Here is a 72089-nt window from a genome sequence, read left to right as displayed (position 1 = left end):
AATACCCAACATTACGTGACGGACCACCCCTGAGCTGTTGAAACTGCTACATGTGTATCCATCACAAGCATCTTGTTTTATGATCAACGTTAGGTTCTGTAGTGATGCAGGTAGCTTTTAGTGCTTTTCTTGCTATCCTATTGATGTCTTTGTGTAGCACACTTGCCTCTGTAATGTAGGAATGTTGGCTTGACTTCTCCCACTTTCAACTGCAGACAACAGACAGCTCCCTGAGCAAAAGAAATGGTAAAGTATGTAGTTCCTGCTTTCCAGTATGCAGCCTCTCTGTTGTCAAGATCTCCGGAATGCCTCCTCGTGGTGACATCCAGTAACTGAATCTGCACAGATCCAAGAGAACACCCAGGATGATCAAGGAACGGGTTGGAGGTCTTTAGGTGTTGTGTGTATGGCCCACTGGCATGGAGATACACCATGCCACTTCACTAATCTAACATGTGTATGTGAGACTCTTAGGCCATGGTACAGTAAGCATCTCAACTATGAGAATGACAGTTCTGATTTCAAACCAGAACAGCTGGGACTGAGAGACTTAATTGGCAGCTTACATAGGAGAAGAAAAACTCTGATCTCAGAGCCAGATCCTGTACTGTAAAAACAGTGATAGTGGTGTGGACAACTGGTCACTACAGAATCGCAAAGTGGAACTTTAGTGACCAGTGATTAGTGTGACAGAACAAGGACATGAATGCAGCACCTGCACTCACCAACTGGTCTAAGAGCCAACCATTAGACTTTGTCCTGTGACCGTGACTAGTGACTGATTTCTCCCAAACTCGAATTATTTCATCCCTGCCTGTCCCTAAGACCATCCAGGATTTGATTAGATCAAATCAGATCAAAACTTTTTGAGCTGACACAGTCCTGTAATCATGACATTTGATCTTTTCCTTTGACCTTGACCATTAACAGATTGTTCTGAGAATCGTATGCCTTTACCCTTCCTCTATCTTGATGCCTTCCACAAACTGTGGTCTAAATCAGGTAAAACAGTTACCCATTGTTTATAAAAACAATACATCAACCCCTGGGTAAACCTCAACCTCTACACCAAGTTTGGTTAAGATCAGATCAGTACTGTTTCACATGTTTTATTCACACAGACACATGGGTCGAATTTTGACCATTTCCTGTGACCTTGACCTTTGATTGTTCTTAAATTTGAGGCCATTTGATCTTGTCATACTCCCAGCCTTTCCCCCAAGTTTGATCTAAAAAAAAAAAAAAAAAAAAAAAAATTGACTTTTCTAGGTCACATTCTGACTTAATCCTGTAACTTTAACCTTTGACCCATTCCTTTCAAAAACGTTAGATCGACCCTTGGCTAACCATCAACCACTCCATCAAGGTTGGTTAAAAAAAAAAAAAAAAAAAGACACGAGATATTTTGTAAACACACACACACACACACACACACACACACACACACACACACACACACACACACACACACACACACACACACACACTGCTCGCTGGTTCAGTGGTAACGTTCTCGCTTGCCATCTGGCAGACGGGAGTTAGCGCCTAGCTCAAGTTGCGAAAAGTTTCACTGACGAAGTGGGTGGTTACTGTCCCCCTCGAGCAAGGGGATGGGTGTGTGCGTGTGTGAAGGCCACAGTCTTGCCCTTAGATCGGACTATATGAGCTCTCAGCTCCCTTCCGGGAGGGTAAAAGCTGATGATCACAACCATCAAGTGATCCTGACCGACCCGGTGAAAAAAAATAAAAAATAAAAATTATCACCCATAATTGCTTTGCCAGCTCAGGTGTAATACAGTAAGTTACAATGTGCAAAATGGGTACTGACAGTGTTTTCATTACATTCATTACAGTATGGTAGGGGATAACAGGGAAACTGAAAAAGCTTATGATTACCTACAGTACTTGAAGCTGTAAAGAGTATAAACGAAAACGAGATAACATCTGTTACAGATGACCTAAGTAGCCACGGAGGGAATCGCAGTAATGAGTATTGTGTACGTGGAAGTTTTGGTTAAAACAAACACAACAGCGAGAGTGTGAGCCTTCCATATAATTTTGAGATGCCATGAAAATGCACGTGGGAAATAAAACTTCTCGAAAAAGATATAACGGACGTGCACCATTATCAGTCATACGTACGTAACTAGATCGACTGTACAATGCTGCATAATATAAAAATATATCGAATGAAGAACATTAAAACAATTGCCATGGAGTATGTTGCGCAGCACAGACTGCTAGTGTGTGACCTTGTGTAAAATTTCTTTAAGGAAGGGAAATTGTAACTAGGATAAAAATCTGACGGCTGAAATAGGAGGCCGGTAGAGAACAGTCTAGGTCTCCAACTGTCTCGAGAGACTCATGCTTAAGTAGATGAAGTAGAAGAGAAATGTAGTATACTGAAAGCATGACACCAAAGTGCTGTAATCGCAGTTTTTGACTGAATTCTACAATGCACAGAGAAACTTTATGATGGAACAAGACAATGGAAAGTTCAGTAAATGAAAAAAGCCTCTTAAGGAAACAATGGAAAGAGGGCGGTAGCAAAGACCGATACACAGAAGTAAAACGAAGTGTTAAGAACGAAGAGTATAAAACAAAGAAGCTAGCAGCAAGTGAGATTCAGCGATGTCTCGGAATGTATGGAAAGGATGTACAAAATCACAAAACGGATGATCAAACCAAACCAAGACGTTGTAGGTTAACAGTGTATTCAGAATGGTGATGATGAGATGTCTTTTCATGACAGTGCAAAGACGGAAAAATGGTAGAGCCACTACATTTGTCTGTTAAACGAGGAGTTTTAGTGAAATAGAGATGGAAGTGGTAAAAGTACCAGCTGTTTGTATGGGGGTAGGCTGGGTCATATAGGCATATAACCAAAGTGAATAACGATAAAGCAGCCGGACAATCACGTACCGTGGCTGAAAGTTGAAGGTTTCCGGTGAGCCGGGTACTAAACCTGTCATCGACCTAGTAAACATAATAGCTCATGAATATGTAGCGGCCAGGCGCTGAGGGTCCAGCTACATTGTCAGCTGATATAAGGATAAAGGTGGTGCATTACCCCAAGGGAATTATGGAGTCCTGAAGCTGAAAGATCATGTAATAAAAGGGATTGAAAAACAAGGAATAGATTTGTAAAGAAATGCATAGATACTGATGCCAAGCCGGGGAACTATAGTTACAATATTCATAATTAACTTCAGGAGAAGGAACTGACAAAAGAGAAAAGATTGCGCTGTTTTTACGGATCTGGAAGAAAGCTCTTAACAACTTCCAAGTAAAACAGTAAGAGGCAAGGAGAAGGTTGAAAGTTGAGAAATAAATTGCTGTGTTTATGGAGATGTGTGCAGATGTTATGAACAGCGTTAGAGTAAATGGAACTTACAATGAGAGAGTGAGATTAAGGTCGGGGTACAGCCAGCACTGTATCCTATCATTCATTTTGGACCTTTCTCTCTTAAACGGCAGAAAAAATCTTTGCTCACACTTTTTTCTTGCGTGCTTCATGCTGCTATTACATAAATATAATTGATGTGACACCTTCCACTGCTTCAATCAGATAAAAACTGTCAGCGAACTTTTGCTTGCGGCTTTACATCAGGGGACAGACCTCAGTCCATTGCTGTTCATAATGGATATGGAAGCATTATCACGAGATTTTAGTGAATGTTACCTATGGGAGGTTTCATACACAGATCATCTTGCAATGATGTTGGAGAGCAAGGAAGAATTTGCTGAAAAGTTTAAATAGCTGATAAAATGTACTGATTCCAATGGACTTTAGAGTACACATGGTGAAGGTAACAGCCATGATCTGTGGATGTGACGTTTGGCTGGCTACAGATTCGGATAACTAACCACGTGCTGTAGGATGTGGGTAGTAATGGTATTTTATATACGGGTTGCAATCATTGGGTTCTTAAGAGGTGTAATGAAGTGTTGTGGTTGCCTGAGGCTGGTGGTGAATTTTAGGTGTAGTAGATGTAATGGCATTGCCAGACCACTGGTTGGAAGATCAAGAACTGTGGTGACTTTTTTTTTTTTAAATAAATTTTTGCCTATCGACCATTGGGGCCGGAGCCCCTGGTCATTAAGGCAAAAATATATATATGTACCGGTACATACATTGACACATATATACATATATATACGAACATATATATATATATATATATATATATATATATATATATATATATATATATATATATATATATATATATATATACATACATACATACATACACACATCCATGCATATGAACATACACACTTTCATGCACACGTACAGTCGTCAGCACAAATTCGCTGCAAACCTGCTTATGTGATGTGGGTCGTTTTGTCTGGCAACGGTGTATGGGAACTAGTTGCCACACAGGCTTTTATACGCTTTAAAGACGTGTTTGTAAGAATTAATACTATAAATCACCCAGAATACAATATTATTTATATCTGATTAGCGTAAAAATGTGCAAAAGACGACAGATGAATGTCGTCGCGTGGTGAAACTCCTGTTCTCTCCCTCGTATCCATCCCTTGTCCCTTCCCACCGTCCCCTCCTCCTTCCCTCTCCCGTTATCTTTCATCTCCACTCCTCTCTCTCTCCGTCCTGTCTACCTTATATCACCCACAACGCTAAACCTTTTTTGCTCCTCAACATTCGAGAGTTTCATGCCATGCAACAGGCTCTTTCTCCCAATCGTTACGCCACACATGATGCAGCAGTTCGAAACTTTAGTGTTTCTGATACTGCTTCGTGATTCAGTGAACAGTATGAGGAGAATGGGAACATTTTCCTAGGGAAGAGAGAGGGCGAGAAGTAGGAGTGGGCACAAATGTTTGTTTAATTTCGCCTATTGATATAATAGACACAGACTTCCAGGCTCACTCAAACAAATACTAGCAAGGAATAGATCACAAAAACGAGACCTCAATGTTCCTGTAATTCCCGGCTGTTGGTAGTGACTGTCACGAATCAAATTTGCGACATTTTCCTTTTGTGAGAAACCACGAACTATTAGTGGAAAACTCACTGTGTATCGCTCAGTTAACTGTTTCTCTCTCCATTTCGGTGGTAAACTTTTCAAAACATTCGTCACTGTTTCAAAAGTGACCGATCTAATGCACGTCATTAAGTCCTCTATTGAGCGATATTATTGTTTCTTTATTGTTCGCCCCTGCTTGCCTCAATCGTTGGCCACGCCTTCTTCCGCTGGCCTGTACAATATCCTACCACACGCATCGTATTTGAAGGCAGTCTTTCGTCTGTCGCGACAGAGTGAAGTTCTGTGCTCCAGTAGTGAGAGTGAGAGAGGTCATCTAGCACTCAGACTCCACTAGACTACAGTTCTCCAGGCTCCCACCCTTCCTTGGTGATACGCTACATTGACCAGTATTTCCTTTTCGTATTTTCCTAGGTTTAAGATTTTAGTTAAGTGTGCTGTTTCCTCACATGCCGGCCGGCTGCGCCGCATGTTGTTTTCCTAGGCGTAAGAATTTAGCTTTTGAGTGAGTGAGTGAGTGCGATCTCATTATTTTGAATTCATTTTAAAATGTAACGTTAAATTTATTTTTGTAATCAATAAATTTAACAGTTCTTTTTCTTTGAGCTTAATGTAATGTAAACTCGTGTTTCATTTCTCCATAATTAAGCTTATTTCCCTTGTAGATCCTAGCTTGCATAAACGCTTTGCTGTTCATAACTGGTGCTTAGGCCAGTCTTGTTGTATTAAGCTTAAAATCCATTGTGCCTTCTAGGAGTTAACGCATCCGCAAGAACCTGATATTATTAATAGTATTAGTTATTTATTGTCAGGGGTGAAGTAACTTTCTCCAGAGGCTAACAGTACTAATAAACAGCAATTGTGAGTAATTAGTCTCTGCTGTGTACTGTTGAGAAAGTTTATAAATTCTCGCTCTGAGAAAATCGGCGAAGCAAGCCGGCATAAAGTAATCATTGCTTGATTTAGCAAGACAATCATTGTCCCTGCTCTTCAGTATTATTGAGAATTATCATTTAATTTTGCATTTATTAAAAAAAAAAAAAACCGTGACAGTGACAAAGGGTAGAGAACAGAAAGACAACTGGAGAAGAGTGGGAAGAGGACGAGGAGGGTAAGAATGGGACTAGAACAGGAAGGAATTTTGATAATAAACCTTGGATATAGTTGATAGTACTGCAAGCAACTGGGAATAAGGCAGACTGGGTTTAGAAAACAGTCAAGAGAGAATTGCGATGCGCCAATCGGGTTAATGCCGTGGATAAATGAATGAAGGTAGAGAGGGTGGGGAGAGGAGACAGTGGAGAGGCATGAGAGTGAGTGGGGGGTGGGAGGGAGAGGGAGGGGTGGGGGGGACATCAGGAAAAGTAAGGGGGAGAGACGGGAAAGGAGCTTACACACTGTTATAATGAAGAATACCAGAGTATTACGCTCATACGTCGTTCCATAACATTGTCAACTCTTGCACTTTTTTACGCTAATCGATTACGGTATACTGAGAATTGTACTCTAGGCAGTCTCTGGTACCACTTCTGAAAAACACATCGTTAAAGTGTATAATAGTGTATATGGCAACTCATCCCTTTACACTGGTGCCAGACAAAAGGACTTGCATAGTAGATTGCAGCGAATTTATGCTGACGACTGTACATATATATATAATAATTTTTATTTTATTATTTTTTTTGCATTTTTTTTATATTTTTAACCTTATATTACTTATAAACAAAAATACCTAATCTAAAGACCCTAAAACTAACCACCTAACAGACAAATCGCTAACCTATACTAAATCCTAAGAGACAAATATCTAGACCTACACTAATGGTAAAAAAGCCTCGACCAAGAGAACACCATCGACTGCAGATATGTAATGCCTTTCTACATTACATACCTGCACTCATCACCTGGTGACTGTCAGTCGAGGCACAGCCTAATATAGGGGACATCAATATATGAAAGGGAACCAGACAAGTCAGGAACATTTCCATATACGTCAGCTGTCGGCCCTAATTAGAATAACTTAAGCAAGATGGTATAATATATTTACATAATTTGTACAAAAAGTGAAGAACCACGCCCAGCAGACCACCATCGACTGCAAGTGCCCAATACCTTCCTATATTGCACACTTGCATTCATCAGCTGGTGACTGTCAGGCGAGGAACGTGGCTTAATGTAGGGGACATCTGTATTAGAAATAGATCAGTGGGAGGAGGAACTATTTCAAATATGTCAACTGTCAACCCTAATTAATAGTACAATATATACATATTTACAGTTGATAAAAACCATAACCAAACAGTAAAAAAGTCACATCACTCTGATCAGTCCGGTCTCTCTCAAGAAAGCCATCAATTTATCAGTCATAACAATGTCCCCATCACTCAGGATGGTGGAAAGGGTGAAGGGGACGTCTACTGCGCCGCAGTAATTTATAAGTGAAGCACGTTCACGAATAAATCGCCGACAGCGCAGGATGATATGACTGATAGATAACACCGCATCACAGATGTCACAGTGCGGCGGGAATCTTTTTTCAATATAAGGTTTCATATGTGTTAATATGATGGCATTAAGCCATAAGCGAGCCAACACTTTTTCTTCAAGGCGACTGGGACGGTTGGCAGTGTCCCAGTCACCCAGGTACGGCTTACAGGTTGGAATATTAAGTCTGGTCCACCGACCTTGCCACAGAAGATTTATTGATTTCTTTCCGAGAGAGAGACTCGACCGTAGATCACGAGGAACGTCCCAAGTCTCCTCGAGCTCTACAGCCGACTTTGCAAGTAAGTCAGCCTGCTCATTGCCGTAGATACGACAATGACCAGGCACCCAGATCAGCGTGAATGACTTGTTGCATGAATGCAACTTATTAACGATGCGGCCCTGGATCTCGGGAGAGTCCGTAGTGCAAGATGCAATTGCCTGAAAGGCTGATTTGGAATCCGAAAATATGAGAAATGAGTCATGCCTAGAATTGAGAGCATAGTCTATGGCTTTGTCAATAGCAAAAAATTCGGAGGTAAACACAGATGTATGAGTCGGCAACCGATACCTAAGTGCACATTCAGTCGACCACACACTTGCACCCACACATTCACTGGACTTGGAGCCGTCGGTGTACAAGTGGTGGGACCCCAAGTGGCGAATGATGATGTTACGAAACAACTGGTGGACCTCCGCCTCCTGTGCCTTGGTCTTAGGTGCTGGGAGCCATGTAACATCAACAGTAAAGCCAGGTGGCTCCCAAGGCGCTATATTTTTTAACACCAACTTGTCACAGTCACTGGGGTCCACACCAAGCTCTTGAGTCAGTAAGTGGAGGCGAACGGCAAGTGGCTGACGCACCCTCCCACAGAATGTGGTGGTATTGATGCAGCTGTGGTGACAGGTGAGTCACTAGAGCTTAAAGGCAAATTCTGCCACCTCGGTGATGTCGTCAGTGATACTGTGATGGCACCACTGCAAGGTGCATAATGGTTGGAAAAAGTCCAGAGAATTGTTACCCATCATGACACTGCAAGAGTTCTCATTGTCCAAAAAATGGAAAATGCTTGGTTTCTATGTAGGAGCGTCATGCTGTGTGGCAGTGAAACATGGCACGTAAAAGAGGAGAATAATTATAGTAAGACTGGAATGAAATATAAGAATGATTCAATTGATATGTGGAGGGAAGTTGGATCACCAAACATACTCAGAAGAGCTAAGAAGACAGTTCGGTGCGGATAGCATTAGGAAAGAAGTAGAAAGGAGAAGACTGAAATGTTGAGATGATGGACCTGTTGAGTTGGGTGAGGAGGTATAGAAGCTTTGAGGTACCCTGCCGTCGAAGAGACAGACTGAGAAAGAGGTAGAATGAGGTGGTGTTTGCTGACATTAGATCTACTGGAATTACATGAGAACCAGCACGGGAGAGAGCAAGAGAAAGGACTGACATCGGACGAAACAGTTTGCTCCATGTTACGTCGACAACACATGTAAAACTGCAGTGATGTCCTTCATCTCCTTGGTGTTCTCTTTCCTTTAATTTCAACCCATTGTGGGTTTCGCTGTAATATACTTTCACAGGAACTGGGCGATATTTTGCAGCTCATGCTCTCCTTCCTGTGCTTTCATGTCCTCTTACTTTTCACCATGTCAACTTTTTTTTTTTTTTTCACCTGCACATCTTGAAGAGAGAGCGGGTGTTATGCTTTGAGCGGTGTGTGTGTGTGTGTGTGTGTGTGTGTGTGTGTGTGTGTGTGTGTGTGTGTGTGTGTGTGTGTGTGTGTGTGTGTGTGTGTGTGTGTGTGTGTGTGTGTGTGTGTGTGTGAACAAAATAACTTAAACAGTATTTATCCGATTATAACGAAACTTGATGGTGCGGTTGAGGTACAACTATTGACGAAAGATATTGCTTTTGAGAACAATAGACCAAAGGTAGAGGTCACAGAGCTAGGTTAAACGCTGATCCGACAAAATCAGCTAAGAAAGTTTTTGTCCAATTTATATCAAACTTGGAAGGACTGAGTATAAGGCAAGAATGAAGCGATTCAGTTTTGAGAGTCACTCACTGGTCACGGTCAAAGGGAAAGTTAACGTTCTGCACAGTCGTCAGTGTGCTCCTGTCATGTCCGATTACGGTGCTCATCAGTTCTGAATGGTGACGAATCAAGCTGTAAAAAGTAAATCAGAAGCGAGGAAGGCGAGATGATTCAGTCCCTCATATCTTCGGGAATATTTTCCAGCAATTTTTCATTACCATACTCCAAAACCAAACGACCCCGCTGATTATGTAGCCGGGTCTTAAAACCGATTGTACGGCGCGGGTGTTGCACTCTGGAAGCGTTCCTTATTCCCTCTAGTTCTTCCATCTTTCCTTCCAGCTGTTCTATCCTTGTCCTTAGCTAACAGAATACCTTTTGTTAGCTATAACCTTCCCTGTACCAAACAGCCACGACAGGACCAACAGGTCTGTTGCTGTTTGCTTTCCTTTGTTCCTCTTTGTGCCTTTGTACTCCCTACCAAATCTCCTTTCCATTCTTCACTCATTCAACTCTCACTTCTCTATTTCATCTCTTTCCATTTCTTATCGTCTCATCTTCCATTCCTCCTTCTCCCCATCCTTCCCTTTCTCCCCTCCCTTATGCTATCTCCTCCTTTCCAACCTTCTCTCCTTCTCCCCCCGTTGCTTTCTCTCTCCCTTCTCTTTCACTCCGTCCTTCAATCCTTCTTCACCTCTTTGCTTTCTCTTTTCCATTTCCCCTTTCCCTTTTCCTCCTTCCCCCCTCTTCCCCCGGTTCTTTCCTTCCGTCTTCCCTTTCTCTTTTCCTTTCCTCCTCCTCCTTCTCTCCTTTCATTCCTTTGCTTCTCCTTTTCCTTTCCTTGTCCCTCCCCCTCCCACTCCCCTTTTGTTTTCTCCTTCCCCATTCCTTTCATTCTCACTCTCCTCCTCTCCTGCTTCGTTCTCTTCTTCCACCTCTCCCTCCGTCCATTCCCGCTTTCTTTCTCCCTTCCTATTCAACTCCCTCCCCCACCCCCACCCTCTGCTCCCAACCACAGAGCGAGTCAGGCATCCTGCTTCCCTGGCTCCTGCCTGCCACCCAGCCAGCCTACCTGCCTGTGGTCACGTAAGCTCACACGCCTCATTCTCATCATTTTCTCCCATTCTTTTCCCCTCTCACGCTTTCTTCTTGCCTTCCCTCCCACTCTTTTCACTTCCCACGTCTTCTGGCTTCTCTTTTCTCTCAGTCTCACGCCCTCCCACCCCTCTTTCTCTTTCACTCTTTTTCACCAGGTCCGCTTATTTTATTTTCTTTTCCCCCCAAGTCCCTTTCTCTTTCATTCGGTTCCTCCAAATCACCTCTTCCATTCGGTTCCTCTAAGTCGCCTTCTCTTCCATATTTTTCCTTCAATCCTCATTCTCTTTCATCCTTTTCTTCCAAGTCTATTTCTCATCCATATTTCCCCCAAATCTTCTCTTCCATTCCTCCCCTTGTTTTTCTCTCCGCGCGTCGTCATTGTTTTCTTCCCTTCTTTTTTTTCCAATTTTTCTTCTCTTCTCACTCTTTCTTTCTTCTTCTTCTTTCAATTTTCTGCCATTTTTCTCCCGTTCCCCAAGGAAGGTATATCTCAAAATGGATGAAATGTGTGGGAGGGAAACACTCGAAAAAAATCAACCCCTTCAGCATAATGACGTCTTTTGTAATCTCTTGTTGCTGGCAGATCCCCGTAGCGGGAAGCAATTAATGGATTATAAATCTAACTGCTCCAGTTTGAGAAATGTACTCTGAGGTAAATAAAACCCGACTAATAGGGTTTAAGCTCTTAGCGTCTCTAGCGTTAGAGGAGTGAAGATAAATATAGATTAATATTTTACCACACGGGCACATGTCTTCTAAATTTCCTATTGGAATGATCCTTCCACAGAATATTTGTTTTGCTTCATAGCTAGCCCGCGATGCAGAGCAAATATAAAATTTTACCTGTGAAATACGTAAAGACTTGTAAAATCACACATACCGTCACTCTGACCGTATTACCACCAGGGGCTAAACTTGCCGCCAAACTCTCTTGACGCACTTCTCACTCTTGGCGTGATTACAAATTAGTTAGTTATACATTAGTTTTGGTTCATTTCTCTTGATTACGCTAGAATAAGTTAGGTTAGGTTAAGTTAGGTTAGGTTAGGTTAGGCTAGGTTAGGGTAAGTTAAGTTGCGATAAGATAGAGTAATATAGGTTAGATCAAGATAGATTAGATTAACTCAGCAAGTTCAAACTGAAATTGGAATTTGGGCTGACAGGTATATGAGGGCTTTCAATGTAAGGTTAAGTGGTAATCCTAGGTGGTTAAAAATTATGGGATTCTGGGAAGCGAAGCCTACCAGTTAGGTTAAGCTAGGTTAGGATAAATTAGGTTAGGTTAAATTGTTACGTATCCTGTTGCTCTGAAAAGCTTCTAAACTGCCTACATCTGAGTATGGTGCACTGACTCGTCCATCGTCCCCTCGGCGAGATCGTGGGTAAACAATGGCTCCAGTCGGAGATATCGTAGGTAAATGCTTCTGCGGGCGAACTGGCAGCTCCTTGATTGCCTCTTAATAGGTATACTTTATTTTTCATATCCACTTTTTGTAATCTAAAATGATCAAGTTGCATACTGTACTAAAATTACTTTCCTAAAGACTGGGAGATATTAAGAAAACAGTTGGAATCTCTCGGCCCGTGTGGATAAATTTTACCAAATACAGAACTTCAGCGATTTCATATGTTTCAACTCCTTTCATTCACTTGCTGCTAACAAACACACACACACACACACACACACACACACACACACACACACACACACACACACACACACACACACACATTTATTTGTATCTTAGACCCAAGGGGAGATGGGACAAATTCTCACCGCACCACACCCCACAAGGGTTAACTGCACAGTGCAATCTGTGACATCCGCAGCAGGGCCCGACAGTCGAGCTAGTTTACCCCTGCCACATCATAATGGACCCATCCCCTTACCCACATCTGACCTGATCAGCTGATCAGACCAAATGTGGGAGAATATCCTCACAGGGCCACGTCACCATTTATTCATTCATAATTTCTGTTCAGTCATCCCTATCACACCCAGCCACTATTCCCTGCTCTACAGACATTCCTCTTGCATCTAACACTCTCTTTACAGTGTCCATCCATCCTGTTCGTGGTCTTACCCTCAGCCTTACACCTCTCACATCTGATCCAGTTATCTTTTTCACCAATCGCTCTTCATCCATTCTCTCTATATGCCCAAACCATCGTAACACCCTCTGTTCAACTCGTTCAGCCATCTACCGCATAACTCCAGTTCTCCTTGGCATTTCATCATTTCTCACACGATTCATACGCGTCATTCCACACACAGTCCTCAGACACCTCATCTCCATTACATTCAAACTCTTCCTTTTTCCCACACCCATATTACATGTTTAAGCCCCATATAATGCAGTTGGCACCACTACACCCTAATACAGCCTTCTCTTTACATCCATTCTAAGCGAACATCTAAACACTTTTTTCATTCCTCCCAGCACCTTTCCTACTTCATTCATTCTATACTTCACCTCTACTTCTATTCTTCCATCCACAGCAACATATCCCTCTCAATATTTAAAACACTCTACCTCCTCAAATAACTAACTATTCAGAACTACATTCACCCTCCTACCATCTACCAACCCCATACACTTCATCACTTTACTTTTATTCTCATTTATTCTCAATTTCCTCCTTTCAAACACCCTTCAAAACTCCTCTACCAACTGTCTCAAACTCTCCTTCGAATCAGCCAGCAGTGCAGTATCATTCGCAAACAGCAGCTGATTCAGATTCCACCTTCTACCATCAGCATTCATCAGACTCAAATCTCCACCTAACACTCCCGCATTCACCTCCCTTACAACACTATCCATATAAATATTAAACAATTAAGGCGACATCACACATCCCTGCCGCAGCTCCACTCTCACACGAAACCAATCACTCACAGTATTTCCCACTCTTACACACGCTCTACTATTTACATAAAAAATTTATCACTCCTTTTAACAACCTATCATCTAGTTCATACAGTCTCAAAACAGTTGACAAAGCCTCCCTACCAAGCCTATAATATCTATCTATCTATCTATCTATCTATCTATCTATAGCCCGACGCCCTAATCCCGCATAGGGTGGCCGCAGACAAAACGCCTCCAAGTCGCTCTGTCACCCACCATTTGACTACCCTCCCCCCAACTCACCCCCCCTCCCTCATATACCTCTCAACTCCATCCCTCCACCTCATCCTCGGTCTACCTCTCCCTCTCCCTCCCTCCATCTCACCTACAGTACGTACACCCTCTTAGTCAGTCTTTCATTCGCCATTCTCTTCACATGTCCAAACCACCTCAGTGTATTTCTTCTAATCTTCTCAACCACATCCACATCCACCCCACAACGTTCCTTCACTTCTTCATTCGTCAACCTGTCCCTCCACGTCACTCTACATGCTCCTCTCAAGTAACTCATTTCCACTGCCCTCACTCCTGACTTGTTCCCCTCTTGCAAGGTCCATGCCTCGCTTCCATACGTCAGGGTAGAGATCACAATACTATCATGCAGTGACTTCTTAACTTCCATACTCACCTCCCTATTTCTCCTCACTGCTTTCAGTGTACCAACAACCTTCCTTCCCTGCTGTACCCTTTCACGCACTTCATCCCCCAAAGTTCCATCCTTACTCATCACACTACCCAAGTACTTGAATGCACTCACATTCTCCATCATATGCTTTCTATAAATCCATGAACACCTAAAACACATCCTTACCTTTAGCTAAATACTTTTCACACACCTGTCTCACAGCAAAAACCTGATCCACGCATCCCCTCTCTCTCCTAAAGCCACACTACTCATCACCAATCACTCCTTTTGTACTCTAACTTTGTTAATCAACACTCTACCATATACTTTACCTACAACACTTAACAGACTTACTCCTAAAACTAATACATTCATACTTATCACCCTTATTTTTATACGGTTACCTCCCTTTCCTTGGGGGAAACAGCCTAGGTATATAGATAGATAGATAGATAGGAACCACACACGCACTTGCCCAGTCAATAAGCACCACACCGCTCACAAAACACCCATTCAGCAATCTTATTAGCCACTCAGTATTAGTCGCTCTACCACATTTCAGACATTCCACAGCACACCCATCTATACAAGCAGCTTTCCCTGCTTTTATCTCCTTTACCGCCTCCTGTACTTCCTCCATCGTGATCAAAGAAACATTGAACTATTGGCACAATAATGGTCCATACTGGTTTTCCCATACATCAAGTATTGGCACGATGCTTCCAAATTCTACTGTCAGTAATGGGTCAATGTAAATCCATTATCCGATTGCACCCAGGCCCATTAACGGCAGGCAATATATCATTCTGGTTATGGGCCATTTAATGTCTTCCATTACAGTTCCAATATCTGATATAGAGAAGATTTAAATTCATGCTTTCATATTTCATGGAGGTCACCCACTTTTCAATAATTTGCCAAGACCATTTGATGACAAGCCAAGCTCTCCTTGCTTCCTGTACTGCTGTCAAGCTATGAATGTCTGAAAAGAGAGATTTTAAATTACTTGTACAGTACAGGCGGATTTCGATGCTGCGTCCTCGCAACTCACACGCCAGCACGCTGCTCACTGCGACATCAGGGTTCTTTATAACTCTGACAAGTTTAATAAATTTATAGACCTAATTATATATATATATAAATGTTTTTATGCCCCTCTTTGCTGTCTATGTGGTTTTGGGGAGTGTAAATTTAATGCCTCATCAACAAAGCCTATTTTCACTTAGCTCAGTGGCAGAATAAGACAATAATAGGACTTTAACTACAATCTGTCTATCTTCGATCGTGACCATCAGCATATTCTAATGCATTAGATTCTGTTATAAAGCACTATTCAAGAAAGAGATGCCAGTTTAAGTAGAAACAGCATAGCAGAAACTATTACCCTTATAACTGAGCAAACAGTTCCATAAAATATTAATCAATCATTTCCTGTGGCACCCTCGGGGATGCATAGGGCCTCGATGAACTCACACCACCACATCCTATCTTGTGCTAACTCCTCAAGATCTCCCCAACACTCATCTCCAGCTTCCCGTCTCATTGTCCTCACCCACGTCTCTTTTGGCCTTCCTCTACCTCTCCTACCAAATGCCACCCACCCTGGTGTACCTCGTACTATTCCCTGTCTCCTATACACATGTCCTAGCCACTTCCATCGTGAGAATCTAACATATTCATCGATCGGCTGCACTCCCGTTATTTCTCTAATTCTACTATTTGGTATCCTTTCCCACCACTTAACTCCTAATATTCTTCTAAGTGCTTTATTTTCAAACACCAAGAATTTATTTTCCATAGTCACTGTGCTGTACCAAGACTCGTGTCCATAAATTAAGATACTCCTAACCATTACCTTATAAAGTTTGATTTTTGTATGCACAGAGAAATTGTTATTATTCCAAATATTTTTAAGCATTCCCATTGCCTGATTAGCCTTCTTTAACCTTTCCTCGAATTCAAAGTTCAAAGAACCATCCTTGGCTAAATAAGTACCTAAATATTTAAACCTATCAACTTGCTTTACAACCATACCTCCAATTACACATTCCTGCGCATTTTCCATATTCATATTGATTATTTCAGTTTTTCCACAATTAATAACCAAACCCACCTTGCGACCTTCACTCACCAAACAGTCCAACACTCACTGCATCTCTTCTGGCCCATCACAAATCAAAACTATATCATCTGCATAATCTAAATCCAAAAGTTTCCTGTTCTCTCCCCAAAGTATACCTGCACCGGTTTCTGTTCCAATGCGTTTCATAATGTAATCAATGACCAATATAAATAGTAAAGGCGATAGAACACCACCTTGAATTACTCCGGACTTGACTTCAAACGAATCACTCAGACAACCATCAACCATCACTTTACAAAATGTGTCCTCATGCATGTTCATAATGACCCTCACAAACTCCTCTGGTATTCCATAATGTCTCATGATCTTCCCCATAGTCTCTCTCGAAACACTATCAAAAGCCTTTTCAAAATCAACAAAACAAAGACTTAACGGTACTCTCATTTCATTAACTTGCTGCATCAAATGCCTAACTATAAAGATCTGATCATTGCAACCACGTCCCTTTCTAAAACCAGCCTGTTCATCCCTCAGAATACCCCCAACCACCGGCTCCAACCTATTTAACAACACTCTACTGAAAACTTTCAAAGCTATCGGTGACAAAGAGATTCCCCTCCAATTACCACATTCACTCAGGTCTCCCTTCTTCGGAACTTTAACAATTACACCATTCTTCCAAACTGACGGTAGTAACCCCGTCACCCATATCTTATTGAATAGCTTGGTCAAGATCATTATTAATCTATCCCCCTCCACTTTAAACATTTCCGGAAATAAACCATCCTCCCCTGGTGCCTTATTATTCTTTAACTGTTTTACTGCTTTCTCCACTTCTGGAAGCCTCAACTCTCCTGTTTCTATATTTAAATCTTCCTGAGCAGACGGTATATCCTCTTCTGGTGGTATTGGTCTATTAAGAACTGTCTCAAAATGCTCTTTCCATCTGTTTTTAATATCTCCATCTTTGGTCAATAAATTTCCTTCCCTGTCTCTAACTGGTATTATTAATAAAATACATATTTGCTTTTGGAATATTTTGCCATTCCAAATATTGACATTTTGTTGTTCTATCAATATGTGAGAATATGGTCTGTGATGAATGGTATTTAACTTTATGCATGATACTGGGTCCTGACAGTAGCTTTACAAGATTAATATGACAATATTCATATCAAATAAGCATGTAGTTTCTAATATTGTATACAGTTGCTGAACAAAAATGAAAACAGATTATATCTTCTCTCAAGCCCACTGCAGTGGGATGACATGGTGGGCAAGTGGATACAGGAATGATTGGCTCAATGTAATGATACAGGTTCGAATCCTGGACAGTGTAATTTTTATATATTTTTTCTATTATATATATTTTTTTAAGAAGCTGTCTTTATGCTTATATTACACAAAAGTGTATACAGGTAAGCCATATCCATTGATTTCGGTGTTTGGTATTCACTGCTGCCTGATATTGATAATCATATATTGTGCCAATAAAGATCCAATTCCTTAACATCCAATATCTTGAAGCATGTATTGGGCCAATATGGAACCAGATCATGCATGCCAATACTCTCTGGTAATGTAAATCGCGCATTGGGCTGATACATATCCATTTCCTGCATTCCATAATCCGTTATAAAAATAATGAATCCAATATTTTCCAGAATCGGGCCATTACTCATATGTTTGTTGGGTAAAGGAAGATGAATACAAGCGCTAAGATGAACATCTTGTTTATTTATTGGAAACGTTTTGGTTTTAGCCATCATCAGCCTAAAAAAATTTGTCTTAGATTTATAAAGAATAAAAACCAATGAAATTTAGATTTCTCAACCAATTGAACATACAAGTAAACTCATATTGAGAAAAAAATAATATAAAAAATGGAAAGGGTGTGCCTTACCATTTCACACATAGGTCAGCAGTCAGGTAATATGTATTGGTAAAACGTGGTCAACTGTTAAAATGTTCAGCATGAGATAAAAAGTTAAAATTATGCTTTAAAAAAAATGCAGAGTATTGAGGTGGAGAAGTCACAAACAAACAAGGTTGGTATGTGGAGGTGGGTGAGGAGAGTCTCTTCTGCTCGTCTTGATGTGTTGTCACAAGAAGTTGGAGATTTTCTTTTATCTTTGCTTTGTTTACCTGGTGCTTAACCCCCTCATGCATCACAAGTTTTCTGTAAGTGTGTGTGACATGATCAGGGAAAGTGCCACAAGGGCAGGCTGGACTTGTGCACAAAGGAAAACATTCTCATGTATTTTATTTGCCCCAGAAATTGGTTATAATGGTATAAATTGTATATCATTAGCTTCCCTGATGTTTGTACTATATGATAAGCTAATAAAAACACACAGAACTGAGGAGTATAAGTGCTGTGAAAGTACCAAAATGAGGTGAGAATACTGTTGTTCAAAAGTGAAAATAACTGCTCTAAAGTGAAAACAACTGCCCTACACTCTAGCGCAAAATTTTGCCCACATAATGGAAGAGTCAAGCATATATCTAGATGTTGAATTTCACGAGCCTTCACTTGGTGATGTCAGAATTCTGATATGACCAATAGTGTTTGAGTAAATCATCTCCTCCTCTCCCCCTGAACCAAAAACCGAGAGAATGCTGACTATTTGAGAGTGTTGGCCTGGAAATAAACACCCTCCCCTACTATACATCAAATACTGACACATTTCATGTTAAAACATAATTTTTGGTGAATATATTTGTCCAGAATTGCCTAACCAGCATCCCTTCAGATCAACATTGACAAGTGCTTCATAGTGCGTCATCGGTTCCTCTTCAGACTAATGCCAATTTGACTCATTTTGAGTCATTGTGCATGAAGGGATTAATGGCTATTGGCCATAATGTGTCCATTAAGCCAAATAGTCTATTGAACACATAAAAAGAGACATTTATATAAAGTCCACAGTATAATACACACATACAGACAGATAGATATATAAAAAGTCAACCATGCACAAAAATGGGGTGCAGAAAACAAGACAATTACACAGGAAACAATGACAGCGAGACTGGTGGTTTAACCCTATTCGGTGCAACCCTTGGCGATTTCCCACACTTACGACCCTAGTATCGTGAAAAGAATCTTGAGTAATATTATTGGTTTGACGAAGTGAAAGGAACGCCGTTGCAAGGCAAGCGCCGCCAAACATATTGTACCGCACCCGCGCGCACTGAAACACACACACACACACACACACACACACACACACGTTTAACTATTATCAAATTTAAAATTAATGTAAATATCAAATGACCATATATTTTACCATTCACCAACGCTTATCATGTTTGCCATATATCAAAGCTGTAGGCTATATTTTCATTCTGAGGGATGCAGTATCAATAAACCGTATACTGTTGTCTCACACACGCACACCGTCCATAACATGGAAGTTGATAGCTTACACATCTTGCTCATCATCAACATCACCACCCTTCCTCCCTCACACTCACCACCTCCCATCTTCCTCACTACCACCTTCCCTCCCTCCATCACCCTCACACTCACCACTATATTCCCTTCTACCCTACTCTCCCTGTCTCACTACCACCGCTCTTTTTCTCACCACCATCTCTCTCACTCACTCACCACCACTAATACTCTCCCTTTCTTCCTCACCATCATAACTCCTAAACCCACTTTCAGTGGATTTGCTACTAGGTAGACTAGTTGATGGAGAGGTAGTTATTAGTCAAGGAAATATAATAATGTAAGCATGTAAATAATTTCTGGTTATACATGCAAGTATTTTTTTTTTATGCAAGAAAGAAGGAACCAAAGGGCAGGACCTACAAATTGCTCCCTCCAAGAAAAAAAACGACAGCAGAGCCAAATTCAAGATCAGTTCATTTCGAGATGCCTGGACACACTGTGTATGAAAGACTGGAGACCGCAGGCAGTAAGAAAAACAGAGATGGAGACAATTCCAGAGTTGACCTGTTGCATACATGACTGGAGCAACGGTTAACTCTTGCATTAGAGAGTTGGACAGAAAAGGGCTGAGTTTGTTGCTAAGACGGGTGCTGCGTGCCTGCCGTGGTGGTGGAGGGATGCAAGCAGACAGTTCAGAGGAGCAGTGACCACTGAAGTGGGGATAGATAAGAGACAATCATGCAACACTGCCACGAAGAGACAGAGGTTGAAGGGAGCCAGTAAGAGGAAAGTTAATGAGACGAAAAGTCTCCGACTCCATCCTGTTGAGAAGAACTGTGTGGGGAGCCTCCCCACACATGACAGCTGAGCTCTACACAGGAGCGAATAAAACCCGTGTATAAAGTCAACAACTGCGCAGGGCCGTGGGTTAGGGCTTCCTGACTAAAACCTCCCTAAGTGAAGAGTCCAGTCCTGCTGTGGACTAAAAATGGAAAGTACATAATGATGATAATACTACCATATATTTCTTTCTAATGACTGAATATAATATTTAGCTAAGCGAGTTTCAGCCACACTCAAAAAAAGTGTGTAACCAGGATACGGGATGAGGACCCAACTCGCCATGTATCCCACCAACCACCTTCCCCAACCTCCTCCCTTTAGAAAGTAGTTATTTATTTTTCTAATGTCATTACCACTATATAATAATGAATTTATAGAAGTAAAAGATTATTATTAATTAATTTTACACGTGTGGTGTGAGGACTGTGTTGGTGCGTGAGGACTGTGTTGGTGTGTGAGGACTGTGGTGTTGTGTGAGGATTGTGTTGAGTGAGGACAGTGGTGGTGTGAGGACTGTGTTGGTGTGTGAGGACTGTGGTGGTGTGTGACGATTGCGTTGGTGAGTGAGGACTGTGTTGGTGAGTGAGGACTGTGGTGGTGTGTGAGGACTGTGGTGGTGTGTGAGGATTGTGCTCGTGTGTAAGGTCTGTGGTGGTTTGTAAGGATTGTGTTGGTGTGTGAAATATAATCTATTCGTGAGAACAAAACAGACTCGACCTTCTCATGGACCCACTTCACGTATAACTAAGGAGTGAGAAATAGGTAGACCTTTATCATACAAATGGATGGCAAGTGAGAAAGGGCCGGGGAGAACAGGAGGTAGATAAGGCAGAAGGCGGTAGATGTACGGGAGATAAATGTTGAAAAGGCATACATATTGCATAATAATTGCAAAATTCCACATCAACAGCCTTGTGCCTTACCTACCTCCTATTCTGCCTGCCCCTCTGTTGTATAATAAAGGTCTACCTGCTTCTCACTCCTTACTTACAGCTGAAGGAGGTCCTTGAGATGGCTGAATCTGTTGTCACCAATATATTATATAGGTATTTCTAAATCTGAGTACTGCAAATTAAAATTGAAGGGCACAGAGAAATATTTAGTTATAACCAATTATTCAAAGGGCACGGTAGCTCTATCTGCTCATGCTACTCCCCAAGGAGTATTCAGAGCAATGCAATAACAAATATTCAATTATGAATAGTTATACCCAAAACATCATCAATATACAGTATAAATCAATAGTTATTCAGTGGGGCAGTCAGTCCCAAAATACCGACAAATTAGTCAGTAGACTGTCCTTCTGATGTCAGTTTATTAGTAATTTCCCACTGGTCAATCACTAACCTATTACTGAGACCTTTGTCGGTCAGCCAGTCAGTCTCTCCAGAAGTCAGTCCCTTGATCCTTTGTTAGTAGTCACCACGAGAAAATGCAGCTGCCAGCCAAAGCTCCGTACATGCGAGGTCACCATTAAATTCTTACGAGTAGACTGTTAACCAGGAAACGTGCCAGTCTTTGGATTACTGAATCGCTTAGAGCAGCCTGTAGCTTCCTGGTTAAACCCTATATCTCTATTAACCGGAGAACAAGCTGTTCCCTGGTTAATGCACAGGCACAGTGTGGATATGAGGGGTTAGGTCCAGAGCCTTGCCTGGCGCTTTCAAGGGAGACAGCAGTCAATCAGGCCTCAGCTCCTTCTCTCCACCGCGAGACCATGCTTCATTTCAGCTGATCCACCCCCTGCAGTATCGACCCCTGGTAAGTTAAAAAGATCCCGACGGGTGCCAATTAACTAATAGGGCCCTCAGTGACCCACAGCCCGCCACAGGTCGAAAGAGTAGTAACCGTTAACTCGGGGCTATCCATGCCTATGCTCCTTATCTATGTATTTTCTGGAGATATTTGATCCTACGCACTCGAACATCCTTTTTACTCTACACTTACAACTAATATAAGTAAGCTGGAGGATTCTTATGCTGCAAGATCCTCACCTTCCGTATCTCTATTTACATCTATCATATAAGGAAATTTTTAAACAAAAATATAATCCGTATATAACGTAAACTCAGTCATAATCTATACATATTCGAAGACATGCATATTCATTCTTAATTTCCAAAAGAAGACTTACACTGATTGGGCATGTTACCATAGCATTTCATACATACTTTATTTCAATGCTGATCACAGGTGTGCTTGTGACATACTTGACATTGTTTCGTGGACGATTTTGCTTTAGGGCGATTCTGAGTGTATCCTGGACCATAAAGAGACTCCAGGCACGAATGACACTTGTGCCACTTGCCTGACCTATTCTCATGTGTTACTTCTGGGACGGCCTCCTCTACATCTCCCTGTCCGAGCATCAGATTCATCTTAGCTATTGTATTCCTGGTCAGACCACAAGCCTGAACTTTTCTTCTTTCAATTTGCGGATTACACAGTGCCTTCACTAACTGCCAGCCATAGGAGATTGAAGCAATTTTTCTTGGGTCCTGATTATTATATAACGAATAAATTGTCTGTGAATTTACTCTGGCAGTGTCGACAATGTAGCCAAGGGCATTCACTGTCCATCTTCTAGATTTAGTGTGTACTGTATGAAAACTTATTCTCTGATCCATAATGTCAGTGCCTCCTTTAGTGAAATCATACAACTTAAATATAGTTTTTTTTTTTTTTTTTTTTTTTTTTTCAAATCATCATCCTTGGTAATGCCTAATATAGGGGAAACTGTGCTCAGAAGTAACACATTTTTCTTACCTTTGCTTTTGGTGGGTGTTACATAGGATTCAGTGTCATTTCCTCCCCGTGTTTCTTCCAGTAAATTTAGTATGACCTATCTTCCCTTTCTGTGACTGTCTTTATCTCTGGTGGTACCTAAGGCTGAGATACCTTGTGTTTGAAGCCACTCCAGTAACTCTATACTGGTGTACAATCTATCCAGGCTAATAATCCTACCTCTAAGGTCGACTGAGGCTTGTAACTGACTTACCAGAGCTTTCACTGTTGGGACTGTACCGCGTATGTAGTGTGGTCCTGGCTCTCCAGGTTTACCTGAATATACAGCTGTCCTAAAGGTAAATGGATATCTAACAGCATTAATAGATTTATATTGGAGGCCATAGAGTACGGGTTTGCTCTTATTGTACTGTCTGAACCCTATTTGTGTTCTGCACCCATACAACGTTTCATCAGTGGTCAAGAAGTCACCTGGCTCTAACACTGAGCAACAACAATTACTGAACTGTTCAAAAAGTTCCCTGATTACTGTAAACCGATCATGTACCCATCTCTGGTGATTGGTATCAATGTCGATCGTGTACCCATCTCTGGTGTCTGGTATCAATGTTGTTAAAAGTTATGTTGGCATGTAAGAAACCAAATCGTTTTACAGACATGACGGCTCCAAATATTGGGTGACCAAACCCTTCCATGAAGAGACGATTATAGCAATATTCATTTTGTCCCAACAAGCCTCTTGGATAGAGCAGGCCAAAAAAGCTTTTCAATTCAATGGCATCAGTCATCTTGACATGTGTTGGTATTTCAGCACTGTCAGTATTAGAAATTTCGGTAATTATGCCTTGTGTTAGCATGGGTTACAATACCATCAATCATATTAGATGTTATAAACAACTCCCATGCCATTATTTCTGTATTAGCTGACCTTGCCTCTCCTAACAAACATCCTTCACTAGGCAATACCTTCTCAACAGGCCTACCTTCTGTTTGATTGGTCCATGTTATTGACTTACCAATATCTAATTTTCTCTGGGGTTTCTCTAAAATGCAGGTATGTTCCCTGAGCTCGTGTGGCAGGACAAATTCGTCATAATTTTGTTTATTCAAGCATTGGTCCAAAGTACTGATTAATCTAGTTTTCACCAGTGGCTTTCTGTTTCTGAGTGGTACCCATTCTTCTTCATTGTCATCACTCTGATCCTCATCTTCATCATGGCCCTCAGCTACTCTATCCAAGGCAAGGTCATCATCATCATCATCGCCAACTACCTCTTCCAAGTAATCTTCGACTGGGTCGTCAACATAGTCGAAAATAAGAGCCATGACTACGTCCGTCAGCACATCCACCCCATCCCCTGATTAATTGCTAACTAACCGTCGTCCGGCACGCCTACACGAGCAGGGCTCTCACAAGAGGAGATCAGCAATTCCCTAGACTTGGACTGAAAAATCCCTAGATTGGACAAAAAGTCCCCAGATTAAAATTACAAATTTAAATGTACTTATAAATAAGAAAATCAAATTTTTTTGAAATCATAAGACGAAATGGGTGGGTTATACTTATGAGATTTATTTTTCATTATACAGTAATCTGTTGGTTTACATAGCTTTGGTATAAGTAAAAGAAAATAAAACATTGTTTTCTGACCAGATCACTATGAACTAAAAAAGAGGTAAAGTAAAATGAAACCCTGTTTTCTGACTAGAGTCAATACTCAATCAGGCTTTGGTATACCATAAACTAATAAGATATACTCCTGAGTGATTTCCGAGTTCTGACATGAGTAACTAAAGAGTACAGTACACTTCCAAAGTATGTACAGTATATATATATATATATATATATATATATATATATATATATATATATATATATATATATATAATTTTCGTTTCAGCTCATTCTATCATCAGATACATAATAATACAAATCTCCACTGTGTGATTTCGAAGCAACTGCTAACGGCCGCCACCACTCCTCCCTTACTCTCCACTCCCCCCATCTATCCATTCATATTATATATACGCTGTTTTTGTACTTAGTTTGTCACTAGCCTACCTGGAGAGGGACCCCAAGCCGGGTAGAAATGGTGTATGGCTGTACAATACACCTTTCGTTTTAACGTGGGTTTATTTCATGATATCCTATTACTACATGACATCCTGTTACAATTACACTTAACATACAAGCTCTATTCTCTTTTATGCAGGACTGATATGAAGCTATATTTGATGATAACTCAAAATAATATCAATAATAAATCATGCACTTAGCGTATGACGCAGTCCAACATGTGGAGGATCAATGTAAACAAATCGGCACCCAGGCCGAGCCGAGAACAGAGATGGACTGTGACTGGCTGAGAAGTCAAAATGTTTGACTTCATTAGCCAATGAAAATTCTCGATACAAAATATAGCTCACAAAAGAGCTGACCACTAAACTCTTGGGCGATCGCCTCCCTCCCATATATGTGCTGCCCTTCAGTGGAAATGAATTCATCATTTTAGGCATGAGTCCCTAAATTGTCACTAAGCATGACCAGAATTCCCCAGAAAATCCCCAGAAGGCTCATTTCCCCAGATTTATCCCTAGATGCACTAACAAGTTCCAATCTGGGGACAAAATCCCCAGAAGTGGGAGCGCTGTACACGAGAGCCGCGAGGTTTGTGTGTGTGTGTGTGTGTGTGTGTGTGTGCACATTACAATACTCGTGTGTGTATCTGTGTGCACAATACAATGCACATGTGTGTATCTGTGTGTATGTGTTCGAACAACCATTTCATTGGGTATGAGAAGTCACATAGAAAAACCAATGAATAATACATTGATAATAAAATTGGTGAATGAAATAACTATTTCACTAGGTATGGGGAGTCATAAAGTATGAACAATGAATAATACATAGAAAATAAAGTAGTTTTAATGAAAATAGGAAACGTATCGTACGTCTGGAAGCTGTGTTGATGCCCGTTAGGCTTGCGTAGGCTAAGGTCCCAGATATTCCACTCATCTTCGAGCGTTTTCTTTTTGTTTAGCGCTCTCCACGGGGAAAAATCGTTAATTTTAGAGAAAACGCTCGTTTCAACCCAGTTTTTTCGCTCAGAATCACCATTTGTTGTGTTTCCAGTAATTTAATAAGAAAACAATCGTGAGACCATGTATTGCTTACAAACTAGAGTTTATTGGTAAAAATTAGTTAGGGCGTATCAAAAATGATACGGGTTGCACCAAATAGGGTTAAGGCTGGCTCAAACAGTAGTAGAACTAAAGGCAGAGTTTCAGTTGCGATCGGAGATATGAGACTGGATGACCTCAAGGGTGTAAGACAGGATCCTACACACATCAGGGTTGGTGATAGCCTGGAAGGATCCCCGGCACAGTTTGGTGATGGAAAGCACAGCCGTCCGGTAATTCTCCTTGCTGAACCTCTCTGTGTGAGATCCTAGAGGCACACTGTCTTGGTAATTTTGCAGTTGGGTCTCCAAAAGGCCAAGACCAGACTCGGGTAGTGAGGCAAAATCACCCCAGGTAAGTTGGTGGGCTGAGCCAGAGGGCTGGGAACCCTCCGATGCCTGCTTCACACGAGAAGGAGTCATGGCAGTAGGCACCACAGGAGACACAGGGGCGGCAGATTCATCCACAGATTCATCCATAGTATCCCCAACCTCCAGTGGCACCTCAGAAAGGGGCTGAGAGGCAGACTGGCGGGAAACTGCATGCCTTGACAACTAAATCCTCATTAGGGGAGTCGAGGTCTGCAACTGCAGCTCCCTTGGGACCAAGGTGGTGGGGGTCGCAGGGGTCACAGGGGGCCCAGGATGATGATGAGGGGAGTTCCTCCCAGGCCTCCTCTGCATCCTGGGTGAGAAGGAAAACGACTCTGGGATTAGTATGGCAGGGAGCCCATTGGCCTGGAAGATGGCAGGCAGGCGCTGGGCAAGGACTGCCATATCCCCCCCCCCCAGAAAAAGCCTTAGCAACCTGCACACACACTGTGACGATGGTGGAGGCAGAGGAGACAGGAGAGGCAGATTGAAGGTGAGGATGGTGCTGATGAAAGGGGAGGGCATGAGGAGAGCCCTGCACTCCCTGGCCTGCTGGACCAGTGACAAAGGTAGCTGCAAGATCCTTGGCACCCTCCATCGTGACAAACTCAACCGCCTCGCCAACTGCAACCGAAGGCACAGTACGGGCAGGATTGGGGGAGACGATGGTTGAACAGTGAATGAGCACATCACCCCCCTTGTCTCGACGAGTCAGGAAGCCAAAGCCCCACTGGACGTGGAACCATCGCACCTGACCCTTAACGATAGCTGCCATTTCCCCTCGAAGTGCTATCTCCACCCTTACAACAGCTGACTACTCAGTTCCCTCTCTCCGGATTTGTTGGTTTCTCATGCTTTCAGTGTGGAGAATGCAGAAATCACTTGTATACATTGGATGGCCTGAGGCTTCAGAATGTTCAGGGATTGCTGAATAAGTGGGTTTTGATAAAGGGAGACCCAGTCTGTGTGATCTTCCACGATGCTCCGAAATCCTTGTGGTGAGGTGTCCTTTGGTTTGATCAGTATTAGTAGAATTACATCTACTACACTTAAACTTGTACACAACCAACGACATCAGAGAATCGTGGATGCGGGCCTTGAACTTGAAGTGGTTGGATAGCACTGTTGATGGTATAAATACTATCCTTAATGATACCTGTCGATGATAATCAAAGATGAGTTTCCTGAGTCTATTTTTTACTCCAATTGAACGAGGTCCTAAAAAAGGGGTTACATAATAAATAAGAGCTTTTGGAGCAATCTGAGCTTGTAGGGGAGGGGACATTATTTTGTTCAACCTTTTTTCTGTGTGTTTCAGTGAAGTGTAAGGGAAAACCATTTAGTTTTAAAGTGTTTGGTAAATCATTCAATTCTAATTGAAAGTTTTTTAAGTTCAACTAATGTTAAGTGCTCTAGTTAGAAAAGAGTATATCAGATTCTATTTAAATTGCACGGGGATGTTGGAAGTGAATTTAGTTGTCAAACAAGTGTATGTGGGCTTATGATAGACGGAGGTGCTAAATGAGATATATTTTTTCGGCAAGTATATCCAAAAACGGTACTTTATTATTTACCTCTAATCAGACATAAGGTGAATGTTCGACTGTTTGGAATTAAGGTAATTTAAAAACAGGGAAACATGGTTAGGTAAAGCAAAAACGACACAAGTGTCATTAACATAGCGTCTGTAAAACAATGGTTTGAAATCAGCTGGACAATTCTCGAGCCGTCGAGATTCACGGTGGGACAAGAAAGCATTAGCAAGGTTCAGACAAAGAGGATTGCCCATTGCCTCTCCGTCAGTTTGTTTGTGTGCTGTATCATTAAATTAGAATGTCGACTCCTTCACTGCAGAAGACAGAAGTTTATAGAAGTCTTTGCGGGCAAAACATTAACTTTATTACTCTTCTTGTACAGTATAGCTGGTCAGTGCAAATTCTTACAGTTTCATCTATCTGTATATCTATCTATTGCCACACACCTTAATCCCGTGAGGGGTGGCCACAAACAAATCGCCTCCATCTCGCCCTGTCCCTCGCTTTTTCACTGTCCTGCTCCCAGCTCACACACCCCTCTCTCATATACCTCTCCACTCCATCCCTCCATCTCATCCTTGGCCTCCCCCTACCTCTCCCCCCCTCCACCTCACTCACATACAGTCTCCTCGTCAGTCTCTCACTCTCCATCCTCTCCACATAGCCAAACCACCTCAGTGTGTTTCTCCTAACGCTTTCTATCACATCCACATCCACACCACAACGCTCCTTCACATCCTCATTTGTCAGTCTCTCTCTCCATGTACCTCCATCGGCTCCTCTCAAGTAACTCATTTACACTGCTCTCACTCTTGACTTCTGTAGCTCCAACAAGGTCCAAGCTTCACTTCCATTATGTTTGTATCACAATACTGTCATGTAGTAATTTTTCACTTACATGCTCACTTCCCTGTTTCCTATCACTGCTTTCAGTGAACCAGCAACTTTTCTTCCTTGTTGTACCCTTTCAAGCACTTCACCCTCCAAACTTCCATCCTTACTCATCACACTACCCAAGTACTTAAATGCACTCACATTTTCCATTTCCTCCTCATCCAGCTTCACTGTACATTCACTTACTTCACTTCTTTCGAAGACCATAACTTTACTCTTCCCAACATTCACCTTTAGATTCTGTTTCTTACACATTATTCCAAACTCATCCACCAAGCCTTGCAGCTCCCCTTCGTCTTCATTTAACAACACAGTATCATCAGCAAACAACAGTACAGTTAGTTTCTAAACACTGCCTTCTCTCATTAAGGCCACTCCAACATCCGCTGCTCTACCTTATATCTCTTTTATAACCCCATCTATATACAGACTGAACAACCATGGAGACAAGACACAACCCTGTTTCAATCCAACTTTCAAATAGAAAAATTCACTGAGTTCACTATCCACACGCACTGCAGCCTTAGCACCCTCATACATACTCTTCACAGCATTCAGCAACTTCCCATCTACTCCATATATTCTTAATACTTTCCACAATCCTTGTCTATCCACCTTGTCATTTGCTTTCTCCAAATCCAAATCCATGAAGGCCGCAAATTTTCCCACTAAAGATCTAAGAATTAATATCTGATCTACACAACAGCTTCCCTTCCTAAAGCCTCCCAGTTCTCCAACTGATTCCTCTGCTTCAACTAATTCCTCTGTTATTTCCTTAACTTTGTCAATAAATATCCTATCATATACTTTTCCTATTACACTAAGAAGACAAATGCCCTTATGATTACCACACACTTCTTTTTCCCCTTTTCCTTTGCACAGGGGAGTAATTATACCTTACTTCCAATCCTCCGGGACTCTACCTTCCTCCCAGGCCAATCTGCACGTCTTCCACATCTATTCTACTCCCTTATGCTTCAGCATTTCACCACACACTTCATCAATTTCTGGGGCATTCCTCATTTTGACTTTCTTCATTGCTTCCACAATGCCATCCTACTGATTTCTTCCTCTCTTCTCACATCCCTCGTCTCCCAGCCATTCCCCAGCCACTTACATTCGCATTACTTTCATTCTCTACGTTCAACAATTCCTTAAAGTGTTCTCTCCATCTGCTCACTTTTTCTCCCTTCTCCACTAGTATTATACCATTTTTTTCATTCACTCCCCAACTAACTTCTTTGCCACCCTGTTTAACTCTTTTTACCTCTTTGCAGAATATTTTCTTATATTCCCTGCACCTTCCAAATTCCTCATCCACTTTCTTCTTACTCTCTCTTACGAATCTTTTCACCTCTCTCTTCCTCTCTACTTATAACTCTCTTCCGTCTCTCCACTTCTTCCAAGACCCTGTTTCTCATCCACTCACTGTATGCTTGCTGCTTTTGTGCCACAGCCTGACTCACCTATTGATTCCACCATGCTGTTCCTTGCACCCCCCCTTCGTCTTCTTTTAACCCCACACACCAGCTCACATGCTGCACAAATTTCGTGAATATCAAGTACACATCTTCCACGACCCCCATCTGCTTCAATCCATATTTACCCCATCGCTCGTCCACTTCTTTCTTATATTCTGGCTTTCTGTCAACCTCTTGAACCTTTTCACCTTCCTTGTATATACTACTTCCACCTGTCCTTCCCTTCTACTATTTCCCCATTTCATTTGAACCTTGACTTTCACCACCACCAAGTGGTGATCTGAGAGTCCAATCCCCCAACCTCTATATGCCCTTACATCCATTACACACCTTCTCATCTTTCATCCACACACATATAATCAATCATTGCCTTCTGTTCATTCAGTTCACCACCCATCCTTCTCACCACTCGCCACGTTTACCTATGGATCACTTTGTGCCTGATGAGGGTATTGGCTACCACCAAACCCCTTACCGGCACAAATGTCCACTAAAGCACTGCCATTCTCATCTATCTTTGCAGATACCCCCCATTCACCAACTTCTTCATTCACCTTCACATTCCCTACTTTACCATTCATATCGCCAGTCAAAAACACTCATTCCTTTCAAACTTTTTCATGCACGCTTCCACATTTTTCCAGAACTCTGCTCTCACTCTGCATGCATGATCTTGCACTGGCACATACACGCACACAATCACCCACATTTGTAGTCCAACTTTCAATCTTACTCACACAATCCTCGAGCCAACTGATCCATACTCTTTTATATTCTCCTTCCGTCTGTTACTCACAACAATACACACTCCTTTTGCCCTCTCATTCTCACCTACTGTTTCGTTAAGGGGTAAATTAGAAAATAGGGATTTAATATCAAAGAATGCCATGGTACACGTGTTGAATTTTATGTTACTGATTTCTTTTGCAAATGAGAAAGAATCTTTAACTGTATATGTGTTATGAGTGATTGGGGTAAGTAGGGGAATGAGGAACTTTCCTAGGTTGTAATTCACAGTGCCTACCACAGAGAGGATGGGGCGAAGTGGGCAGTTAGGCTTATGTATTTTTGGGAGTCCATGTAAAATACCTGGACGGGAACCTGAGACAAAGAGCTGTGTATATAACTGATCATCTATAACCCCTCTTGATTTAAATGTTCTGAGATAATTGTTGGTGCTGTCTTCGTTTTTAGCAACAAATGGTATATATCATCAGTTACTGTTTTGAATTTAGTGGTATCAGACATTATATCGAATATTTTACAGGTATAATCATTCTCTCCAAAAGAACAACTCCACTGCCCTTATCAGGTATCAGTATAACTATTGGATGGTCCTGTTTCAGTCACTGGAGGGCAGCAAGTTCATCAGTCCTAAGAATGCTACTGAAAGAATTCCTAGTGTAAAATGATGAAAAAGCTACGTGTTGCAAAGAATTCTTAAAAATTTCAATTGATCTGTTTTTATAGTGATAAAACCTATGACATGATAGTTTCTTAATAAGGAGTTCAAAAGGTAAAATATGTGGAAGAAATTAAGGCTTACATGGCGGAAGTGCAAAACCGAGACCTTTACGTAGTGAGGATTCTTCACTGGGACCAAGAACTCTGGAAGAAAAATTATGTATTACTTTTGAGGAAGGCAAACTATCTGGACTGACATAGCGTAGTGTATGCAGTTTCCAATTTTGAGTGTATTTGGCACGAGAAACTAAATTATTCGAGTTAGTACGCTCAATGAGGTTCGTAAGGTATACAGAATCAAGGAAGTTCACAGCGTTTCTCAGCGATAAAAGGGCTCCACTTAGATTATTTTTTAATATGGTAATCCTACGGGTTTTAACTTTGATTTCATTATGGAGGAATTTTTTCCGGCAATGTCTAAATAATCTAGATGAGTGAACACTATCATTATAAACCTTGAAATTCAGGAATGAAGGAGTCAGGCTATGGAACTGGCAAGTGGTAAGGAAATCCAGCTCACGTTCAGCTTTACGAAGCTTATAATCCAGGCATTCAGTAGTCCTGTAGAATTGGATCACAGGTAGTCCATGACGTTTTGATAATAAGGAAGCAATAGTTTCTCCACGTGGGAAGCAAGTCTAATAAGGAAGATGAATACCAGGGCTGGGATGAACATCTTGTTTATTTATCTGGAACGTTTTGGCTTCACTCTAGCCAACATCATCCTAAAAAAAAATTTATATGTATCTTATATTTACCATAGAGAATAAAAAAAATGAGATTTGGGTTTCTCAATCAAGAGAACATACAAGTAAATTCAAAATGAGGAAAAAAAATGGAAAGGGTGTACCCTACCACATAACATATAGGTCAGCAATCAGGTATTATGTAAGGTAAAACGAGGTCAACTGTTGAAATACTCACCATGACCTAAAAAGTGAAAATTATACTTTTATTAAAGTTAATGGTTTTACCCGAAAAGACCTCCATACGCGCCTATCTCTTGCTGTGAAGAAGTGGACATTCGTATTTAATAATACAGCATACAAACAAACTGACGGGGTAGCAATGGCTAATCCACTTGGTCCTACACTTGCTTTCTTGTCTTACTACGAACCTTGATGACTCGACATTGGGGTACTTTCAAAGCTAGTATTCTGGTAGATGGCACCACGATTTGGACGAACACATTCCCCGTGCTGTTTAAAAGCATATTTTTCTTTGTTAAATATCTACATTGTTGTGTGGAACTGTGAATCATAGTAATGTCATATACCGTAATATAAATAATACAAATATGTCACGGGGTTTTTGAGAGTATGCAGTATTAACCCGCCCCGTCCCGACGACATATGGGTACGTTGCAACGATTTGCATTTGCCAGTCCCGGCGACGTACCAGTATGTCGTGCAATTGCAATGTGCATAATTTCGACAATTTTCAAATTTCGCGCTTGATTTGCGTTACATACCCTCGCCTGACCTTCCCCTACCTGCCACCAGGCGGGGACACTCGGCGACCCCGCGCGACCCTCGCTAGCCCGCCACTTGTCCACTCACCTGGTAGCCACGGTCCTGCTCAGACATGGCTAAGAGAGGTCTCTCAGAGAGCGAAATTCAAGTCGCCCTGGACACCTTTACCGGCGACAGTGATTCCCCACTGGATGACGAGGAGATGGACAAGGATTATGTGCAGCCAGAGGAGGAAGAAACCACCAGCAGTGACGAGGAAGTTCCGTCACCAAGGAAGCGGCAGTACGTGACTTACCGTGCTGCTAGAGAGGGGCAGGAGGCAAAGAAGGCACGTGATATGTCATATCCCTATCCCCAGCGTGCCTTGGAAGCAGAATTCGAGGTCGAGGACGAGGACGAGGACGAGGACGGAGCCGTGGGACGTGCTGCCACGTGGTATGGATGGGAGGTGATTACCCATCGTGGCCCAGAGCGCACACCACGTCGTCTAAGCAGGTATGGGCCTAGCATTCTGTTTGGGGAGGTAGGAAGTGAAGTGGAGGGAGTGGGGAGTGAAATGGACATTCCTGGGATTAGGGAAAGTGAGAGTGACGTGGGTGAGTCATTGCTCTCCCTACGCAGTGTGAGGCGGCAGAGTGAATCACGTGGGCCAGTGCGGGTGCGTTCAGTATCACGTGGGGTTGTGAGGGAGGGGGAAGGTGGGGAGGAACCACTCCAAAGCACGTCTTATGCTCCCCAATATCCCCTAACACGTGGTCGAGCAAGGTTGCGTGAAAGAGCACGTGGTGTGGTAATGGAGGGGGAAGGTGGGGAGGAACCATTCCCCAGCACGTCTTCTGCTCCCCAATATTCCCCTATTTCATCCCCACAGCCCCCTAATGTTCCTCAAGGCCGTAAGGGTAAGGGAAAGGGAAAGGGTAAAGGCAGAGGGAAGAGGAGTGACAGTGGGGAAGCCCTCCGTACTCCTTCTCCCCAACCTCCCCACCCAGGATCTCCTCCCCACCCAGACGAAGGCGGTGATGGGGACGAAGGATTTGTGTCATGGGATTGGGAGGATGAGAGTGATTTTTCTCCCCTCATTCACCCCTTCACTGAGCAAGGGCGATCTGGCTGCATTGCACCAGGTATTCACTGCAATTCAAGCAGGTTGGATTTTTTCCACCTGTTTTTCAGTGAGGCCTTCGTCGATCAGATCGTTTTTCAAACAAACCTGTTTGCAAGCGCCCAGCGCCTAGAAAGTGAAAGATTGGGAACAAGGAGTAGGCATTCTATGATTTATGATTACCCTGTCTCCATTCCAGAAATGTTCTTATTTTTTGCCCTTGTCCTTTTGATGGGTATAATAAGAAAAAATAGAATTCCTGCTTACTGGACTAGGGACCCTGTTATGTTTACCCCCATATTTGGTCAAGTGATGAGCCGTAATCGGTTTCAACAAATTCTAAGTCGCCTCCATTTTTATGATGCTAATGACCCTGCAAATGCAAACAACACTGACAAAATGAGGCGAATTAGGCTGGTCTTTGATCACCTGAGGCAAACCTTTCGATCCTCATTCTATCCCTATAGAGATCTCGTCATAGACGAGAGTCTCGTGTTGTGGAGAGGCAATATTTCATTCAGACAGTATATACCCAGCAAAAGGCACCGTTTTGGGTTCAAGATCTTTGTTATGTGTGACTGTAGGACTGGATACGTGCAAGACATAGTCTTGTACACCGGTGCACAGACAGACATAATAGAAGATCGAAGTATAGGACTTTCGGGAGCAGTGGTAAAGACGATGATACAAGACTACCTTCATCGTGGTCACGTTCTTTACCTCGACAACTGGTACACTAGCCCTCTTCTCGCTCGTTATCTTCACAGACATGAAACGGGAGTCTGTGGAACCGTAAAGGTGAACCGGCGTCACATGGTCAAGGAAGGGCGGAAACTTGCAAGGAGTGAGGTTGTCTTCTTCAAAGCAAACAACATCCTTGCAACAAAGTGGAACCACAACAGAGAAGTAAGCCTCTTGTCCACGGTTCACCGCCCCTTGATGCACCGTACTGATTCTGTTGATTACCATAGCGAGAGCAGGCGTCGTGTTTGGAAACCTGAGTGTGTAATGGATTACAATATAAACATGCGCCTCGTGGACCAGTCTGACTCCATGATATCGACGGTAGAGTGTGCCAGGACCACGATGAAGTGGTATAAAAAACTGTTCTTTCACTTGCTAGATATCACTGCTCTGAATTGCCACTACCTTCACGCCATGACCACAGGAGTTCAGGAAACCTTTGAAAGGTTTGTGAGGGAGCTCACACGAGAAATCTTTGCTAAGTATGCTGTTGAAAGGCCCCAACAGCGCCCCCGCACTGCCCCTATTACCCAGACTCCCCAGAGAATATCCGGCCGCCATTTCCCCAGTCCTATCCCTCCCCAGCCCAACAGACCTAGGCCCCAGCGCAGGTGTCACGTGTGCAGTAATTCCCAGGTGAGACTCACGACACAAAGGAAGGACACCCGCTATGAGTGCGTGCAGTGTGACGTGGGTCTGTGTATTCACCCATGTTTTAGTGAATATCACACGTTGCTGCAATTTTAGCATGGTGTGAATGCGAAAGGACGCTGAAATTACGAGGTAAATGCGACAGACAGACGCTCTGTGAAAATATCAGTCATGTGGATCGCCAAATATTAGTATAAAGTGCCTACGGGTAGAACATAAGTGAAAACATTGGGTGTAAGTATATAAATCTGCCCTAAGTTGAAACTTACATAGAGAGGGTTGTTTGTTGCGATATTCTGTCGCTCAGTGCAATAAATACGGCCCCTTATTATATATTTTCTATTATGTGACATTCTTACGGGTATAATATAAGTTCAAATTATTGTATATGATGATGTATATTCTAAGTCAAATATTCATAGCGTGTCTATAAAGATAAGATTTCCTGACGCTTAGTCGAATGAATAAGGCACGTATTAGTCAAAATAAAAGTCAGCAAGTGATAAAGTGAATAATTAGTATATAAGTGTGTGAGTGAATTAGTATATAAGTGTGTGAGTATTATGTATGACGTAACATTCCTTGCGAGGGTATTTTCAGGCGATATTCTCACGCTCACTTGAATAAATAATGGCAGTAAGTATGTACAGTGGAGGGGTGTAAACGTGTGTAATGTAAGTGGGAAAATATAATTGGAGTGAATAAATAAAGTAGATGATGAAACACGAGTGTTTGAGATCGTGGTTGCTACGTGAATAGGCGCTAGCATATCGCTAAATGCCCTCGTAATGAATGAAAATAATTGAAAACCTTCACAGTGGTGGGGGAAAGGTTCTATGTAAATGGGAAAATAATTGGAAAGTGATAAAACAATTTGGTATGTTGAAATACGAGTCATAGCGAGTGCGCTTACTAAGCTGATGTGCGCTAAACTTATGCTGCATGTCATCATAATGAATGAAAACATCTGAAATCACTTACAAACAGTTGTAATATGTAAATTGTCATTGAAACAGAAGTATACAAGTAGAAAAAATGATAGGTAGACTCATAACAGAAAATTAGCATATAGCATGATACGACTCGGACCTAACTCGCTATGCTCGCGCGATGGTACAATGCTTATTTTTCCTATATATGTGTCTGAAATCCATTATATTGTTACTGTTATTGTTTATTAGTTCAAATTCAATAAATGTAGAGGTGTTGTGTGTTGTTTGTCCCATTATTCCTTACCATAGAAAACGTTAACGCATATCCACCCCATTACAGAATACGATACCTGCGGGGGGAAACCGCACCTGTATAGACCACTTATAGACCGCAGAGACCACTTTCATCATGATTTTCCATCGTTTCTCGATCTAAGTGGAAGTTTTATAAGAAAAATTTTTTTTCCAAAAAGGCTCGGGACTGGGGGATGTCATAGGTGCGGAAAGGCTCGGGACGTGACGGGTTAAAGAATAATATTGAATAATACTTGAGAACAGGACAAAGAATTGACTTGTGAAAATCACACAATGATTACTTTATGTCGACTTACTTCGCCGATTCTATAAAGACGAGAATTTGTAAACTTTCTCAACAGTACACAGCAGAGACTAATTATTCACACGTGCTATTTATTAGTACTGTTGGCCTCTGGAGAAAGTGACTTCACCCCTGACAATCAATAACTAATGCTATTAATGATAAACAGGTTCTTGCTGGTGCAGAACCTCCTATATGACACAACGGATTTTAAGCTTAATACAAAAGGACTGGCCTAAGTACCAGTTATGAATAATGCAAAACGCTTATGCAAACTAGGAGCTGCAACTAGAATAAGCTTATTATGGAGAAATAAAACATGGGTTTACATTACATTAAGCTCAAGAAAAAGAACTGTTAAATTAATTGATTACAATGAAATAAATTTACGTTACATGTTTCAAAATGAATTCAAAATAAGGAGATCGCACTCACTCGCTCACTCAAAAGCTAAACTCTTAAACCTAGGAAAAATGAAAAGAAAATACTGGTCAGAAAAGTGGGTAAGCGGAAATGAACTGGGCGTCATTGCTGAGGAAGGACACTGCCACACTTGTTGATCCTCTCGCCAGCTCACACTAGGTGGAGACTTCAGGAACCCTCTGAGGAACGACCTGGTCTCACGGCCCTTCAATCCTAACTGAGTTCAAATCGTGAGAGAGAGGCGAGTGTCGTGCCACACTTGCTAACGGCTAGAATGAGTGAAACACGCCCATAACAAATCACCCAGCGGAGGTGCTAATGTCGCGCACGAAGACAATCACTTATGAAACAGTGAAAAATGGTTCTGAAAACACTCCCGATTGGGTGAATACATAGTTGACTGAGAGATAAGTACTGGGATTCCACTAGAATTCGCGGTTTCCCACAAAGTTCAATGTCACGAGTTTATTTAAATATACGATCGCGCCCACTCGTGACATTACACCCCATCAAAATGAATTTTTTTCTCAGGGAAAAAAAATTTCAATATACATACATATAAATCCTAACTCAGTCACACAAGATTCACACTGTACTGTGGTGTGTGTGTGCTATCCTGCTACAGGAGAAGGTCACAGTCACCAGTGAGCGAAAAAACCTCATATTTACATTAACAGAAGCAATCTTGAGGAAAAAACTCCGTGACGACGATGAAAAATCCTGTACTCAGGTCAAACTGAGCGAAAAGTTTGCTACATTTACATTAGCAACTAATTGTTATGTAGCGTGATTTATGTAATACATGGTGTAGGTGTGACAGTTGTGGTGTAAGTGTACCTACGTGTAAAATTACATAATGCAAGTCAATAGTAAATGATGGCAATGAGGCAAAAGAGAAGAGGTGGCAGCATGTGTCAGGGACAATCAGCTGTTCTGCACGGCAAAGCTACACCTGCGAAAGCAATCAAGGTGGAGCATCAAAAGTGTCATTTCTCTCTCTCTGCCTAGCAATCTGTACTTATGTTACAAAAAGTACACTATTTACATTATTAACCAGGAAACGTAGTCAAGGCGTCTCTGTAGGACATCAAACGCTGACCCAGTTTACTGGTTAAACCCTATACCTAATTAGCGAAAAGACTGGGCGTTTGTGCAGGACCTCAAACGCTGCAATTTGCTAAATTAACCAGGGAACATGGTCATGAGCAAAAAGACTGGGCGTCTGTGCAGGACATCAAATGCTGCGATTCGCTAATGGAACCCAGTTTACTGGTTAAACCCTATACCTAACTAGCGAAAAGACTGGGCGTTTGTGCAGGACATCAAACGCTGCAATTAGCTAAATTAACCAGGGAATGTGGTCATGAGCGAAAAGACTGGGCTTCTGTGCAGGACATCAAACGCCACGATTCGCTAATGGAACCCAGTTTACTGGTTAAACCTTATACCTAATTAGCGAAAAGACTGGACGTTTGTGCAGGACATCAAACACTGCAATTCGCTAAATTAACCAGGGAACGTGGTCATGAGCGAAAAGACTGGGTGTCTGTGCAGGACATCAAACGCTGCGATTCGCTAATGGATCCCAGTTTACTGGTTAAACCTTATACCTAATTAGCGAAAAGACTGGGCGTTTGTGCTGGACATCAAACGCTGCAATACGCTAATGGGACCCGTGTTAGTTATCAGCTAGCAGGCGAGACATCAGGTCTGCGCCTACATTGTCACTTCCCTTGATGTATCTCACAACAGGGTTAAACTGCTGCAAATACAGTGTCCAGTGTGTCAATCTTGCATTAGCCATCTTGGTCATGCTGAGACTAGTGAGTGGCATATGATCAGTTTCCGGGGTGAATGGTGCCCCATATAAATAATAGTAATATTTCTTAACACCATCAACCACGGCCAAGAGTTCCTTCTCAACAGTACTGTAATTCCTCTCGGCGGGTTTTAACTTACGGCTGTGGTATGCCACTGGGAAAATTCCACCTTCTGATTCCTGCATTAATATGGCACCTATTCCATCTTGTGAAGCATCAGTGTGCAGTATGAAAGGTTTGTTGGAATCAGGCAACTGCAAGATAGGCTCCTTACACAGGATATTTTTAAGGGCGGCAAAAGATCTCTCTTGCGCTTCTCCCCATTCAGTGGTGTTTGGAGCATGTTTTTGAAGCACCTTGTACAATGGTTGGGCAATAAGAGCAAAGTTGGGGATAAAACTCCTATAATACCCCACTAGGCCAAGGAATGCCCTAACCTGTTTCTTGGTCACGGGTCTTGGGGCTTCTCTAACTTTCCTAATCTTGTCACCCTGACACCTGCAGTGATTGTTGCCAACAATATGTCTGAGGAACTCCACCTCACTGTGAGCAATCTTATATTTGCTAGGCTTCACAGTCATGTTGAAACTCTGGAGTCTACTGAAGACAATTTCTAAGAGTCTGAGGTGCTCCTCCAACGTGGCAGGATGAACGAGGACATCATCAACGAACATCTCTACTCCTACGGTACCATGGAGCACTTGTCTCATGGCACGATTGAATACTGCTGGGGAATTGGTAAGTCCAAATGGGAGGACTTTATACTGATACAACCCCCTAGGAGTAGCAAAGGCAGTGAACTGACGGCTCTCGGGGTGAAGGGGAATCTGAAAGAATCCCTTCGCCAAATCAAGCTTTGTGAAATATCGTGACTCTGCCAGCTTGGAGAAGATGGCAATGTGGTCACCCATCAGCTCAGCATCCACTTTGGTGATTGCACTGAGCCTCCTATAGTCGCCACAAATCCTGACTCCACCATCTTTCTTGCGAACTACTACCATTGGATTGCAGTAAGGAGATGAGGACTTTTCAATAATGCCTGCAATCTCTATCTATCTATCTATCTATAGCCCGACGCCCTAATCCCGCAAAGGGTGGCCGCAGACAAAACGCCTCCAAGTCACTCTGTCACCCACCATTTGACTCCCCTCCCCCCAACTCACCCCCTCTCCCTCATATACCTCTCAACTCCATCCCTCCACCTCATCCTCGGTCTACCCCTCCCTCTCCCTCCCTCCACCTCACCTACATACACCCTCTTAGTCAGTCTTTCATTCTCCATCCTCTCCACATGTCCAAACCACCTCAGTGTATTTCTCCTAATCTTTTCAACCACATCCACATCTACCCCACAACGTTCCTTCACTTCTTCATTCGTCAATGAAGAATCCATGTCAGCAATTTCGTTGTCTACTGTGCCCAGTAGTTGCATGGAAATCGGATATGGCTTAACCTTTACCCGAGTATCGCTGGTCAACTCAGTCTTGTGACAATCAACCTTTGCAAGTCTAGGTTGGTCAGAGAAGAGATCAGCATACTGACAGAGCAGTGACCTTATGGCATTCTGATCACCTAATGCTAAGTCAGCGTTAAGTAAAACATCTCCAACAGTCTCTTCCTGACAGGACTGAGCGGTTAATGGCTCGTCATCATGGTCATCAGCTAGGGTCACCGCAGCTGCCCTGGTTTCTTCCAATGGCTGGTCACTATCATGAGCTACTCGTGGGCCAGTCTCCTCGGGGTTTGACTCATGATAAGCCTTCAACATGTTAACGTGGAATCTTTTGCGAAGATTCCCCATCCGAATTATGTACTTGAGGTCTGAAATGCGCTCTGCTACATCAAATGGACCCTTCCACTGTCCCAACAACTTGTTCTGGGCAGTGGGGAGTAACACCAAGCATTTATCGCCTGGACTAAACTTCCGAAGTTTTGCCTTCTTATCATAATAGGCTTTCTGAACTTTGTGCACCTTGATCAATTCTTCCTTACCTAACTCGCACATCGACTGAAGGCGGTCAGCTAGATCAAGAACATCGGTGTAGGTGGTCTTGACTTCAGGGTTGGGTTCTTCATCGTCCCATAACTCACGAAGGACTTGAAGTGGTCCACGGACCGAGTTTTCATACACCAGTTCAAAGGGTAAGAACTTCAAGGAATGCTTTGGGGCTTCTCGATAAGCAAACAGAAGAGGAGCAATGAACCGCAGCCATTCCTTTGGCTGTTCGGCGGCCATGCGCTTTAACATCTTGAGAATCCCATTGAACCTCTCACAGAGCCCATTACACATGAGATGATAAGGCGTAGTTCGCAGGCCTCGGATGGACAACAACCTGAATGCTTCGTTCATCATTGCAGAGGTGAACTGTGAACCCCGGTCACTTAAGACCTCTTTGGGGATACCTACGCGACAGAACACTTCATTCAATGCCTCAGCATCAGTGATGGCCTCTATATTCTTAGGGCCACGGCTTCAGGCCACCGTGTGCTGAAATCAACAATAGTGAGGATATACCTTGATCCATCACTTGCCCTAGGAGAGATTGGCCCAACAATGTCAACTGTTACTCTCTTGAACGGTTCAGAGATTACAGGCATTGGTTTCAATTGTGCAGGACGGACACGTCCCCGGTCAGTGGTATGCTGACACACATCACAGGAACGTACAAGCCTTTTTATTTCCTGTCCCATTCCTGGCCAGAAAAAGTCAGCATGGATGTGGTCAGAGGTTTTCTTTTGGCCCATGTGACCTCCCATGACTGAACAATGACCTAATTCGAACACTGCCCGGCAATACTTCGCGGGAACAACGAACTGCAGTCGAACCTCGCCCTGGGGTGTTTGTGACTCACGGTATAGCCGTCCTCACTTGCGAAGGAACCTGGCTTGACCTCCCTGTGAATACTTAATCACTTTACCCTCCTCCCCGTGAATACTTAATCACTTTACCTTCCAGCTTCTTACGTACTGAGGCAAGTGTCGGGTCAGACTGTTGTTCTTGGACAACGTCTTGACTATGAATCAAATCTTGCGGCATTGCAACGGTCAACGGGGTGACATGATTCAGAGCCTTGACCATGGCTCGTGTTACTGCAACAGCCGAAGTCTGAGTAGCAACATCTACAGCGCAACTGTTTTTGACGCCTGGTATGTTGCCGATAATGAGGTCAAACAAAGGGTCTGGGATGACAACAGCAGCTGTCAAGCCAGTGTAGAAAAGAGATGCCACATGGATATGTGCCTCAGGGAACAATCTCACTGATCAATCAATAAGTCTAACTTGGATCTGCTTACCCATGTACTCGTCGGGCCAAACTAAACTTTGCTTGACGGAGCAACCTAAGAAACCTTTATCTCTCAGGACATTTACAGAAACACTTCCCACAAACCCTGGCTGAACAAGAAAGGCAGTGTTACTGGTGGAAGGGTCTGAGGAGGTAGCAGCCAGTCACTGGTGAGACTGAAGAACAAACTATGCAGCAAATGTGGTGCCCTGAGAACTTGATGCCTGTGGGGTCGTGCTCACCATCTGAGGAGCTGGAGCATTGACCACCTGAGATGGAGGGTTCACTGTCGCTGGGAAGCTAGTGAACTGCAGGGAAGTACATGTACTGGTGGGGTTGGCACCACTGTGTGCTTGTTGGGGAATGAAGGCTGCATTTGCATCCTGCCTCCTGTACACTAAAGTCGATTATCCTGACTGAGGGTTATGTGGTTTGTCCTTGCCCTGCTGCTGCTTGAAATACCGGCACTGTTGCTGGTTAGGGTTCTGCTTGTCGTGCCGCTTCCACTCAGGTTTTTGAGTGTTTTGCCCCTGGTCCTTCTTCTGCGGTTTTGGACCTTGGCCATTATTCTGAGAACGGCCTTGTTGCTGGGGTTCAATCTGAGACGGTTTCCCAGATTTGTCAGCTTTCCTGTTCCAGGTATGCTGCTTGCGAGTTTGATACCCGTATGCATTGAAGAATGCATCAAGCTTCTTCACCATTTGGCTGGCATCTCTTAAGCTGAGCCATAAGTTCAGTAGGCCACGACTTTTCTAGCTGTGTGCGCAGCATAAGGTCAATTATCCCCTCACGCATGGAAGGAGTTTCATCTTTCTCCATCCACTCATCTAAGTAAGCAATAAGCCAGTCAAGAAACTGAACGGCAGTCTCTTTTTCTTGTAAACGCGCCCTCATGAACTGACTCTTGGCGTCGTCAACTGAGACCGTACGCTTTGACGAGTGCGGCCTTCATCATCTCATACGTGAGATTGTCTCCACGAATTCTGTGGAGAATATCGAGGGCAGGGCCCTCAAACAGGCTAAGAAACTGAAGCCGCTTAGCTGCATCATCCAGCTGGTAAAGTTGAGCCATGTCTTCAAAACGAGCTACGTATGGCTCGATTCGCTCGCCTTCCTTGTATGGGGGAAGCTTGATGTGTGGGGTCACCAGAATATGTGCAGGGATAGCGCTCGTGGAACTTGGGCCAGCTGCACCAGATGTGTCTGAAGCCAAGGAATCTCACTTGAGCTTCAACATTTCAAATTCATGTTTTTCGCATGCTTCTCGCTCGGCATGTTCATGTTCTCGTTCTCTCTCTCGTTCCTCATGCTGTTCTCGCTCACGTTCTAACTCGAGTTCGCGTTGTTTTCGCTCGTGTTTGCACTGTTCTCGTTCGTATTCTCGCTCTTTTTCACGTTCCTCACGCTGAATTCGACGCTCTTCACGAGCATCATTCTCGCATTGCTGCTCTTAATGAAACCGAGAGAGTACAAAGTCCTTTATTTTCTCGGGGTCTGTAAGCCCTGTATCTTTAACTTCCTGTACATACTGGTAGACATGATGCTAAGTCAATCTAAGTGAACTAGAGACTCAGTACTGACTGCGATTTTGCAAAGAAAGATGCCAATAATCGAGAATAAAGAATATAGGCACAGGTTAGTGGTGACCAGCTTTATCTAATTAAACTGGTCAAGAAAGAAAATTAAACAAACAACTGACTGTAAAAACTATTACGTAAATTAATAGAAATGAATCAATAATCACTAGTAAGATAGTGCCTATAGACTTTAATGATAAATACCTAAGTATGAGTGAGTGAGTATTATCTCGTGAATAGCTTTAGAGCTAGGAGTTAATATCCCGGACTGAGGTCGCCAGATGTCATGGTTTTTTTGAGAGTATGCAGTATTAAAGAATAATATTGAATAATACTTGAGAACAGGACAAAGAATTGACTTCTGAAAATCAAGCAATGATTACTTTATCCGGCTTACTTCGCCGATTCTCTAAAGATGAGAATTTATAAACTTTCTCAACAGTACACAGCAGAGACTAATTATTCACATGTGCTGTTTATTAGTACTGTTGGCCTCTGGAGAAGGTGACTCCACTCCTGACATTCAATAACTAATGCTATTAGTGATAAACAGGTTCTTGCTGGTGCATTAACTCCTAGATGGCACAACGGATTTTAAACTTAATACAAAAGGACTGGCCTAAGTACCAGTTATGAATAATGCAAAATGTTTATGCAAACTAGGAGCTGCAACTAGAATAAGCTTAATATGGAGAAATAAAACACGAGTTTACATTACATTAAGCTCAAGAAAAAGAATTGTTAAATTTATTGATTACAATGAAATAAATTTACGTTACATGTTTCAAAATGAATTCAAAATAAGGAGATTGCACTCACTCGCTCACTCAAAAGCTAAACTCTTAAACCTAGGAAAATCGAAAAGAAAATACTGGTCAGAAAAGTGGGTAAGCAGAAATGGACTGGGCGTTGTTGCTGAGGAAGGACACTGCCACACTCGCTGATCCTCTCGCCGGCTCACACTAGGTGGAGACTTCAGGAACCCTCTGAGGAACGACCTGGTCTCACGGCCCTTCTATCCTGAGTTCAAATCGTGAGAGAGAGGCGAGTGTCGAGCCGACCTTGCTAACGGCTAGAATGAGCGAAACACGCCCATAACAAATCACTCAGCGGAGGTGCTGATGTCGCGCACAAAGACGATCACTTATGAAACAGTGAAAGATGGTTCTGAAAACACTCCCGATTGGGTGAATACGTAGCGGTTGACTGAGTGATACATAATGGGATTCCACTAGAATTCGCGGTTTCCCACAAAGTTCAATGTCACAAGTTTATTTAAATATACGATCGAGCCAACTCGTGACAAAATAGAACACGTATGTATAACATAGCTTGAATTGTTTATATTTATCATAAACGGAAATTAATATATCATTGATGGCATGTGATGGCAACCCGCGATTTCAGTGGTCCTATATTATTTAAATTCTGCTTAACATTTAGTGCAAGTTAGGTTTTTAATACATAGTTTGTTCAGACTGTAAATTACACCTAGTGTGTATTTTGACTCATTCAGTCTGTATGTGGGCAGAAATTTAATGTTGAGTAAATACCAGGACTCAACATTTTGCTCACTCCCTTCACACATGTGCACCACAAGACAGTCCTGTGTTTTTTTCACAAGAGATTTGTTTTCAGAACTAACGCACCAGGACTAATGCTTAAAATAATAAAATTTCGACTGCTTGTGGTCTGGTTAGGTTATATGTAATTGCTTTGGAGGGTCTGAAGGGCAACACAAGACTGTCTTGTGGTGTGGATGCGTGAAGGAGTGAGCAAAATGTTAAGTTCCAGTATGTACTCAACATTAAATTTCTGCCCACATACAGACTGAATGAGTCAAGATACTACGCGTAATTAACAGTCTGATCAAACTATGTATTAAGAACCTAACTTGCACTAAATGTAGCAGAAATTAGATAATATAGGACCACTGAAATGGTGGGTTGCAATCACATGCCATCAGTGATATTTGGATTTCCATTTATGGTAAATATAAACAATTCACGCTACGTTATATACATACGTGTTCTAAATGTATTTTATATATTTTACTGTTATGCGGTGTATTCTGTGTCCAACTCCTTGAACTTAGATACGGCCACGGATTTGGATTCTTTTGTCCAGGACCAGGCTAGAGCGTGCAAACCAAGGACAGGGCTCAAACACAGGCTAACTAGCGTTACACATATATTACCTTACAAACAAATACAGTGGACTTCACACAATTAGTACATGAGGCAACACTATATATGGGGCACAAGTATGGTGTATCTCACAGCACTATTTATCAAAGGGGACAAGTATTCCACCGAGTTTTGACGCTATAGATGAGCGTTTCTCAACTTTTTACCCTTAAGGAACCCTTGAAATGTCTCAGGGAACCCTTACATAAAAATTATTGTATATCATTTTTAATACCTTTCTCTTGTATAAAAAAGCTTACAAGAACTTAATATTTTTTTCTGATAACTGGTTTAAGCCAAAAAAAAAAAAAAAAAAAAAAAAAAGGGGTTTTCTGAAGTATATTGACAATGCAAAAAAATTAATAAAAAAAACTGAAATCAAACTGTTCAAGAGACTTCATAAGGACGTTTTCATTCACAAAAAAAAATAAACATAAATAACCACTATCATATATAACACATAAACAGAACGAAAACTGGTAATAACTACTACTACTACTACAATAACTTGATTAATAAAACTTAAGCAAATAAAACTGAAGCAAATTAAGGCAAACAGGAGAACTAACCTTGGAAGAGAGAGGGAGAAAGCACACGCACAAACTCCTTATAAACTAACAAAAAAATCATACATACTTAATCTTTTATAATTCATATAAAATCCCTAAATGTTGGGTAACATTTAATAAATAACGTGGGTGAATGAAGGACTGTACCTGCACGCCGGGAAGTACAGACAGGACTGATGGAGACCGCGCAATGTCCTGTACTCGAGTGAGTCACTTGATGATACACGAATCCGTCACGTATAGCTCCTGTCTACTGACCACTAAAGGCTATTTCACACTGGCACCTTATAGACGTCACTAAGTATATTCTCTGTAATTATTATGCTTTGAAATGATATAACAGGTTAAGTCTTTAAGATAATACCCAAGAATTTTCCAAGAAGATGCCGTACATGTATAGTAAAATAACGAATATGAAATTAAGCACAAACATGACTCAAAAATGCATTTACATATGATTAGCCTATTGTTCACTATTTCTCTCAGAACCCCTAGAGACCTCTCGCAGAACCCTAGGGTTCCGGGGAACCCCAGTTGAGAAACGCTGCTATAGATGATCATAAGTATTACACAAGGGTCGCGACATTACAACTGGGGCACAAGTACTAAACAAGGGTTGTGGGGCACAACATTACACATAGTAGATAACACACAGGGTCCATGATACGATAGAGGGGTCACAAGTGTTACACAGGGGTCATGATATTATGGATGGGGTTCAAATATTACACATGGTCTATAACACACAGAGTCTGTGATATTATAGGGTCACAAGTATTACACAGGGGTCATGACATTCCGGACTGGGGGGAATAAATATCACTCAGGGTGTACTCGTACAGCACTATGAACGGGACACAAGTGTTGCACAGAGTCGATAACACCACTGGTTGGGTGTTGAGGCACACACAGGCTATGTCGCAGGTAGGTACAGAGTCGATAACACCACTGGTTGGGTGTTGAGGCACACACAGGCTATGTCGCAGGTAGGTACAGAGTCGATAACACCACTGGTTGGGTGTTGAGGCACACACAGGCTACGTTGCAGGTAGATACAGGTGATGGCCTGGTGTGGGAGGAGGGCCGTCAGAGGTGCGCTCCTGATAGGGATGCTGATCTTGGGCAGCGTACTTTGGAGTCCTGTGTAAGCTGGAGGGCGGCATGTGGGCAGCTCCTTCCTGGTGGGGGCCTTAGGAGTGTGATGGCCCTCAGGACTGGGACCAAGCAAGGCTAAGAGGTACACTGCACTGTGCCTGCCCTTGGCCGTGGTGGGAGTCCTGGAGAAGGGTCCTGGCTAGTCCGGGCCTGAGGTCAGCTGCGGGGTGCCCCTTGAGGTCTGAGGGCTGCAGTCTCACCAGGAGGGGAAGGCCATCAAGGGTTGTCTGTGGCCGTTCACCCTTGGAGAGTCCGTCAGCTGCTGGGGGCATTGGGGGATGGGCTACAGGGACAGGACACCCAGGCTCACAACAGGTCTACTCCAGACACTCTCCAACATGAGTCCTGTTGGGGAGCAGTCTCCACCCTTTGTAGAGAAGGGGGAGAAGGAGGGGCATCTTGCTTGGCCTCTGGAGGGGTGGGCTGAGCCAGAGATGGTGCCCTCGTAGTGAGCCTCCAGGGTAGCGGAGGAGGGATGACCGGTGGTCTCTCCCTCAATCTGGCAGGTCTGATGGACTCCACCAGAACCCCACTCCTGGGCAGAGGAAACACTCCTTCCTCCCGGCAGGTCCGGTGGACTCTACCCAGGCTCCCTCCCGGGTAGTGGACGAAGGAAGTCCAGTGGACTCTCCCTCAGTCTGACAGGTCCGACGGACTCTGTCGGGGGGACCACTCGTCCCAGGAACAACAGGAGGAGGAAGTCCGGCAGACTTTCTGGCTCCCATGGCAGGTGCGATGGACTCTGCCGCTCTCCTGGTGCCAGGGGAGAGTTGCTGCTGGGGAATGTCCAGTGGTCTCTCCCCCTGTGGCAGGTCCAATGGACTTTACCACGGGCCCACCCTCCTCCTTGGGACTGCAGATGAGGGTCATCTGGCTGACGGTCCAAGATGCCTGCTCCCAAAGGTGAGTGGCAGAGGAAGGAGGTCCAGTGGACTCCCCTTCTATAGCAGGTCCGGTGGACTCTGCTATTAAGGGCCTACTTGGGACTGTACTAAAACAAGTCCCACCCAAAATCTGGTGAGTGCTGTCCTCGTCGGAGGGTAATGCACATGGCTGATGCACTTCCCGTGGGTCTGCCTGGGTGGAAGCGGGGCATAAGGTAGCTGGAGACATAGGCCAGTGTGGCGCAAGACACCTGTAAGCCTTCTTGTGGCCTTTTCTTAGGGTGGGTGTCGCCACCCCCTTGTCCTCCTCTTGGGGTGGTGGTGTCGGGGTTGCTCCGTCAGGTGGGTATTTCATCACTGTCGTGGGGGTGGAAGTCACGTTCCCGTGGCTGGAGGTGGTAGGTATCCATGGTGGGAGTCTGATAGGAGGGCATGAGGTGGCAGAGCAGGTTCATCAAAAAATGCATGGGATGGTCTGGCTCCTGGTGTGGGCAATAGACGGTCAGGGTGGATGGCTGGTGTGTCTGCTGGAGAAGGTGGACGAGTTGTGCTGTGCCCTTGAGCCGGCATTTGCGTCCTCCAGCCAGGGGTCCACAAGACATGTTTGATTTTCATCTCGGGTGGCAAGGAGTGAGGTGAGTGGCCTGTGGGTGCCAGCTGCAGACTGGAGATAAGTGAGGTTGCCCTGCTTTTATGAGGTTGTGGAGGGGTCACCCTAAGTGGCTTAGTAGGGTGGGCTACTGGAATTTTCCATCTTATGTGGTGTATTTTTAGAGTAAGGGGGCAGGTGTTGGGGTGGGTGGTGTGGTGAGGGTTGGTGTGGGAGGAGGTGAGGGTGTTGGGGCATATTTGGCTGGGGTGCATGATAGGCATCCTGATCTGGTTTGGGTGATGGTTAGCACGGGTGTGGGTGGTGAGGGAGCAGGTGGCATGCTGGTGGAGTGGGCAGTTGGTGGATGATTCGGGGTGGCGTCAAATGTGATGGGCATGAGGGGGTAGGTTGGCCACGTGGTGTTGGGCATGGGGGTGGCAGCATGGAGGAGGAGGTGGGTGTGTGAGGTGAGGTCACTGGAGGTGGTGTTCTGGTGGAGTGGGCAGCTGGTGGGTGGGTGGGTGTTGTGATTCTGGGCAGTGGTGAAGGAATGGAAGTGGGGGATGGGGAAGTGGGGTGTCTGTTAGAACTGGGTGATGGGGTGGTGTGAGCAATGGGTGAAGGTGATGGGCACGAGGGCATAGGTGTTGGGTTTGGGGGTGGCAGCATGGTCGAGGAGGTGATGGTGTTAGATGAGGTTGCTGGAGGTGCGTGGGGGGTTTGAGGGGAAGGTGAGGGGTCGGGGGTTGGTGCAGTGATGATGGAGGGGGGGCTGGGGGAGGGCGAGGAGAGAGAGGGGGGTGATGTAGCAGGAGTATCAGTCAGCATCGTGCTCAGGTGCTGGGGCGGGGCCTTGGGTAGGCGGGTGAGGGTGGCGGGATGGTGGGGTTGGAGGCAAGCAAAAGCAACGCACGTGGCGGTTTAAGTATGGGCGGGTGGTGTTGTGATATTGTATTACGACTTGATGTGGGTTAGGAACCTTCACAATCGTAAAAGGCCCTGTGTAGCGTGGTGCTAGTTTGTTTGGTATCAGCAATGTAGCCACAATGACGGAGTCGTCTGGTTTGTAGGGGCTAGTTGCAGTGGTGTTGGGTTTCATGTCCTGAGTGTTTTGACAGTGTTGTAGTTTTCATTTGAGGTGGTGTAGGGGGTCAGAGGGGGGGGAGGTGGTGTGTGGTTGCAGGTGGTGGCAGAGTGGCAGGAGGAGGGGCGCCTCGCCGAACACTCGCTCGTGTGGGGTGATGCCGTCTTTGCGAGGACAGGAGTTCATTTCCCATTGCACAATCTTGACGTGGGCTGCCAGTCGTCATTCTGGGTCTCCTGGATTCTATTTCACATCTGTTTGAGTAGTGTGCGATGGCTCCTTTTGAGATACCATTTCCTTGTGGCCAATATGGTGAGGAATAGGAAATGCTGTAGCCGAATAATGTGGCGAGCACTGCCCATATCTTGCTTGTGAATTATGGGGTGTTGTAGGAGTGGAGAGCCTGGAGAATGCCGAAGTAGGGGAATACGTGGCAGATTAGTGCATCTGCGACAGCGATGGCATGGTGTTCTTTCACTGGACAGGCAAACAGGAACTTAAAGTATGTGTCGACGAATGTGATTATGTACTTATAGCCGGATTTGAGTGGAAGAGGTCCGACGATGTCGGCTGATAGGAGCTGCCAGGGTTTACCGGCTAAGATGTTCCCGGATGGACCTGGTGTTCTGGTGGTGTCCTTTTTGAGGGCACATGCTTGGCATGCCTGGACGACTTGTTTGGCAGGGTCCAATAAATGTCATTGAATATCTATAGGAGTATTTTTGGTTCTGAGGTGTATTTCATTGTCTGAGTGTAGGTGGGTTCAGGTGTCGAGGGTAGTGTTTGGGTCTAGGGCGATGTGGCCTGAGTGAGTGCACAGGTGTTTGCCGTGTCTCCGGAGTTTGGAGAATATGTGTGATGGTATCCAGTCAGGACGGTCTTTTTCTTGCCAATGTTGTAGGAGGGTGGAAGTGGTGTGGATGGAATTTATGGACAGTCTGGAGAGGGTGTTGGTAATTGTGTGGAGTTTGCTAGGCCAGTACACTATGTCGAAGTTAAATTCTTCAAGGGTTTCCCTCCATCGGATGGCCTGGGCGTTATGAGTCTTCGATTGTCATAACCACTGAAGGGACTGGTGGTCAGTGATTATGGTGACGTGGGTGCTGGACAGGTAAGCCCAGAAGTACTCCAGGGCCCAAATGATGCTCAGGTATTCTCGCTTGATAATGGTGTAATTCTTTTCAACTTGGACCAGTGTGCGACTATTGCAGGCAATAATGTGCTCCTGCCCTTTTTGGACTTGGGCTAGGATGGCTCTGATCATCACTAGAGATACGTCGGTGTACGGGCAAAAAGGGAGGGTGTAGTCCGGGAATGCAACTACAGGGGCGGTGATCAGCTTGTCCTTAAGGGTGTTGAATGCCTGTACTTGGTCCTCTGTCCAGGTAAAAGTTTCCCCTTTTCTTCTTAGGTCATGGAGCGGCTTTGCAATGTTTGCAAAACCTTTCACAAAACGTCAGTAGTATGATGCAAGGCCGATGAAGGTGCTGACCTTGTGGATGTCTCGGGGTAGGAGAAGGTCTACTATGGCTCGTAATTTCTCTGGGTCAGGGGCTATGCCTTCCTTGGAGATGAAGTGTCCCAGGAAGCAGATGGAGTGTTGTGCTAGGACACACTTGGATGGCCTAAGCTTGAGCCCAGCCTGCCAGATCCTGGGGAAGACTTGCCGTAGGCAGTGGAGGTGGTCGGCCCAGGTTTGACTGAAGGTTATTATGTCATCTAAATAAGCGAAGCATATTTCCCAGGTGAGGCCACTGAGTACTGACTCCATCAATCAGGAGAATGTTGTGGGGGCATTGCAGAGGCCAAAGGGGAGCATGTTGAATTCATAATGCTTCTCGTTGCTTGTAGAAAATGTGGTCTTGCCTCTGTCATCGGGGTGCACTGGGACCTGCCAGTACCCTGACCACAGGCTGAGGGTGGAGAACCAGGATGCCCAGTAGAGGGAGTCAAGGGAATCATCGATTCTGGCCAGAAGTGTGGTGTCCTTGGTAGATACATCATTGAGTCGTTGGTAGTCCATGCAGAAGCGTAGAGTACTGTCTTTTTTCTTCACCAGGATGACGGGGGAGGACCAAGGGCTGGTGGAGGGTGATATAACGCCTGCATTTAGCATGTCCTGGACCTGCCTGTCTTCCTCAGCCTGTTGATACAGGTTCTTCCTCCATGAGGGTTGGTTGGTGGTCCCATTGTGTGTATCTCGTGGGACAGGTACGTGGTGTGGCCAATCTGTTGGTCCCAACAAGAAGATGTCTTGGAAGTCCAGGAGGAGGTGTCGAAGGCTGTCGGTTTGTTGTGATGAGAGGTGGTCAGGTATGGGGGGGGGCATAGGAGGGAAAGGAGGGGGGTAGAGGTGCAGGGCTCAGCTTCCTCTATCTCACTGACCACTAGTACTTTGGGGAGGGTGAGGGGTGTGATGGAAGTGTTGGCGATGTGCACTGCTCCGGTGGGGGGGGAGGAATGTGGGTGACAACATGCAGGAGGCGGTGGCACCCATCAGTAGCTTTGGAGAGAACAAGACGGAGTTTCCAGCGTGACAATGTAGGTGATGCCAGGCCTCATGGTGGGGGCGGATGGTGATGGTGGAGGGGATGGTAGCGGGAAAGGTGAGGGTTTGAAGGGGGGGGGCACTAGGGGTTGTGGGGTATGTAGGGTGGATGAGATGATGAGATGGGTAGGGGGGGGTGTGATGCACGTGTAGAGTGGCTGAGGGGGGGGGTCTGATGGTTTGTTGAAATGTAGGTGCTGCTTGTGGCAGTTGATGCTGGTGTGGAGTTTCTGTAGGAGATCTAGCCCCAGGTAGCCATCGTATGCACGGCAGGTTGAACCGATGACAATAAATCTGTGTTGAGTCATCACATTCTGGTGGGTTTCAGCACGTAGGGCCTGTGTCCCCCCAGAGGTAGGAAGGGGGCCATCCCCTGCATCTACAAGATGGGCGGAGGTGGGGAGGAGAAGGCCAAAGGCTGTGGAGTGGCGGGAGTAGAGGTGGTGGTAGAGGCATGATCTGGCTGCTCCTGTATCAACCAGAAGCCTCGCCTTCACCCGTTCAGCCTCATCTTGTCATAGACTGGGGGGCAGTATTTGTGTGAGGTGGTCCTTGCCATCATGGGGAGGTGCGGGGGCAGTCCTAAAAATCCAGCAGTTGTGGGGCATCCTCCTCTCTGAGCTCTGTTTCCTCGGGCTCGGGATAGTCAGCTGTGGGGCCTTGTCCTCGAAGTTGTCATCCTTGATGGTGGAGACTTTGCGGTGTCCCTGGTTGGCTGCTTTGCATCGGGCGGCCTTCAGCTGCTCTCTAATGTCGTGTAGGGGGCAGTGGTGGCTGCATGCATAGAATTAACATGGGTTGATGGAGATCAAGTTAGTGATTTCTCTGGGGTTGGGGCATCTCTTGGTGGGGAATGCCCTTGGCATGGTGGGGGGGTTTGGAGGAGCAGCCTTCCTGGGGGTGTCCGGGGTTCGGTGGGGAGGCAGTTTCCGTGTGGGGACTTGGCTAACCACCCCGATCTGCTGGGGAGTGGTGCGGGTGGCAAGGAGGCGCCTCACCAGCTGAATGTCTCTATCGAAGTCCTCTGTCAGATCATAGATCGTAAAATGTTCTCTGATGACACTAGGGAGGATCCTCAGTAGGGTGTTGAAGGTGTGTTGGTCCCAGGTGGCGGCATCGGCCTCTGGGTAGGCAGTGGTGATGAGTCACCTGGTCTGGACGAGGATGTCATCTAGGTTACTGTCATAGGTGAGGGTGTTTAGCTGGGAGAAGGCGACAACCTTCCCCAGTGAGGGTGTGACTGCTTGTGTCACTATTTGTTTGAACTGTGCCCATGTTAGCTCTAGAACAGGGGTTCTCAACCTGGGGTAAGCGTACCCCCAGGGGTACGTGAGAGGAATTTTGGGGGTACGTGACAGGTTTCTCAAAATATTTCGTTTTGAATAACTGGAAACCTGTTTATAGAAAGTGGCCTACATGTGCTAGGCTAGATGTGTCCTCCACTATAACCAGGACACTAAGTGACAACGTTAACAAGGAAACTCTTGGAGTTATGTCATTTGAGAGAAAGCTCTCTTGGACTACACTTGCCACACAACCTTGCAAACCCATAATACAGTAGTCACCCTTGCTCGTTTTCTATCGATCACGTCTCTCCTCACGCGTACCGAACAGGTACCAAAGTGAGACGCACTGTCCGCCTCTCACTGTCACCCACTCACCACTCTTCCCTCACTACCCTCACCCTCAGATACGTTGAGATCTGCTTCATGATTTCCAGTGCATTTGTAGTCTGACTTATTTTTTCCTCGTTTAAGTTGTCATGGATTTTGCTTGCGGCTACGAAGTCATGTGCCCACACTGCAACCATAATAACTGGTAAAGGTTTCATGGCCAAGTTTGTGGTTTTCAATTACGTCTGCCAACGGCGGTTGCGGCAGAAACTGTGATCATCGATGTATGTATGTTTGACCGTCTGCCTGTTAGTTAGTAAATTCATTACCGTACCCAGCTCACATGTGGGGGGTGGGTGTAAGTCTATTATAGGACCTGGACTGACCCATAAATTCTCAGACGATTATTTTTGTCATTACGTACAGTACTGATGAATTCATGGGCACATTTAATAATAGATTTTATATACTGATAGATTTATGAGCAGATTTTTTTTTTCATCACACACCGATAAATTCATGGACACATTTGTTATTATTTACTGATGAATTCCTGGACGCATATGTTATGTTCTGACGAATTCCTGGGCAAGTTTGCTGGGAAAGTGTATCAGTGAATTGATGGGTACATTTGTTGCCATTATGTGACTGTGTGGTGTGCAGTATTACCCTGTGGTGCGCAGTATGACAGTGTGGTGTGGTGACTTGTCTGTGTGGTGTGCAGTGTGACAGTGTGGTGTGGTGACTTGTCTGTGTGGTGTGCAGTGTTACTGTGGTGTACAATATACTGTTTGGTGTGCAGTATGACTGCATAGTGTGGTGAGTGACTGTGTGGTGTGCAGTATTACCCTGTGGTGTACAGTATGATTGTGTGGTGTGGTGAGTGACTGTGTGGTGTGCAGTATTACCCTGTGGTGTATAGTATGACTGCGTGGTGTGGCAAGTGACTGTTTGGTGCGAAGTATTACCCTGTGGTGTGTAGTATGATTGTGTGGTCTGGTAAGTGACTGTGTGGTGTGCAGTATTACCCTGTGGTGTGTAGTATGATTGTGTGGTGTGGTGAGTGACTGTGTGGTGTGCAGTATTACCCTGTGGTGTGCGTATGATTTTGGGTGTGGTGTATGACTGTTATACCCATCTCGTAAACTGCATTTTTGTTTGTCCAAATTCCAGATAATAATGGCTTCCTCTGGCAAGAAAAGAACGTACAGTGATTCTTATATCAAGTTTGGCTTCACAGCTGTGAAAAAGCAAGGCAAGGATTTGCCGCAATGTGTAATCTGCCATAAATTTCTTTCAGAAGGATCCATGAAACCTAGTCTCCTCAAGCGACATTTTTCCAGCTGTCATCCTGAACTTCCTGATAAAGACCACTCCTATTTTGAGAGAAAAGCACTTGTTCTCAAGCGTATCAGACTTGATCATAGCGGTCAGGTATATAAACAAAATGAAGCTAGCCTCCGTGCTTCGTTTATGATTGCCCTGAGAGTTGCACAAAATAAAAAGCCCCACACAATAGTTGAAACTTTTTTCTTGCCATGCTGCAAAGATATTTTGGTTGCTTCTTCGGGGAGAATGCGGCACAGAAGTTGAACACCTTGCCATTGTCAAATGATACTGTGCATCGAAGAATATGCGACTTATCAGAGGATATCAAGCATCAGGACATTGCGGAAATCAAGGAAGCTCCTCTAGGTATATTTGCAATTCAACTTGATGAATCAACTAATATATCTTCTTGTGCCCAGCTTCTTGCCTACACGAAGTATATAAAAGACTCAGACTTTAAAGATGAGTTTTTGTTCTGTCACCCTCTGGAATCTACAATGACGGGAGAAGACATCTTTGAAGCTGTGTCCAGCTTTTTTGAAAAAGAAGGGCTTTCTTGGGCAAATATGGTGGGATGTACAACAGACGGTGCCCCTGCAATGCTAGGCTGTCGGTCTGGCTTCCAAGCAAGGGTGAAAGCAGCCAACTCCAACGGAAGCAAGATGCACTGTATGATTCACCGCTACGCATTAGCTGTGAAGACCCTACCTCCAGACCTCAAAACCGTACTTGACGATGTTGTAGCCATGGTCAACTTTATTAAAAACAGTCCGTTGAACACAAGGATGCTGCGTCTTTTATGTCAGGAACTTAATGCTGAGGAAGAGTCACTCCTTTTTCATACAGCTGTAAGATGGCTATCGAGGGGTAACGTAGTGGCTCGAGTTGCGACATTAAAGGAGGAGCTGAAGGAATTCTTTGACAGAAATGAGAAAGAAAAAACAAAGAAGTTTGTTAACAAGCTTTAAGACAACAGGTGGATCACGAAGCTGGCTTATCTCAATGATATATTTTCTCGCATCAATGCAGTCAACAGATCACTTCAAGGTTACTCGGCAACTGTAATTGATTTTGTTGACAAGCTGCGAGCTTTTCAAATGAAACTCAAACTTTGGCAAGAAAAAGTCAAAGCGGGTCGGTATGACGTTTTTGAGAATATGAGCTTGTCAGCTCTGTGTAAAGATGATGTGGATGAGGTCAGTGGTCTCACCCAGAAGCATTTGGTTTCTCTCAGTCAAGAGTTGGATTACTATTTTCCTGATATCACAGACTTAGATTGCCAACTCATTCGAAATCCATTGAAGATGGACCCTAGATCACTTCCAGATGAATTACAAGAAGTATTCGTTGACTTTGTCAATGACTCAACTGCAAAAGATTCTTTCGATAGTTTGTCATTGACAAGATTCTGGTCAACAATGGCAAGTTCTTATCCTGCTTTAGCAAAGAAATGTGTACGGAACCTCCTGATGTTTCCTTCTACATACCGCTGTGAGCAGGGATTCTCAGCACTGTGCTTGATTAAAAACAAGTTACGTTCACGTTTTGCAAAGACGACATAAGAGTGGCTCTTTCAAAGACTGTGCCGAGGATTGACTTGGTAGCAATGAAATAGGCCAAACCATCTCACTGAATTATTATATACTTGTATTTTAATGCAGTCACACACACTGACTTCTATGAGAAAGTAACTAGTTACTAATAACTAGTTGCGAGGCTTAACAATCAGCATTAGTTCGCAGGCAGTGGAACACAATGCCTTCTTAATTCTATTTTGTTAATTTTTTTTTCATGCTAGTGACGCTAGTCTCGCACACAGTAATTTTCCCATGAGTAACTAGTTATAAGCTGTATATAGCACCATTACCTCACAGTCACAGTTATTGGAAAAATGTGTCTGATATAGTTCTGTTTTATTATTATTTTTTTTTATGCTATTCAGACACACAGTGACTTACCTATCACTGTTACTAGTTACAAGTTGCAACTAGCTGCAAGCAGCACTAGTTCACTGTCACAGTGATCGAAAACTGTCTGCTATAGTTCTGTTTTAGTAAATGTATTGCATGCTAGCAGCCAGTCACATAGTGTTTCCCTATGACAGTAACTAGTTCCTATCAACACTACCTCATAGTGACATACTCACATTAATTGAAAAGTTTGTCTTCTCCACATATATAACACAATTTAAACTTAATAAACTAAGTCAATAAACCATGCATTTCTTTTTACCCTTCCTGATGCTGCATTGTGGGTAAGGGGTACGTGACCAATACTGAAAGACTTCAAGGGGTACATAAGATTAAAAAGGTTGAGAACCCCTGCTCTAGAACAATTTTGTTACAATACTGGAGACCACTTTTCCCAAGTGTGGTAGCATTCTTGTGATCTTTTCTCTGTCATGTTCAAAACTTATGTCCAATATAGGTTTGACCATGCACATATATGCGTTTATGCCGCACTGATCAGGGCCAAACTTAGGTAACTGGATGTGCAGTTTGGCAGCCATTTTTGCAAGTTTCCCCTCATCCCTTATTGCTCTCTGCCGGATCTAGAACCACCGCTAGCCACCAGTGTTATGCGGTGTATTCTGAGTCCAATTCTTGAACTCAGATATGGACACAGACTTGGGTTTTTTTGTTCAGGACCGGGCTAGAGCATGCAATCAAGGGATAGGGCTCAAACACAGGCCAACCAGTCTTACACATGTACTACCTTACAAACAAATACAGTGTACATAATTAGTACATGAGGCAACACTATATATGGGGCACATGTATAGTGTATCTCACAACACTATGTATCAAAGGGGACAAGTATTACACTGAGTTCTGACACTATAGATGATCACAAGTATTACACAAGGACATTACAACTGGGGAACAATTTCTACACAACAGTTGTGGGGCACAATATTACACATACTAGATAACACACAGGGTCCATGATTCGATAGAGGGGTCACAAGTGTTACACAGGGGTCACGATATTATGGACAGGGTACAAATATTACACAGGGGTCACGATATTATGGACAGGGTACAAATATTACACAGGGTCTAAATGACACAGAGTCACGATATTATAGGGGGGGTCACAAGTATTACACAGGGGTCATGATACTCTGGACAGGTGGGAATAAATATCACTTAGGGTCTATAGCACTATGGACGGGACACAAGTGTTGCACAGAGTCGATAACACCACTGGTGGGGCACTGAGGTACACAGAGGTTACATCACAGATAAGTACAGGTGATGGCCTGGTGTGGGAGGAGGGTCGTCAGGGGTGCACACCTGACAGGGTCGCCAGCCTTGGGCAGCGCACTCTGGAGTCCAGTGTAAACTGGAGGGCAGCATGGTGGGCAACCCCTTCCTGGCAGGGGCCTTCGGAGTATGGTGGCCTGTCACGAATCAAATTCGCGACATTTTCCTTTTGTGAGAAACCACGAACTATTAGTGGAAAACTCACTGTGTATCGCTCAGTTAACCGTTTCTCTCTCCATTTCGGTGGTATACTTTTCAAAACATTCGTCACTGTTTCAAAAGTGACCGATCTAATGCACGTCATTAAGTGACCTACTGAGCGATATTATTGTTTCTTTATTGTTCGCCCCTGCCTGCCTCGACCGTTTAAAAAATGCGCCCATAGCGCTCGCTTTCTTTCCCACGAGTTAGTCAGTCAAGTGTCTGTCGTGACGGAGTGAGGTTCTGTGCTCCAGCAGTGAGAGAGGTCAGCTAGCACCCAGACTCCACTAGACTACAGTTCTCCAGGCCCCCACCCTTCTTGGTGATACACCACATTCATTGACCAGTATTTCCTTTTTGTATTTTCCTAGGTTTAAGAGTTTAGTTCAGTGTGCTGTTTCCTCACATGCTGGCCGGCTGCGCCGCATGTTGTTTTTTTGGGGGGCTTAAGAATTTAGCTTTTGAGTGAGTGAGTGAGTACGATCTCTTTATTTGAATTCATTTGAAGTGTAACGTTAAATTTATTTCTTTGTAATCAATAAATTTAACAGTTCTTTTTCTTGAGCTTAATGTAATGTAAACTCATGTTTCATTTCTCCACAATTAAGCTTATTTCCCTTATAGCTCCTAGCTTGCATAAACGTTTGCCATTCATAACTGGTACTTAGGCCAGTCTTGTTGTATTAAGCTTAAAATCCGTTGTGCCTTCTAGGAGTTAAGCATCAGCAAGAACCTGATATTATTAATAGTATTAGTTATTTATTGTCAGGGGTGAAGTAACTTTCTCCAGAGGCTAACAGTACTAATAAACAGCAATTGAGAAATTAGTCTCTGCTGTGTACTGTTGAGAAAGTTTATAAATTCTCGTTCTTAGAGTCCAGCGAAGCAAGCCGGTATAAAGTAATCATTGCTTGATTTAGCAAGACAATTCATTGTCCCTGCTCCTCAGTATCATTGAGAATTATCATTTAATATTTGCATTTATTTTAAAAACCCCGTGACAATTGGCGACCTCATTCCAGGATATTAACTCCTAGCTCTAAAGCTATTCACGAGATAATACTCACTCGTTCATATTTAGGTATTTATCATTAAAGTTTATAGGCACAAGCTTATTGGTGTTTACCGTTAGTTTAACAAGTGAATTTTTGCTTTATTAATCCACAAAGTACTTTACTTTATTTAGTACTTTATTCTTGGTAACGCCAGACGATTTTATTCGTTCCTGGGAAGTCGCCGTACCCACTGTATTAATTATTGAGTCTTCCCAGTCATTTGCATTCTTGCTTTATTCTTTGCCAGTTAACTAGATAAGACTGGTCACCACTAGGTTGTGTCTGTATTCTTTACTTGTGTTATTAGCATTCGTTTGCGAAGTAGCAGTCAGTACTGAGTCGCTAGTTCTTTAGATTGAGCTAGCATCATGGCAGCCAGTGTCTATGTACGGGAAGCTAAAGAAATGGGCCTCACAGACCAAGAGAAAATTCAGAGTTACGTTCTCTCACGGTTTAATTATGAGCAGGAACGTGAGAAAGATGCACGTGACGAGCGTAGAATCCATCGCGAACACGAGCGAGAACAGCGCGAATATGAGCGAGAACAACGCGAATACGAGAGTGAACAACGTGAGAGAGAACGAGAACACGAACGTGCCGAGCGAGAAGCACGCGAAAAACATGAACATGAAGTGCTGAAGCTCAAGCGAGATTCCTTGGCTTCAGACACATCCGGTGCAGTTGGTCCAAGCTCCGCAAGTGTTCTCCCTGCACATGTCCTGGCGACCCCACGCATCAAGCTTCCTTCATACAAGGAAGGCGGGCGAATCGAGCCTTACATAGCTCATTTTGAGGACATGGCAGACATGTATCAACTGGATGAGGCAGCTAAGCGGCTCCAATTTCTTAGTTTATTTGAAGGCCCTGCCCTTGATATTCTCCATAGAATTCGTGGAGACAATCTCACGTATGAGATGATGAAAGCTGCACTCATTAAGGCGTATGGTCTCACAGTAGACGACGCCAAAGTTCAGTTCATGCGAGCTCGTCTCCAAGACAAGGAGACAGCTGTTCAGTTCCTCGACCGTCTCACTGCTTACTTAGGTGAGTGGATGGAGAAGGATGAAACTCCTTCCATGCGTGAGGGGATAATTGACCTTATGCTGCGTACACAGCTAGAGAGGTCGTGGCCTGTTGAGCTCGTAGCACAGCTTAAGATCTGCCAGGTGAAAGATGCCAGCCAAATGGCAGAAAAGGCTGACGCATATTTTACTGCATACAGGTATCAAACTCGCAAGCAGCATACCTGGAACAGGAAAGCTAGTAAATCTGGGAAACCTTCTCAGACTGAATCCCACCAACAAGGCCATTCTCAGAATAATGGCCAAGGTCCAAAACCGCAGTTGAAGGACCAGGGGCAAATCACTCAGAAACCTGAGTGGAAGAGGTACAACAAGTACCCTAACCAGCAGCAGTATCAGCCACGCAACCGACCGTCGGGACAAACTTCTTCACCACCAGCTCAAAGGAGGCAGGAAGCAAACGCAGCCTTCATTCCTCAGCAGCAGCACGGTGGTCACATCCCTACCAGTACGGGTACTTCCCCCACAGTTCACTAATCCCATAGTGACAGAGAACCCCCCTCCACAGATAGCCAATGTTCCATCTCCACAGGCAGTGAGTACGACCCCTCAAATTTCTAATTCACAAGGCACGATGTTTGCCGCATCAATTATTCAGCAGCCTCATGAGTGGCTAGCTGCTTCCTCCACAGGCCCTCCCACAGGTGACAGTACCTTCCTTGTTCAGCCAGGGTTTGTAGGAGGCATACCTGTGAAGGTCCTGAGAGATAATGGATCCTCAGGTTGCTCTGTCAAGCAGAGTTTAGTTCGGCCTGAGCACTACGCAGGTCGACAGATCCATGCAAACCTTATTGATGGATCAGTGAGATTGTTCCCCGAGGCATGTATCCAGGTGGCATCTCCATTTTATACTGGTACAACACTCGCAGTTGTCATGCCAGAACCTTTATTTGACCTCATTATAGGTAACATTTTCGGTGTCAAGGATAGTTGCACCAAGGATGATGCTACTCAGACTTCGGCTGCAGTAACTCGAGCCATCGTTAAGGCTCCAGACTGTGTCACCCCTGTGACCATTGAATCGCCACAAGATCTGATGTGTAGCCAACTTGTTGTTCAAGAACAACATTCTGACCCAACACTTGCTGCCGTGCGGAACAAACAAAAGGGTAGAGTGATAAAGTATTCACGGGGAGGTCGAGCCAAGTTTCTTCGTAAACAAGGACGGCTCTACCGTGAGTCACGAACACCCGAGGGTGAGGTTCGATTACAGTTTGTCGTTCCTGCCAAGTACCGCCCAGCAGTGTTAGAATGGGGTCATTGTTCAGCCTTAGGAAGTCACCTGGGCAAAAGGAAGACCCAGGGCCGTATCCGAGCTGACTTTTTCTGGCCAGGGATGGGACGAGACATAGACAGTTTTGTGCGCTCCTGCAGTGTGTGTCAAAGTACCACTAATCAGGGACATGTCCTTCCTGTGCCGTTTGTAACCACACCTGTAATCTCTGAGTCAGTTGAGAGACAGGGTAGTGGTGAAGTGGGTGTAGACCTGACGTCTCGCCCATTGGCCCCACAGGACACAGTATGTCCAGGGCCTGTGCATACATATGTACCGTAAGTTAAGGTGCTGTTCCTTCACATGCTGGCCGGCTGCGCCGCATGTTGAGCGAGGTGGACGCCAGGTTAGAGCAATCCCTAAACTCGGTGATGGGATGTCATTAAGGTGCTGTTCCCTCACATGCTGGCCGGCTGTGCCGCATGTCAAGCGAGGTGGACGCCAGGTTAGAGCTCCCCCTAAACTGGGTGATGGGATGTTGTTAAGGTGCTGTTCCCTCACATGCTGGCCAGCTGTGCCGCATGTTGAGCGAGGTGGACGCCAAGTTAGAACTCCCCCTAAACTGGGTGATAGGATGTTGTTAAAGTGCTGTACCCTCACATGCTGGCCGGCTGGGCCGCATGTTGAGCGAGGTGCATGCCAGGTTAGAGCTTCCCCGCTAAGAACCCTTACGACTACGTTTCCTAGTTAATATTGTATCTAATAAATTAATGGCGACCTCGAATGTACGAAGCTTAGGCTGTCACTCGTATTTTTCAGCTAGAGCGTACCTTTCGTAGCATGTACTGATTGCTAGGCAGAGAGAGTAATTGTAATGTAATAAGAATTTTTGTCTCATTGACACTTTTGATGCTCCACTTTAATTGATTTTGCAGGTACAGCAATGGGTGTAGCAGTTTTGCTGTGCGGGCCAGCTGATCGTCTGCCGCATGCTGCCGCCTCTTCTCCTCTGCCTTCGTCGTCACCATATTATTAATATATACTATAAATTTGTATTACATGATTTTACACATAGGTACAGTTATACTACAACTGTCACACCTACACCGTGTATCATATACATCACGCTACACAACAATTAGTTGTCAGTGTAAATGTAGCGAACTTTCGCTCAGTTTGACCTGAGTACAGGATTTTCACCATCGTCACGGAGTTTTTTCCCTCAAGTTTGCCTCTATTGACGTAAATATGAGGTTTATACGCTCATTAGCGATAGTGATTTTCTCCTGTAGCAGGATAGCACACACACCACAGTGTGAATCTTGTGTGATTGAGTTAGGATGTGTACATATATATATATATATATATATATATATATATATACATATATATCCACAAATTTTTTCCCATAAAGAAAAAATTCATTTTGTAGGGGCGTAATGTCACGAATCAAATTCGCGACATTTTCCTTTTGTGAGAAACCACAAACTATTAGTGGAAAACTCACTGTGTATCGCTCAGTTAACTGTTTCTCTCTCCATTTCGGTGGTATACTTTTCAAAACATTTGTCACTGTTTCAAAAGTGACCGATCTAATGCATGTCATTAAGTGACCTACTGAGCGATATTATTGTTTCTTTATTGTTCGCCCCTGCCTGCCTCGACCGTTAAAAAAATGCGGCCATAGCGCTCCCTTTCTTTCCCACGAGTTAGTCAGTCAAGTGTCTGTCGTGACGGAGTGAGGTTCTGTGCTCCAGCAGTGAGAGAGGTCAGCTAGCACCCAGACTCCACTAGACTACAGTTCCCCAGGCTCCCACCCTTCTTGGTGATACACCACATTCATTGACCAGTATTTCCTTTTTGTATTTTCCTAGGTTTAAGAGTTTAGTTCAGTGTGCTGTTTCCTCACATGCTGGCCGGCTGCGCCGCATGTTGTTTTTTTGGGGGGCGTAAGAATTTAGCTTTTGAGTGAGTGAGTGAGTATGATCTCTTTATTTGAATTCATTTGAAGAGTAGTTAAATTTATTTCTTTGTAATCAATAAATTTAACAGTTCTTTTTCTTGAGCTTAATGAAATGTAAACTCATGTTTCATTTCTCCACAGTTAAGCTTATTTCCCTTATAGCTCCTAGCTTGCATAAACGTTTGCCATTCATAACTGGTACTTAGGCCAGTCTTGTTGTATTAAGCTTAAAATCCGTTGTGCCTTCTAGGAGTTAAGCATCAGCAAGAACCTGATATTATTAATAGTATTAGTTATTTATTGTCAGGGGTGAAGTAACTTTCTCCAGAGGCTAACAGTACTAATAAACAGCAATTGAGAAATTAGTTTCTGCTGTGTACTGTTGAGAAAGTTTATAAATTCTCGTTCTTAGAGTCCGGCGAAGCAAGGCGGTATAAAGTAATCATTGCTTGATTTAGCAAGACAATTCACTGTCCCTGCTCTTCAGTATCATTGAGCATTATCATTTAATATTTGCATTTATTTTAAAAACCCCGTGACATGGCCCTCGGAACTGGGGCCAACGGGGCTAAGAGGCTCACTACACGGCGCCTGCCCTTGGCCGTGGTGGGAGTCCTGGAGCAGGGTTTGGGTTGGTCCAGGTCTGAGGTCAGCTGTGGGGCGCCCCTTGAGTTTTGAGGGCTGGGGTCGTCTGTGGCTGCTCACTCTTGGAGAATCCATCAGCTGCTGGGGGTGTCGGGGGCTGGGCTGCAGGGACAGAACACCCAAGCTCACAACAGGTCCGCTCCAGACACACTCCAACAGAAGTCCTGCTGGGGAGCAGTCACCGTCCTTTGTAGAAGAGGGGGAGCAGGAGGGGCATCTCGCTCTGCCTCATGAGGGGTGGGCTGAGTCAGAGACGGTGCCTTCGTAGGAAGCCTCTCGGGTAGTGGAGGAGGGACGACCAGTGGTCTCTCCCTATGCCTGGCAGGTCCAATGGACTCTACTGAAACTCCACTCTGGGACAGAGGAAGGAAGTCCAGTGGACTCTCCTTCCACCTGGCACGTCTGATGGACTCTACCTAGGGTCCCTCCCGGGTTAGTGAACGAAGGAGGTCCAATGGACTCTCCCTCAGTTTGACAGGTCCAATGGACTCTGTCAGGTGACCACTCATCCCAGGGACAACAGGAGGAGGAAGTCCGGCGGACTTTCTGGCTCCCACGGTAGGTCCGATGGACTCTACCGGTCTGATGGACTCTACAGGTCTCCTGCTGCCGGGGGAAAGTTGCAGCTGTGGGACGACTGGTTGTCTCTCCCCCTGTGGCAGGTCCGATGGACTCTACCACGGGCCAGCCCCCCTCCTTGGGACTGCAGGTGAGGGTCGTCTGGCTGACGGTCCGAGATTCCTGCTCCCGAAGGTGGGTGGCAGAAGAAGGAGGTCTGATGGACTCCCCTTCTACAGCACCGCTGCTCCCCTGGGGAAAAGTAGGGCTTTGAGGACCGGTGGTCTCTCTACCTCTTTTAGTAGCAGGTCCGGTGGACTCTGCTACTGAGGGTCTACTTGGGACTGTACTGAAGCAGGTCCCACCCCAAATCTGGTGAGCGCTGTCCTCGTCGGAGGATAATGCACCTGACCGATGCACTTCCCGTGGGTCTGGCTGGGTGGAGGATGGGCATAAGGTAGCTAGGGACATGGGCCGGTGTGGCACGGGACAACTGAAAACTTCCCCATGGTCTCGTCTTGGGATGGGTGTCGCCTCCCCGTGTCCTCCTCTTGGGGTGGTGGTGTCAGGGTCGCTCCGTCGAGTGGGTATTTAAATTACGGTATATAACATTACTGTGATGCACAGTTTCACACAACAGTGTAGATATTTGACAAAGAAAAATATGCTTTTTAAACAGCGCAGGGAATGATTGTCCAAATCGTTGTGCCATCTACCGGAATACTAGGCTTTTCAGAAGCACCCCGATTTCAAACCCTTGTTTAACAGACGCTGTGTTGACGACACTTATATCATTTTTTGCGTCTCCTATGTTTCCCCGTTTTTGAAAAACCTCAATTCCAAACACTCGAATATTCATTTTACATCTGATATAGAGGTAAATAATAAATTACCGTTTTTGGATATACTTGTTGAAAAAATAAATAACTCATTTAGCACCTCCGTCTATCATAAGCCCACATACACTGGTCTGACAACTAAATTCACTTCCAACATCCCTGTGCAATTTAAACAGAACCTAATATACACTTTGGTAACTAGAGGATTTAACATTAGTTCAACTTACAAAAACTTTCACTTGTAATTAAATAATTTACGAAACATTAAAACTTAACGGTTTTCTCTTACCCTTCACTGAAACACACATAGGAAAAAGGTTGAACAAAATATATAATGTCCCCTCTCCTACAACCTCAGATTGCTCCAAAAGCTCTCATTTATTTTGTAACCCCCTTTTTAGGACCTCGTTCATTTGGAGTAGGAACAGAATCAGGAAACTCGTCTCTGAATATTATCCACAGGTATCATTGAGGATAGTATTTATACCATCAACGGTGCTATCCAGTCACTTCAAGTTCAAAGACCGCATCCACGATTCTGTCATCGGTGGTGTACAAATTTAAGTGTAGCACATGTAATTCTACATACAGTACATCGATAAAGACGTAAGGAAATTCAGTTTCCCGAACAGGTATTGGAATGCATTACCAAATGAAACTGTGCACCAAAACAATTCATAAATTTAAGGATATGTACGATAAAAGTGATTTACACGGGACAGTGCGAGCTTGACTCATTCCTGTTAAAATACAATTAAGCAAAGAACACACACACCGACCAAAACAATATCCCGTTTTGGCCTCGCGAGCAATGGTGTAACAAGCACTCTTATAAGCGACTTGTTTAAGAATACTGATAAATGCTGCTCGAGTGTAACTGCATCAGGAAACATTGTGAAGAATACTGGCGGTTTATGAACAAAGGGTCGTATTTATGAGGGATATTAGCTTGTCTGCAAGAGAAGTGTTTATAACGCTTAACGAATGTCATATATTGCTTTGTTTTTCGTATTGCGTGACAGAAATATTGTCTCTAGTTTTACTGCGACGTATTTGGGAGAGGTACGAATAAAGGCAAAAGTATATATGGGCATTCTTCAACACACCTTAGGTTTAAGCAAGTTTATAAATACTCCTCAAAGACATCACGTGGTGCCAGCGTGTCTAGTGACGCAAATACGTGGGGCCCCTGACAACACCAGGAATGAAGGACATCAAACAAGCAAAGGTCATAATGATGATGATCATCATTATCATGATGGGCAGGATTGAGGAACAGCAAATGGAAAATATATTTTAAATTGTTACAGCTGGAAGTGAATGTGGAAGTATAACGAGCAACTAAAGAGAAACATAATAAGTGGATGCACTGGATGCAAAATAGGAGTATACTGGAAAGTAAGAGAATTTGTTGAAAGCAAGAAGTGTGCAAAGAGATAAGACTGAAGCAGAGCGAGGTCAATGATAAAAGATTGCCAACATTATCCAGGAAATGCAGGATGGTCTCCAGACAGCACCAGTACACTAATATATATGTCTGTGAAAATTGTCATGATAATTAATGTGTTTTTGTGGTTTGATTTTAAACACTGATAATCCCTTAAAGGCAAGGCTGAATGGGGATAATTGCCCAAGGAACAGCCATGCCAAGTTTAAGCGAAATGGTGAAGAAATAGCGAATGACATCAAACTGAGAAGCGTTCGGAAGAAAGAAGAAATTGAACAAGTTCAGTAGGTCTTAATGTAACTATGTGGAAACCTAATTTGGAAGAAAAATAAATGCAGACTGTCAGAATAGCACACTGTTGTGAATAGGTACTGTTGTTTAGGAATGATTGTGCAAAATGTCTGAATAGTACCGAATGCAAGTAGAAGAATGCTAACAAGCGGAAGTCAGAGGAAGTGATGACTGCCTTGAAAAACTAATGAATCGGCAAGGTGACAGCATAGCTGTGTTACCTAGGACTGAGCTGGATGGTGTACAAGAAAGGAATTTGGTGGCAGAAGATGTGTGGTGCTAGTTGTAACTGTAGCCCCGGCTTCATCAGAAACGTGAACCCAGTAGACTGCAGGCTGACGTTGCTCTCATCTTGCGGTCGAACATCCTCCTTTGGCGGGATAGGGAGGGAGAGGAGGGACGCTTGTATGACTAGACAGAGAAGTATTTTGGCTATACTCGTGCCATTTCGTCAAGGCGTCTGTCTCCAGCACTCGGAAATGTGTAAATGACAGAATAAGACATACCTTGGAAATGCTGACATTTTGAAAGACCGCAGGTGCTCATGAGGTAGGTACAGAAATGATCAGATGCAATGGACAAAGTGCAGTGAGCTACTGTATCTGTGAGGGGAAAAAAATTAAATGAGCAACGCTACGCTGTTGCAACACTCCGTCTGACCAGGCACAAACATCTCCACCTCCTTGCACACCTAACCAAGCGCATAGCGGCCCTCACCCCCTCCTCCTCTGCATAATAACAAGGACGTTAAAACTTAAAAAGATGACAAGAAATCATCATTATCATCTCAACTACCATCACCACCATTATCATCATCATCAACATCTCAATAAACCATCATCATCATCATCATTGTCATCGTTATCATCATCATCGCCACTACCACCACCATCGTCATCATCTCGCCTACCACCACCATCCATCAGCATCATCATCTCGCCTACCACCACCATCTATCAGCATCAGCATCTCGACTACCACCACCATCCATCAGCATCAGCATCTCGACTACCACCACCATCTATCAGCATCAGCATCTCAACTACCGCCACCGTCCATCAGCATCATCTCAACTACCGCCACCGTCCATCATCATCATCATCTCGACTACCACCACCATCCATCATCATCATCATCTCGACTACCACCACCATCCATCATCATCATCATCTCGACTACTACCACAATCCATCAGCATCATCATCTCAACTACCACCACCATCCGTCATCATCTCAACGAACACAATCACTACCATCAGTATCATCATCATCATCTCAGCTATCACCACTACTATCATCATCATCATCATCATCTATCACCATCACCATCATCATCATCATTACCACCACTACCACCACCACCAACACTACCATCATCATCATAATTGCTATCGTACATCTCAGTTATCCTCATCATCACAACCATCAGCATCGTTGCAATCTTCCATCTGACCGAGCACATACCCCCACCTCCCTGCACACCTAATCAAGAGTATAACGGCCCTCATTCCCCCCCCCCCTCCCCGTATAACACAGAGAGACAAAAACTTTAAAAATTTCAGTAGTTTATCCATGGCAAACATTACCTTGTTCCTTCAGATTCATTGCTGTGGGCGCAGTGAAATTTGAGATTTTTTTTTTTTTTTACATTTTCTTGATAAAAAAAAAAAAAATTAAGACAACATTCTACCTGTCAAAAGGCACCAGTTCACTATAAGACATAAACTGTGAAATTTTATGACTCTACAATATAGTTAATATTTTCTTATATTTGCTCCAGAAGCTACTGTATATCTCTACGCCCGGCCAGCCGCCCTGCCGCCCAACTCTACGGACGGACACCAATGATAACAATATCCTCCTCTGACTTCGTCATGAGGAGGTTAAAAACGAGCAGAGCTGTGCCAGCGGAGTAAACGATGGTTGTGTTTATAAAGCTGATCAAAAAATTATTGATGCATTTTGAGGGAAACAACCTAACATCTTAGACGATGGTTACTGAAAAATACCCGTTCATCTCTTCCCACACTGGTAGCTCCTCTTCCCTGAGGATGCCATGTAAGGACTGTGGGCGGCATTTCCTGTCTCATAATTCATTTCGTATTTCGATACTGTAACCCTCACTGTAAAGGGCAATAACAGCTCTGCGTGTCGTGTAAGACATTTCCCTGGTAAACGGCATGGCCATGACGATAATGCTGATATTTACTGTACGAGGCAACACCTTCTTGTGGGATGTGCCATGAACTGAGTGAAAAACAAATATCGGAAAGTTCGTGATACGATAACAGCATGTCATATGAAGTGATTATGAGTGAAATACTAAAGTCTTCACTGCGGGAAGTCTCCTCTTAGATAAATACAATCAACCGAAAGAAACAAAAATAAATGTAGGCTACTTAACGTCCTTGTAGAAACGGATCCAGTTGTGTCTGTAAACTCTCCAAGTCTTGGAATTCCTCCGTAGGCTGAGCGAAGTCGTATACTGGTTGGACATACAAAACTGAAAAATCATCACAGAGTAATATGGTCAGATATTCCGTATCACATAACACATTCTCAAATCCTCACTAAATCCTGCGTCAGATATTCTACATGCCGGGTAGAACTTTGTATTTAATAATCTTCAGCACGTTAAACCATAATACTGTAGAGCTATTAGTATATAAAAAAAGGATATCATTACGTATAATCATTATAATAATGTTGACTGAAATAATACAGTCTGCCACTACCAGACATCGTTGCTTATATTGCTAGGCGTACATGCTTACCAGTTTCGAGACATCACGGGCTGTAGCACTGA

The 72089-nt window shown here is 43.8% G+C and overlaps 1 protein-coding gene across 1 annotated transcript; it reads left to right on the top strand.

The window, feature by feature from the left end:
- The first annotated feature begins 56932 nt into the window (after nt 1–56932).
- Nucleotides 56933–57691, top strand: LOC145391424 (protein FAM200C-like). The gene has a single exon (XM_080266037.1). It carries the CDS (start codon nt 56933–56935, stop codon nt 57689–57691), a length of 759 nt encoding a protein of 252 aa, XP_080122163.1.
- Nucleotides 57692–72089: the final 14398 nt, after the last annotated feature.

This window comes from Coenobita brevimanus, chromosome 18 (assembly GCF_032717465.1).
Source record: "Coenobita brevimanus isolate Jiangsu-jjx chromosome 18, ASM3271746v2, whole genome shotgun sequence".
Taxonomy (NCBI): Eukaryota; Metazoa; Arthropoda; class Malacostraca; order Decapoda; family Coenobitidae; genus Coenobita; species Coenobita brevimanus.
Note: the sequence above shows the minus strand (reverse complement) of the source record. Positions and strands in the feature narration are given on the sequence as shown.

Bases quoted from the DNA above. Each gene is read 5' to 3' on its own strand.
- LOC145391424 (XM_080266037.1), top strand. From the start codon at position 56,933: ATGCTGCAAAGATATTTTGGTTGCTTCTTCGGGGAGAATGCGGCACAG.